Below are 54,469 nucleotides of genomic sequence, written 5' to 3' on the forward strand. Positions count from 1 at the left end.
GAAGTGTACAAAATCTCTTGAGGGCAGAAACAGTGGAACAGAGTCTGGTGGTGAGTTTGGTTTCTGCTTGTTTGTTTGTGTTGCTTGTTTTGTTTGCTCTGTGGTTTTGTTGACTTGCTTAGGTTTCTTGGTTTTGGTTGTTTTTTTTTTTTTTTTCATATTAGGGAAAGAAATGTCATTCTTTCAAGTCTAATTCTAGTTCCTTGGTAGCAAGTATCACATGTGTTGCATTTGATATTGAAGGTACATACTCCATAAAGAATGACATAAAGTATTCATCCTGAGTCCAAAGGAAAGCTAGAAACTTCTTAAACATGTCCAGAGACAGAAGATAAGCTGCTCACGCTTTGTTCATCTGTATAAATCGTATTCACAGCTAAGCTAACTGTGCATGGCCACCTTTAGCTCACACTTCCTACTTCAGATGGCTGTGAAACATCCTCAAGTATCCACTTATTTGGACCTTCAGAGCAATGGTAAAAGTTTGCAGCCTCAGCATCTTCCATGGAATAGTTCCTGCCACAGATGCTCTCAGACATTACAACATTTTTGGCTCTGATACATTATTGTTAAAGAAGGACAATAAATGATGCAGAAAAAATTAGACTTTGTGAAATGAGCAGACCAAGTTTTTAAAAACAGGGCAGAGGGGGATTTCACTGTACACATGGATTCCTCATGCCTAGAAGTTCTGATCTTGCAAATACAGAAGAATTCAGGCACTTCCCCAAAACCTGAAGAAGAAACATGATCAGATCTATTAAAATCAAAGTTTCAGAAGTGCTGATCACCCTTGACTGAATGCTGGAATTACCATATAAGCCGTCACTCATCCTCAAATTAGAATGAACAAATCACTAAGAATGTGATTGAGGGGATCATCTTTCAGCATAAAAATTATTTCACATTGCTTAAACATGTGATTTTCCCTTTACTTGGCATTCAATAGATACGATTTACGATGACATTACAATATTTTTTATGAAAGCAATACTATTAACCTCAATATCTTGAAAAACTTTAGGGAAGGGTCACTAACATTTTGCTACTTGAAATATGTCAAATTTCCTGGCCAGCTGCCAGAGGTAGTGTTGTTCACCTTACTGCACTTAATAGACAGTAGATCCCATGCTGCCAGATGTGACCTTTCTCTGTTGCTCAAAATTTAGGGGACATCAACAGCACTTTGAACAGCTGGTGAGCATGGCACAGACCTCATCATCTGAAAAAAGATGGTAAAATTTGTCAGATGCTTTGGTGCTCTTCAAAGCAACAGAACTGACTTCTGTTATAACAGGTGATTTGTTTCAACCTTCAGATATGTATTAAAAGCTTCTTCTGACTTAAATATAAGCCTCTTGTTTCTATTCAAGGTCAGGATTTGATCTGTGCTATGGCCTGAATAAAAACTCTGCCTTGCTTGCCGTGGTCAGAGTGTGTGGGATCGCCTGCATCTTCAGCTCCAGGAGTATGTCATCTAGATGTCTGAAATTTGCAAAGTCCTGCAGAAGGGGTAAACTGTAATATTTGCACCAGAAGCTCCTCACATATTTTGTACAGCATGCAAATATTTCCCCACTTCTAACATTCCCTGGTATGTATGTTTCAACCAGGAGGGAAATGTACAGTTGTGGCCTTCACCCATCAGTCACTTTGTGACATTATAAATTATTTGAGAGGAAAAGGTAGTTAAACAACACTTTTTAAAACATTTATTCTATGTCATAACTATTGTGGGTTTATTATGTGTTAATGGAGGAAAGGAGCAGGTTTGAATTTTCCACTGAAAACATGAGAAAATAAAGTGTGTTTTACAGACATGAACTGTAAACTTTGAAACATATCCCACTCTGTTAATAAGGGCAAGCTTCCCATGGGTTGAGAACTTCTCAGAACTGAGAAATTCTGTCTCTTTTCACAGATGTGGAATGAAATGCCTCAGTTTTAACTTTACCTGTGCATTGTTTTGAGGAGTCGAGTGGATGAGAATGGCTCTACTGAACAGTGTTGACGATGAATAAAAAAAAAATTTGAAAACAGGACATGGAAATCCTCCATAATTTTCTAAAACATCTGTGCTCTTCTTCCCATTAGGTCCTTCTCTGCAGTGCTGTCTTGTCCATTCTGATCTTTCTGGGAGCACATTCTTCTTACCTACTCTCCCCAGTGTGTCAGTGCTTCTTCTATGGGATGATCCAGCTCTTTGGACTAGCACAACAAACTTACAATATTTCCCAAGCTTATAATGTCAACAAGAAGGAAAAGATACTTTCCTAAACACTTGAATACATTTTCTGTGAAATATTTAAGTGACATGCAGCAGGCCGTACCTGTTGGAGGGCAGTTCAGGGCTGCAGGTCCAGCAACCTCCAAGGAGTTGGCTGGAGGTTATTGTAAAGTCTTAATAGGAGAGCAATATGATGGATGTTGCAAAATATGCTAGGAGAAAAGGGAGAGGCTGCTGATGTGCAAGATGAAGAATAAAGTTACGTGAGGCATGTGCAAGGATGATGGGTTAAGTGGAAAGAGTGTAAAGGCCTGAGCCAGGGAAACAGTAAAAGTCCCAGGGTGTGGGAGGTGAGGGCTGGGGTGAATGAAAACCAAATGAGAAAAGAAGCATGGAAGCAGAAACATACAAATCAAGCTGTGTGAAAAAAGAAAAGGAAGAGGGGTGAGCCAGCACCAGGAGACAACGCGTTGTGAACCTAGTGGGCAACAGCAGCAAAGGCATTGGGACAGGCAGCAGATGAGGCAAGAAGAGTGGGATGCAAACCAGTGGAACAGGCTGTCAGAGGGTATTCCCCCATCGCTCAAGTGACAGGAAAACAGATTGCAGTCTTCTTCTGGAACATGGAATTTTCACAGTTCAGTGGCTCAGAGCTGTTCCCTAGACCTGGAGCAGCCAGCCCTGCTGTACCCAGCATGAGAAAAGCAATACCTGTATTCTGTATAGGACAACAGGAAAAGTTATTTATCTTTATTAACTACTAAATTAGCAGGAGATACAACCTTTAGAATGAGGTTATTGAGGTGAAATTTGCTTTATCTCTGGTGACCAAACAGACTGTAATGCCAAATCCAATGCCTTGATTTTGCAAACAGAGATGTTTGTGGAACGTGGCTCTTGTGCAGACTACAAGCCCCAGGAAATTATCTTGGGTCCAAGACAATGTGGTGGGTGTGTGTTGGTTGAGAGTAAATTAAAAGGAAAAAAATAAGAGAAGAAAAAAAGGAGGGGGAAACACTGCTTGTAATCCTATTTACAAAGTGCCTAAGGCAATGGCACCCAAGAACCACTGCTCCTGGCTTCTGCCTCTGTTAATGCATGGCTCATCGTGATTTAGAAAAGGAGCAACTGAGAAAAAACACCAGGAAATTTTACAAGGTTTCATTTTTCAATCTTGCTGGCAATCTGACACAAACGGGCAAACCCTTTCAGTATGTGTTTAACTGGGAAGAGGGGATTAATCCTATTGATTGTAATGAGGTTAAATATGTATGGACAGCACAGTGATGTTTATAGCCTCAACTGAGCTGCAATGAATGGGACTCTAAACTATTTATTAAAAACTCACTTTGGTCGCGGCTTTATGTACCAAAGATTTTGCAGACTCGATCATCTAACATAGATTTCCCTCGAGAACAGGTAACACTCCAACCACAACTCTTGTGCTCCTCAATGACCCTGCCATTTCCTCATTTTTTCTCCTGCCACTGTGGTAAAAGACGTAGAAACATTTGTGCAGTTTTGGTTTTGGTTTCTTGGGGTTTTTTTGGCTTTTTTTTTTTCTGGCCGGTACATGGAGATCCCCCACTACCGGCCCGACGGTCGCCTCCGTACCAGAGTTTTCTGCAGCCCCGAGCCTCCGCCCTGCGCTGAGACACGGCCGGGACCACTGGGGGCCGTTCCGTCCGTCCGGGCAGCGCCGTATCCCTCATTCCCGGGCAGCGCCGTATCCCTCATTCCCGGGCAGCGCCGTATCCCTCATTCCCGGGCAGCGCCGCATCCCTCATTCCCGGGGGCTCCTCGGCATGCGGCATCTCCCGCCCAGCCCCGCCGCCGGCACGGCCACTCGCACGTACATAAGGAGCGGCTGCCTGGCTGTCCGCCGTAGCGTTTCCCCCGCGGGCTGCTGAGGCAGACGGGACGGGGGCAGCCGGCAGCTTCCCCCGCCCGGGGCTGCCGCGGCCCCGCTGCCCGCACGGGGCCCGTGTCCCCGGGCCGCCCGCCCCGCCGGAGCGGCCCTTGGCGCGGCGGCTTCCCCGGCACGGGGGGGAACCCGACTCCCCCGGCCGGGCTCGTCCCGCCCTCGGCCGCGCTCACTCCCCCGCCCCGTAAGTAGCGGCGGCCGCGGCCGTCGGGGCGCAGAGCGGCGGGGATGGGGACCCGCGCCGGGGGGCTCTACGTGGGGCGGCGGGCGGCGGCCGCGGGGGCCGCGCTGCTGCTGGCGCTGCTGGCCGCGCTGCTGGCGCTCGCCGCTCTCTACGGGCGCTGCCGGCAGGAGGCGGCGCCGCCGCCGCCGCCCTCGCCCCGCGCCCCCGGCCCCGCCGCCGCTCCGCCGCCCGCGCCTGCTGCCGGCTCCGTTCGCCGCCTGCCCCGCCACCTCCTGCCGCTCCACTACGACCTGGAGCTGTGGCCGCGGGTGCGGCCGGGCCAGGCGGGGCCGTTCGCCTTCAGCGGGCAGGTGAACATCACGGTGCGCTGCCTGCGCGACACGGACGCGGCGGTGCTGCACAGCGCCGGGCTGCGGAGCCGCGGGGCCGCCGCCGTGCGCGGGCCCCTGTCCGAGCCGGGCGCCGCCGTGGAGGTGGCGGGGCTGCGGCACGACGAGGCGGGCGAGGTGGCCGTGCTGGAGCTCCGCGGCCGGCTCCGCGCCGGGCGCCGCTACGTGCTGCAGCTGGGCTTCCAGGGCCGGCTGGACGAGGACCTCGACGGGCTCTTCCTCACTCGCTACACCGACCGGGGGCAGAGCAGGTAGGCGGCGGCGGCCGCGGCGGGCACCCCGAGCCCCGGCGGCAGCGGTGGGGCGGCCGTGCCGGGACGAGGCGGGAGCGGCGCCGGGCGAGCCCTGCCGAGGGACGGGCTCTGAGCGCTCCGCACCTCCGGGGCTTGCGGCGCCGGCTCCAGAGCGAGCGCGCCGCACACTCCGGGCTGTGCCCGGGGCGGCCGCTCCGCGCTCCGGAGAGCATCGGTCGGGCTGCCCCGGCTCTCCGTCGGCAGGTGACTTCACCTGCAGCACCGGCTGGACAACTTGTGGTCTCTTAGCGCCTTTTTTGCGCGCAGCAAGGCGGTCAGACAGTACCTGTGCCCAGTGCCTGGGAGCTGGAGCCCGTCCCAGAATCTTCATCCCGGCCCCAGCGGGGTCCGCGTAGCGCTGACAGCTCTCCTCAACCCGTGTCTTTATCACGAACCCGGGATTCTGGCTGTGTATTTGGGCATGAGCTTAGAGACACTGACCACATGCAATCTCAAAAGCATGGTGGAGTAGGATGGGTGGCTGCTTTGGGCAGCTGTGCCATCCTTGTAGGTGCTAATGCACATGAACTGGTTCAGCTGTCACCCGACAATCCATGATTTCCACTGTGGGTGCTATCAGGATGCTTTCTTCCTCTTTTGAACTGCAAAATCAGTCCTGGGACAGTGTGAGTTTATTAGGTAGTCAATAATCTAAAACATTTTCACCCTCAAAATAATATTTTTCGTTTTCTTTTTCTTTTCCTTTTTCATTTCTGGATGTGAAACCTGCTAAAGAGAAGTGAAATTTAAGATTAGAATTTAAGTACTTCCACTGGAAGACAAGTTTCTCAAAATAGACAGTTGAAGAAGAAGCAGATTAATTGCTGTCTTTAAAGTTATCTCTTCTTTGATAATCAAAGATGTCGTGATTTGCTGAGCAAACACCACTAAAATAAACTTTATCTCAGCAGCTCATAGGCTCCTTGTTTGAGCAGGTAAAATGCAGTCGCAAGATCCATACATTCAAGCCTCTGTAGAGGCTGCTCTGTAGTGGCAATAACATGAAATCACAAAATGAAGTTAATAGTTTTTACTGACGTGGGGGAGGATTGTGTGGCTCTTCTCAACAAGCTGCCTTTTCAGCTCTTGTGTAAATCCTGATGCCATTGTCTGCCACATCTGGAAAATGCGACTTATCAACTTATACAGGTTTTATTTATTTTTATTTTCCCTTTTGAAGAAAAAGGTGATAATTTGGTAAGCCTTAGAGAAAAGTGCAGTATAACAATAAGTATTTTAGGAAGCACATTCTGTTTTGGTTAATTGCTGTTTCTTCATTCACTGATTGTTGTTCATAGGATTATTTGTGCAATTTAAGGTAAGAAAAATCTAAAATATTTAAATTTGCATAATTTTATAAAAATCCAAATTAGAAAGGAACCAACACTTAATTACTTAATTCTGTGCCAGTGTGCTCTCTGATGTGGTATTAATTCAATCAAGTCCTATCTAAGTTATGCCTAAAGATTTTTGGGTTTTAAGTATTTTTTCATATATTTGTAGCTTTTTAGACCATTTATATGTGATTATACAGATCCTGGTATTTTTCTTACTCCTTTTCTTATATTTCAGAGGAATAAGCTAACCTTCTAATACATTCCTGAAATGCTGTTTAGTCTTATTTTCAAGTAGAAGACCTACAAGAAGAACAATTTTTATTTTTCAGTCAGAATCCATGAAGTCCTAGCAAGAAGTAGGGCAAAGAAGCCCTGGACCAGCTCCAATGGGACAGTACCCAGGGGAAAAATTACCTTACCAACTGCTCTTCTAATTGGACAGTGTTATGTCCATATCATATGATAATTTGGTAAACTAATAAAAAATGTAGAAATCTGATACTGGCAAGCCCACAGTGCCCTGTGGAGACACCTGGAAGCTTCCAATAAAGAATTGCTTTTTTATCTTACCATTTTAATACTCTTGCAAGGGTTTTTTGCAAGGGTCTTTCTCTTATCAAAAACATAAGAAACACTGAATTAGATGCTGATTTTTTTTTTTTTTTTTTGATTCAGGCTGTATAAAACTCAGAATATCTGGAAAAAAAAAAAAAAAAAAGGTTGTCATCAGCCTCGCTGGAACAGTAGAAAATAAGAAAAAGAGTTTTTAAATCATTCAAATAACATGTATAATTAAGTTTCCAGTTGTTTAGAGGGTTTATGACAAATTCTCCTTTTCATTTTTAGCTCATCGCAAAGCACTAATGAAATGTGAGATTGCAGTCTGGTTAAAAAGATGACAGTGGTTTTTAGACAATGGAATAAATCAAAGAAAATCCACTGAATGCAGGTGCAATGTATTGGTTTTTTATTTGTTCCTGCACACATAACTGATATTATTGAATGATTTTGCACATTTTTTTTTGCTTAAAAAAGGTTTTCTCTGAATCAAGGGTATGCAATAGTATCTTCTTATTTTTCCTTCACCAAGATTTAGGTCATCACTTTACCATTTCCTTAACCTGATGGGTTCCAAAAACACTGAAGGGGTTTTGCTTGGAGGAGATAAATTTTGAGTGATTTGTAAGGTCTGTTAAGGTATTAATGACAGAAGAAGTTGGATTCTAATGAATTACATAGATGAGAAATTATATAAAAACTTCCAGTGCTTTTCAGCTGTCAGTACAAAGCCAGTTACTGTTCTGCAAGGAAACTTCCCCCTCCAGCAGGCTGTCCTGTGATTTCTCTAAAGTGACGGGTACCAGTCTTCAGCAGACCCTGGGTCAGTTTCCTGCAGAGACTTTCTGACCTCAGCACCTCACTGAAACCAGCAGCTGTGATAGAAAATGTGACCTCTATGGTCATGCTCTTCTGTGTTTCTCCCACGTGTTAGAAGCCTTAGTGGGTTTTGTGATTTCTGCTGGTGATCTCTCATTTCAGAAGAGTCTGAGCAAGGCAAGCTTTGAGAAGTGAGGTCCCTGAAATGTTTGTTCCATGTGAACTTCCTTTTTTATTGGCCATATTTCTTGGTCAGCTAACCCCACTGTTGTTGCACTGGGTTGGAAAGCTGTTCGGAGTGACAGCTATTTTCAGAAGTCTTAACCTTACCTCTGCAAAACAGAATAAACCAAAGCTCCAACTTCACTGAATATCCAAGACAGAAATTTTTTGTTATCAGTTTGACCATTGATGACTGTATGTGTTTTTACTGTTGCTGACAATTCCTACTAAGCACCTGATCATGTTTTACACACAAAAGAAAACGCTGAAAAATGGGATCTCTTGTTATGGATCAAGGATAACCCATGTCTGCAGTGCTTGCAGGAGCAAAGAAAGTGAAAAGGGAAGAAACTCACACTTGTCTAGCTTTAGGTGTGTGAAGGGTTTCCCCTTGAAATGGGAATCAGTATTCTGCATGTAGCATGTAGTCCATACCAGCACCTGAGTAGGCAGAAAGATACAGAAACCAGTTTTGCTCTTCTCTAGCACTGCTGGCTCAAACATCCACAGTGCAGAGGTTTTGTTGTTCATCGTTCTGCACAGAGCTCTTGCTCTGCCAGGAATGAGCTCATGTGTGCTGCTTCAGGGTTAGAGCATCCCATAGGCTGTACTATGAAGTGCAGGCTTTATGCAGGTCGCTGTTCACATCAATATCTTGAAATCCTTTTGGAATTTTGCTCTGCATATGTCCTATGCATGAAACACTTGACTGGATAGGGCTGAACAGGCATTCCAAAATGTAACTAAACACAGTATTTGCACTGATTTTTTTTAGTTGCTTCTGCATCAATTACTGGAACGTAGTGCAGATCTGACTCATTACCCACTGTAGGTATGGGTACTGCCCTGATGGCTCCTGCTTGTTTGGGATGCCTCAGTGCTAAGAATAAGCATTTCTCACATTGGTGGGAATAAACTGTTGGGAAACACCTCAACTACAACAGAAGAACATTTTCCCTGTAGTAGTGAGGTCACAGAAGCAGGAGATTATGCTGTTCTTGTGTGCTCAGCTGCTGGTACTGCTTGGCTGACAGGTCTGGGGCTTTGCGGACCACTGAATGTGTATTTTTTCTAATTCTTGGCATGGATGCCCTCGTGTGAACAGCTCAGATGTACAGCTTGTTGAGAGCTCTGCCACAAGACATTGGTTTATCTTTTGCTTCCAGCAAGTGTGTGTTGCAGGAGAAGAGTCGGAGATAACTCCAACAGTAAATTTAGGTGTTCATATTTAACAATGAGTAAGTATTAAGTACAAATAGATATTTTAGTGTTTAGTAAATATGGACGGATTAGAAGTCAATGAACTACACTTATAGTTATGATGGGATATAAAGATTATTGAGAAAGTTTCCTATAAAAAATCTTGAATGTTGCATGCAAAAAAATGTCAACAGTTCAGCCATGTCCAGGGCCGGGTAAAGGGTCTTACAACTTCAAGGGTAACCTTGGAGCACCACACTATCTGCAGCTCAGCAGACTGATAGCTGCAGATGGTATGGTGTAAAGTGATTGATTTGTAGTCAGCTTTTCTACTATTAATGCAGTTCCTGCCATTTACCAGTCCAGTCCAGTGTCCAGTTTTGAATTACTCCTGAATTCTCACTGACAGCCTCACGCAGGAGGATTAACCTTGACTGGACCCACTTGCTGAGCATCTGAGTGGAGCCAAGCTCTCTTGGTTCACACAGGAGGAGTGCATCCCTCACAGTGTGCCACAGAGATCTGCCCCAAGTGAGGTGCAGCTCCTTGGCATAGAGGATCCTGAATATTATTGAATATTGAATATTATTCTGGGCTTGCCAGTGCACTGGAACAGCACTGGTGCTGCGTTCCCAAGGGTACTTCTCAGTGGCACTTGTCAGAGTTATGCAAGTGCATGCATATGCAGTTAGTTAACAATTATCACAATGTTGTGTAAACATGTAATTAATTACTAAGAGTTCATGCATTAGGGAGAAGAGCAGGTGTAAAAAGATATGATCTCCTGTATCTCTTTAATCAACTCTGTTTTAGCAAACAAAATAGAAATGCTCAAATATTTAATCTGGAAAAGGCCTGCAACGAAAAAAGACCAAATGCAATTATAAAGACTGCTTTTCTCTACAAACATCCAAACTGAACTGGCTGTTGGGTATGGGGATTTAGTCATGACCTTAAATAATAGCTGAATCTTTTCCAAATCTGCATATCTACATGCTTCACTTGCTGCTTTTTCTGATTTGTTGTTTCTATGTATATATATAATATTGATCAGCTGTAGCATGCTGAATTAATCTTATTTGCATTTTTAATACAGTATGCTCATTGCCTCCCAAATGGAACCAACGTATGCCAGGAGAGTTTACCCATGTTTTGATGAACCCGCCATGAAGGCCACATTTAATATCAGAATTATCCATGACCCAAGCTATGTGGCTCTTTCCAACATGCCTGCTATTGGTAGGTAAACAACAACTCGATGTATGCTTTTTTTCTCCCCCTACATTACTTTTAAAAAGGGTACAATTCATCTGAGAAGTTTATGTCATCTTAAAAAGTGTTCTGTTGTCCATTTGCTAGTGTCTTCAAAAGGCACAGAAAATCTATGCCTATGACCTTAAAAGTTTGGGCACTTTTATTGATAATCAATGCCCCCGATGGTAACCATTCTGTTGATCAATTTTATCAGTCGTGGTGTGCTCTCCTCTGCCTGCTCAAGGCTGCAGAGTTTGATTTCTGATAATTACTTCTTCATTAGTGTGCCTGTCATACTGTCTGACATAATTTTAAAGTAAAATCACAGCCCCAGGAATGCAAAGTCCGTATTTGTGACATCAAGAGGGTACTTTAATTCTCAGTACATATTTACAACAAATTAAAATATTTTCTTCCATGCAGAGACATTCTAGCCTCCTGTGTGTGTGCAGAATAGGAACAAGAGGAGTATAAGGCTCTGGAGATGCCCCTTCTGTCCCTTGCTGGGATCTCAAGGGGGATGCCTGTGGAGTATAAGATTCCAAACAAATTTTCTAAATTAGTATTCCTATGGAAATCCATTGGGTCTCTTGCCACCTTCTTAAAAACTCTTTTTTTATTGCAGTTCAATGCCATGATCTTTATTTTTCAACTAAATAATTTTCAGCCATTGTCATGGTTTTGTAAAACCACTACAGCCATAAAAGTAAGTTTTATGACATTTGCATGGAAGCAAAGTCCCTTAGGAATTATAATAGGTGGGATGGCTGTGAGAATCATTGGAAGCATTTTCTACCCCAAAGAATCTCGCCTGTGTCCTCCTTACTTAAAGGGAAGGTATCTGATTAAGTATTTAATAATTTTTAGGCAGACCTAACCAACATTTTGGTCACAACAGGTTGTATGTTTTAGATAGGTAGCATGGGATAAATTATCCTCAGCTTTCCCACAACTTAAAAGTGATGGAATTTGATATCCTTCCAAGACTTCAGTCACGAAGCCCAAGAGTGAATTTTTGCTGCTTGCATGGAAGGTCACGGCTCTGGTACACGTCAGTAGCAACAAGTCTGGCTGCTTTCCTTCTCCCAGGAACATACCAGTCAGTGCAGGAATACACCACATTGAAGAAAGGAGTAAAAAATAAACATGCAGAAAACACAAAATTCCTTGTTTATTATGGGAGAACTTTGGTTTTAATAATTCTTTGGCTTTTTTTCTAGATGTATGTGAAGTGAAGGATGAAAATGGAAGCCTGTGGACAGTTACCACATTTAACACTTCAGTGAAAATGTCAACTTACTTGACTGCTTTTGTGATTTGTGATTTCGATTACGTCACCAGAACTGAGCGGGGAAATGAGGTAGATATGAGGCTGTCTGACGCCTTACAGGAATTTACAACACAAGTTGGCCCTCTGGTGCATCATGTAGTTTGAGGACATCACAGACATTAACTGTGCTAAATACTATTCCCAAACTATATGCTTATGTTGCAAAACTGCTAACATCTGTCCTGTAGATATTTCTGCAGAAAGTTTTCCTTTGGGACAATTGGATTGTTGTCTTGTCCTGTTCATTTCATATAACTGCACAAGTAGGTATAGCCTATGTATGTTAAAATCTAGGAGCAGCTACTCTGCAGAAAATACCTGTTATAACTCATGATCTTCTTACTTTCTTAGGTGTCTTAGCTGGAAAACATACTCATTTCCAGTGCTGTGACAAACCACTGATGTTCAGTGCCTTGTTCCTCAAAGGAGCCACATGGTGACATCAGTAGGAGTGACACTGAACTCCAAACATTTTGTATACCAGTACATTAACCTTCTATTCCACAGTATGCACACCTTTTAGCCTCCAAAAGGGACTGTTTTGGGTTTGAAGTTTCTTCATCTATGAGTTTCAGTTTTGTTCTTAGACTAAAATGTCCTAGGCTTGCTGAGAGAAGCTGTAAAAAAAAATGTACTGCATGGGCAGCAGTTGCTTCACTTCCTTTCCTTCATTCAAAGTTAATGGGGAAAAGATATATCAAGTTCTTCCAAAATAAATAGTAAGTTCAAGCATAGAGCCATTAAAGATAGATTTACTTTATCTTCTTATTAAATGAGAGAACTTCACAGTTAGTTTGCTCTCATCCTGCTGGGAAAAGGTGGAGCAATATAAGTGGAGAGTGCAGAGATTGTCTAAGAAGCACAACGTTGGGTCTTTTTTGCAGGGAAAGTTGGATTTGGTATGTCAGATCTGTCATCTCCTGTGTTGAACTTGTTGGATACTTACAGCGATGGCTGTGGTGGCTTTTGCTTGGGCCTAGCTCTTGGACTGGGTTCTTGCACTGAGGAGTCAGCAGAGCAGAGCATCAAAGGAGCTTGTTTTCAGAGGGAAAAGGCACCACCTGTGTTCTGTGAGATTGAGTGGAGAGGGTATTTCACCCCTAGGTTTTGGACAGAGTTGCTCAGTTTATGCCGCCACAGTATTTGTGTGAGCATGTTTCTTGTGCCTGTTTTGATGTTTCTGGTAAACTGAAACACTCAAAGCTCATACTAGGATCAGGATTTTAAGATGCTAGCTGGGTTAAGGTTTAGCAAAACTAAGTGATTGGGTATTTGAATCTCTTCTGAAGCTTTGGCTGAAAAGAGAGCTTCTCTTGACTGAATATGCTTAATTTTTTTTTTCCATTGTGAATTGAATCCTGATGTTTTCCAAGCATGCTCTTAGGGTTTGGCTGTGCAGGTCCTTGTGAGATCATGCATTGCATTTAGATGCAAGAAATATGAAAGTTTTGAGCTGCTGGGCACCTGGCGAGGGGTCTCTTGTTCAGAGATGGAGATAAAAACCTTTTCTCAGGCTACTCCATCACTTTTGGGCAAGCAGCTGCTCTTTTCAGTATGAAAACAAAGTCGATGGGCACAGGAGAGGAAAGATTTCTTGCTGCTGTGGTCTTCATTACTTGGAGGTACTGATGTCATCTGCTCAGATGTCACCTGCTCTCTCCAGCAAAGGGCAGGCCAGTGGTCTCAGAGAAAGCTCAGGAGGAGAGATGTGCATGTTAGGACTGCAAACACCTATTTCTCTCTCTTCAGGTGGGCTAAATGCAAGCCTGCCACCCACACACACTCACTGGAATACATTGGTTTTAAGATATTCTTAAATAATATTTTTAATTCTTAATGGTTTTACAGTGTTTTCCACTTAAGAAAATAAAAGCTATTATTTCATTTGTTCCTGCTATGTATAGTTGTATTCAAATCGTTGTCCTTTGAAGTACTGGAACTCCCCTAGATTTTAGCAGGATCAGGGTCTGTGCTGCATTTTGTTAGGTCCAGTAAAACTTCAGTTGGATTTTTTAAAATTAAAAGTTCATTGAATGGTCTGGTGTGCACAGACAGCATTTTTCCAACAATGACTCACAGAGGAGAAGCAAAGAAAATGAAATGTGAGGGTTGTTTAAAAGCATTCTTCCTTGTTTTATTGCAGATACGTATTTGGGCCCGGAAGGAGGCAGTTAAAAATGGGTATGTTGACTATGCTTTAAATATCACAGGCCCAATATTTTCATTTCTGGAAGACATACTTAATGTCAGCTACCCTCTGCCAAAGACAGGTGAGATGACTTATTTTCTGGAATGGGTGAGAAATGGCTGCTGATGGTGTGATGTTCACAGAAGCTGTGGGGTTTTTCCCAGGGTTCTCCTTTTACAGCTTACCACATTCATGGAATAAACCCCCTAAACTTTAAATCATTGAATTCTCCTTTCTGTCTCATGGCTTTTACTAACCTGTAACTCAACACTCTTACCTTTGCATTCCACCCATTTTTAAGACCTATTCTCCTGATAAAAGGAGCGAGTTGGACAACAAAGTGGATAGAAAGGTGTAGTTCAGTGGCATGGGCTGTCTCTGGGATCACAGCATGCAAGGATGCTGCAGTTCCTATGCCCTTCAGGTAAATCCATGCTGCCTCTATGCAGCCTGTGTCCCCACAAAGCATTCCTTACTTTCTTCAGTGTATTCCTGTCTTGCCTTGGGTGTGTGTTCCTGCACATTCCTCCCCAGAAAAACAAGGAGGATTGCCTGCAGGAAAACATTGTTTCTGCTTCAAATGGGTAGAAACTTGGGTAAGTTGGTTCAGACAAAAAAAACGATGACACCGTGTTGTTTCACTCTACAGTTCGTTTGCTACTCAGCATTAATATTATGGGAAAATGGGTGGAATATTGAGAAGACAGTAAACAATTCTTATCTAAAATTAATTCTGGACCTACCAATGATTTTAGAGGATTGCAGGACTGGGGGAGAGGAATTTCCCCTTTTCTTGACAGGATAGTTTGTTGATTTGTCAAATCTGTATTTTGGCACTTGAAATAAATAAATCTTAATATGTGTGAATTTATTATCTCCCAGTGTATTTCTAATAACTTGTAGAATTACTCACTACACTTCTTTTGCAAAATGCAATATATGCAGTCTACACTCTTCAAATTTTCTAGTCTTAGTAATCTAAGACTTACAAGCTAGGCAAGGGCTGTAGATTATTCTGTTTCATGCATGTATTGCTGTGTTTAGTAGCAATGTCAATACATTAATTCATTAGCATAAAACTAATACACAACAGAAGTAGAGGAACAGTGTTGTAGACTTCCTGCTAGGCAGAATTTCAGTTTCAGAGAGGGCTGTAATACCATTACAATCCCCACTGTAATGCCTTGCAATATCCACTGGATTTCCCAGTGTCTTTCTTTAAAGTTTCACTTAAAAATTGGTAAAATTAGACCAATCAAGAGTGCCTCCATGTAAATGCAAGAGATTTGTATTGCAAACTTAAATGTGAAATTAAGAAAAAGCACATTTAAACCTAGGGTCTTTAACCCAGGGTTTGTCTACACCTGATTTTAATGCTGTTGTAAGTGAGGTCTCCTGCCCCAAGGCTGGATAAGGGCTGCCTCACCAGAAGTGAAACACCTTTGCTGTAAGATGGAGGCAATAATCCCAGTTGAGACGCAGCCTACCTGTAAAGGGATTCAGCACCATGCTTGCATTAATTACCTTGCTTTGGTCTGCAGCTTTCTTGTGGTCAGCTGTTTCTAAATGTTCTGTACAGCTTTTCCAAATTTTGATTTTCCCTGCTGAGTTTAAACAGTATATCTTTCCTTGAGACCCTGATGTTTTGTCCAGCTCTCACATTTGAACTGGAAAACTGATGCCTGTGCAGAAGGCAGAAGAGGCAGTATAGAGGTGACAGTCTTACTGTACTGTAAATGAAGAGATGATGTTTCTAAGGCACCTTTCAAACAAGAGTGGAAAAGGTACCTCTTCTCACACAGCTGAAAGAGCAAGACTTCTTTTTTATCAGTTGCTAGGCTGAAAAAAGGTAATTATTACCCTATCCAAACACAAGAGAAACTCACAGAGAAAGATTTATGACAGCCAACAGTGAATACATATTCTCTTCTAACCTCCATTTAAATTCAGAACATTTGTAGGTAGATGATACAGTACAGATCTGGGCTTTGTGGAAATTAATTATGTGGCTTCCTGAAGGAATGGCATCATAGATGGAAAGCATGACAAGAAGAAATTTCAGCGATCATTTGCAAGTTTTGCTGTAATGCCACAAAGAAGCACTACCATGTAGTATCCTTCAGTGGGGTGCTGAGCCAGTGTGAGCATTAAAATTGTGAGCATTTTATTTATGAAAATATTTAAGATAACTTTTTTTGTGTGTGTTTCTGTTTGAATCAATTTAGATCTGGTTGCACTGCCTGATTTTGGAGCAGGTGGTATGGAAAACTGGGGGCTAATGATTTTCCAAGAAGCGTCATTGATGAACCTCCCAAGTGATGAATTCACAAGCAGGAAGGCAATGATTGCCTTAGTTGTGTCACATGAACTAGGACACCAGGCATGTGGTAAAAAATTCTGTACATGTATTTACATGTGACATTGTTTCCTCATGGTTGCTGATGATGCAGTTACTGATTAATAGAAGCAAAATAATCACTTAACAGTAGAGGGTGTGTGTGAGCACTAGAGGACTGAAAGCCTATCTGATCGTATGTTCTGCTGATAAAGCAATGTTAAAAGTAGGTTCTCTCATCTTTCAGACTGCATGCTGATTGCTCAGGACTCATTGATATGAAACTGTTAATGGGACACTTGGTTTTTTCCTTGCACAGTACTTAAATGCCATGAGAGAAGATATTCTGGGGATGTAGGGATGATACTGCTGTCCACACAATAAACTTAGTACTTTATCAGGACACTCACACTGAGTTCATCAGTGTCCTTTTATAGGGACAGTGCATGTACATACTGCAAAGGGTTTTTGTTTTTCTCTAAGACACAGCCCATAGTACAATAGAACAAAATTAACTTTGTGAAAATACTTTGCGCTGGATCTTTGCCCAGCTTTCATAGAGATTTCCAAATTCTTTCTTACTTTATTTGGAATGATAATACAGTTGCACTTCCTTATTGACAGTGTTTAATTTCCTGTTATTTGCTTGAGCAACAACTACTTGCACTTAGTCAGTAAAATTAGCAAAAATAGCTTAACTTGGCTAGTGCACATTTATGCCTTTCTGACAATGTCTGTAACTTTGCAGATCTTCAGATGAGTAGAATGTTTTTACTGCAGGCCAATTAAATAAATGTCAGTGGTTAACTACAATCTATTTTACAATAAACTTGTAGTTCTGGTTTTTAAGAATTAGCAAATAAAATATAAATCCAGAAATGATAGGTTTTTTGTTAAATATTAAATGCCAGATATGAGAACACAGCAGCTGTTTTGGAAGATTTGTACTTGCCATGAGAGGGATTTGCTGGTTTTGGAAATGGTTACTTCCCCAGTTTTGTGTGACATTCCTTTGACAATTTCTCTTTGCTAAGAGCATGGAAATATGATTTTGTAATTGCTTGATTGATGTCCTACTTTTACTCATAGTCTGGTATGATATTTTAGAAATTTAATTTATATTGAGAAGTCTTTAAAATTAAATTTTCTATAAGAATGACATAATGCACTGAGGTGGACCCTTATGGTATGAAATTGTAGATGAAGCAATTTAAAAATTACTGCCCTGAACTTCTGACTTTTTTCTAAAACATGCCTTTTTCTACTGAATTTTCACTACTTGAAAGAACATTCAGCATTTTATTCAATTCACACAAAGACATTAAATAAAGTTACTTCAGCCTGTTTATGTGTGTTTAACCTGCAAAAGCTGTTTAACCTGCAAAAAAAGTGAAAACAGCACTCCAAGAAGATTTTGAGATATTTTTTTCTTTCAATTTAAGTGGTTTGGAAATCTGGTTACCATGAACTGGTGGAATGACCTGTGGCTTAACGAGGGCCTGGCATCTTACTTTGAGTACCTGGGAGCCACCTTTGTTGAGCCCAAGCTTTCACTGGTAAGTGCCAGCGCTCACTAGCCAGGTTCCATCGTGCACAAAGGGAAGGAAGGTGCAGGAGATGGGAGCTAATCGAACAGTGCTATTATAAATGTCACTCCTGGGGGAAAGATCACTCAGTCCTGATTCTTTCCCTGTGGGGGCACTGGGATCATATCCAGCCCTCTGTGGCTGGTGCAAAGGACAGGTGGACAGCTGGGATTCTGCAGTGGCTGTTTGGCCCTAGATCTGTCATGTAGCAAACCCAGATTTCTCTCCTGGGTCCTGTTGTAGCTGATGGTTTTCCTCCTCACCTGCCAGGCTCTTTTCTAATTATCCCAATCCTCCACTATCTTTATGAGGCACAGATTAGGCTGGGTCATTTTGAGTCTGCTTACCCCACTGGGTCGCTGGATATCTGGTTGTAGATAAGACAAATTCAATAGCTAATCCAACAGCAGGGTAGAATTCCTTCCTGTTCTGCCCAAATGGGAATAAGCATAAATCATCCCATAGCATATTAGAAGACTCTGTCCATTGTTAAACTGAGATACAGATAGATAGGGTCTGCTAATTGCAGCCATGAGATGCGTGAGGTGCACTTGCCCTGCAATCTTAAATGTCTGTACATGGTGCCATCAGCTTCTGAAGGAAGGGAGGGCCTTGAGTCTGGGCAGTTTCTCCAGGGTGCTTTTATGTGGCTAAATTGAAACACCATTTGTTGTCACAGACATCTTTTGTGAAAAATCCTTTCTTTAGGATTTTTCCTTCTGGGAAGCTGAGGCCCCAGGAAGAGAATGTAAACAATGGTTGTCTGCTGCTGTGGAATGCAACAGGTGCATCCGTGATTGGCCCATGTTGCATGTTTACAACTAAGGGCCAATCAAAGACTGAGCTCTCTCTGGGACAGAATCAGGGAGAGCTCCTTTCTATTCTTAGCTTAGCAGCTTCTGAACCTTTCTCTCTATTCCTATTAGCATAGTCATAATGTAACATATATCATAAATTAATAAATCCAGCCTTCTGATCATGGAGTCAAGATTCTCATCTATCTCTTCACTCCTGCAACCCTTGCAAGCCCGGCAACAATTTGTCAATTTCCTTTTTGCATTCACCAAAGCTCTTAATTATATGTTTGATTGGAAACTCATAAAGACATGCCAAACAATTTCTGTCAGGAGTATTTCTAGGTCATGAGATATGCCTACCTTCTCCTTTGAACTTCAACAACAGCTCACTTTATTCTCTGCAATACAGTGTCTTAATACCAGTGAAAATTGTTAAGGTCTCTGAATTGTAAATTGGAAATAAATACTTGACTTTTTTTAAATTTAGACATTTAATTTAGAAGCTTGCCTTTCTGAAAATCAGCAGTTGTCATTTGTGTCCATAAAGTAAATTTTAATACTGGGCAATAATTCTGTTTGATACATTGCAGTTAGATAATGTGCCTTGGGAATGCAGACTTAATCACACAGGTGTAAGAACATAGATCTTGCCATTTTGTGGGTCATAAATGTTCACAGAGCCAGACAATGGCTGAGGTTAGCAGGCACATGTGCAAGTCATCTTGTCCAGCCTCCCTGCACAAGCAGGGCCACAGAAGATCCAACTGCCCAAGACAGCTCTCTGTGCCGAGACAGCTTTTGCAGGTGTCCAGGGATGGAGGTTCCACAACCTCTTGGGGCAACCTGTTGAAATGCTCAGTCACTTCCACAGTGGAAAAGCTGCTCCTGGGTGCTCAGAGAGAACCTGCTGTGTTTCAGTGTGTGTCCACTGCCCCGGTCCTGTCACTGGGCTGGCTCTGTCCCCTGCTCAGCTTCCGCTCAGGTACACACGCACATACAAACATACAACGCTGCAGAGATCCCTCTGAGCCCTCTCTACCCAGGTGAGCAGTCCCAGCTCTCTTAGCCTGCTCTTACAGGAGAGATGCTTCAGGCCCTTCCCTGAGCTGTTGACCATGGTAGGTGACAATTACTCAGGAGACATTTTCTGAGGAGCCACTTTCCTTCCCTGTTTCTCACGGGGTGACAGCAGCAATGCCACGCAGCTAAACCCTGGCACCTCCAGTAGCTTAGGTTTTAGGTTATTGCTCAGGGTTGCAGCAGAAGAAACAGGGAAATTAGGAGGAAAATGCTGCCATATTCATAGCATAAATAAATGAAATACAGGCTTTCAGTTTTCAGTATTTGTTAATTTGCTGTTTAATACAGTTGACTTATTTTTGCCTGAGGATTACACTGTAACTGACTGTCAGGCCCAAGCCCACAGTACTTTGAAGATGTAATATTTTCACTGGTCACTGATATAGGAAATGTCAGGATCAGGTATATGGTCCCTTGTTCTTCAGTAGAAAGCTAGGGAGTTGGGGAGTTTGCTTATAGAGAAATTATTCACAATAGTGCTAATTCCATACTCCTCATTCTCTCCAGAAAATTAGTATCTTCTGTTCATCTCACATGACAAGAATTGTCTTCTTCTTGCAGGATAAAATCTTTTATGCTCATGTTGTACAACCTGTCTTAAGGGAAGATAGTGAAATAGCTCGATCACTGTCAGAGAGTGAAGACAAGATCAAAGGATCATTTTCTTTAATGTCTCTTTTTGACAACATCACATACAGCAAGGTAAAAAAAAGAGATTTTTTTTTCCCATTTCTTGAAGATTCTAAGCTAATGGTATAAGGTAGGTTTGGGAGAAAATGTTGAACAATATTACTTTGTCATTCAAAACGTGTTTCTGCTGCACACACAAATTTATTGGGTGTTGCAAATCTACTTGGCTATGAAGGAAGAGGTGAAAACATCTTTAATCTCTGTGAAATATGAAGTGTGGGTGTAGACCAACTAGCATCTCTGGAATATTTGAAAAAATATTGCAGAAGTAATTGCAATAATAGTTCATTTTTTCTCTTTTTTTTTTGTACTCTAGGGGGCTTCTATAACCTGGATGCTTTCTGGTTTCCTGACTGAAAAGTTGTTCATCAGAGCACTTACTGTAAGTTTGAAAAAACAACTTTCTTTGTCTTGATTTATAAGTTTGAAAATTACAGTTGTACCAATTGCTTGCCTTGTTAATGGTTTTCACTGAATCTCCATGGATTCTGATGCTTCTCTTTGTTTCCTCCCAGTCCTATCTGAAAGAATTTTCCTTCTCAAATGCTAATCAAGATGATCTGTGGACCCACATACAGATGGTACTCATTTTATGTCTCTAGTATTCTTTTCCTGCTGTTTGGCCCAGTCCAAATTTAAGGCATAAACTGTTTGTAGAAGACTGCATTGGAATGTGGCTGTCTGTAGTGCAGTCTTTCTCCTGCATAAAATTTGCTTTGCCAGTTCCTCTGCTGGTGTCTTCCCAAGTGTTTATTTGGCTGTTCTGCTACACCTGAGATCAGTGGGACTGAGTGCAAGGAGTAGAGAGATGAGATGGGAAATCAGGACCAGGCAAAGTTTTGGGTTCCATGGTAATTACATAAGCCTACATGAAATTGCTCTGGAGCTTAGGTTTTGCTAGATCAGAGTGTGTGATGCCTTAGGCTTGATGATCAAAGATGCTGGGATGTCGCAGATCCAGCAGAGTCTCTACTCAGGGCAGTAGCTCAGCATTTCACCCTTCAATGGTTTTGGCAGAGATCTGACGAAGAAAACATATGCTAATATTAGGTTCTTTTATTAACAATCCACCTTCCTGGTCCTCTAAAGAAGGCTTCTTGTGTTTCAGATTCTGTCTTTAGAATGGAAGTGCTAGAATTTCAGATGCGCAATTCAGATACATTTTAAGTCAGTGAAGACTGTGCCAATTCACACTGGTTTGGGCTCCAGCTTAACGTCTCTCCCAATTTGTCTTTACTAGTTCATTTTATTATGACACTTAAATTAACTAGTCAAGTCTGTCATAGCCATAGAGGTGTGTAAGTATATTAACACTAAAAAGGAAAAGGTTAGCAGCAGGTTGTAGAATGAAAAATGTCATCTCAGTATTTCATAATTCCTGAAAATGGCTTATGCCTGTATTATGTCGTTATTAGGATGTCAAAAAGGTTCCTTGGAATTTGTTACATTGACTTTTTGCATGAGCCAAAGACCAGCAAGCTGCTAAGCATTATTTTGTTTACTATGTTAGGGGCACCCCCAGAGATTCACTGAAGCAGTATCAGTAAGTACCTGTTCATCATAACCATTTCTAATTTCTCTTTCCCTTTCAGGTCGTAGATGCACAGGATGAAGTTCAGTTGCCAGCACCTGTAAAGCAAATAATGGATTCCTGGACATGCCAGAATGGGTTTCCAGTTTTAACGTTAAATCTAACTTCGGGAACAATCAGACAGGAACAATTTTTTAATAAAAACAATAGAAAGAGTACTGATTCTTACAAGTATGTTTAGCTTGTGGTTTTATTGTATGTTTATACCCTGTTTTTTGACAGGAAATGCTTCAGTTACAACAATATGTTTTGATCATCTGATATTTTAACTTATGTTTTTTTCTTGTGATGAGCAGTCAAGCAAAATCTGTTTGAGATTTTGCTGGAATTTGCAATAGTTCTGCAGATCTTGCTTGTTTTTCCAAAAAGTTGCTTTCCTCTGGGAGAGTGACTTTTCCAAATCAGACGTAGGCGATGAATGTGTTGCAGGCAGGATTTTTGCCTGGCATTTTCTCCTCTCCTCATCCCTCAGGTCTGGGGACTTGGATGCACCACACTGAGCTTCCTTCCAGTGCACACATTCCCAGTCTCTTCTGCCTGACAAGGATAGAAGGGCTGCATTTAAATACTTAAATAAATGACCCCTTTCTCAGAAAGTGCTGATGCCCGAACAACAGTTTTAAGTTATTGTCAGTGAGCATTGCTAAGTGTCTGGGGCTTTTGAAAACTTACTAGATGTCTGAAAATGATGATAGAAGTAGCTGCCTTTCGTCACCCACTTTGGAAACTGCTGGCTAGGGTTTGAGCATTTATGAAGAAGCAGTTCTTATGGGTTTGGGGGTGCATGGATGGAGCCCTGAGATGAATTGTCATGTGAGGAAAAAGTGTAAAGAGCAAAATCCAAGCAGTTTTTCCTCGGAAATAATGGCTGGTAATACAAACAGACAAAAGGAATTTTGACAAGAGCCAAAGGGTTTCCTTTGCTCCCTATCTCCAGGAACTGTAAAGCATTAATCCATTCAATATTCTTGGTTAGCTCAGATAAGGAATTCTAAGTCACAAGTGGGAAGTCCTGTACAGTTAGCAAGCACAAATTACTGTATGAATGTAAGAAAGCCCAGGACCCATATTACAGAATTTTCCAGGCATTTGAAGCTTTCATCTCATTTACCAGAAAGGAGTTTTACATTCCCTAAGAAAAGAAATGACAGTTGTTGGAAAGACAGTTGTATTGCTTTCCTGGAACCTTTTTATGGTAGATGTGCTTCTGAAAAGTAGTTTTAAGGTCTCCAGAAATAGGATGAAGTGTAAAAAGTGAGGAGAATAAAATTGCTGCCTGGAGAAGGAAAGACAGAACAGAAAAAAAATGGTATTGAAATACGTAGCACTGAACAATATTCTTGATATGAGTGCCTTTTAAAAGCCATGCTAAAACTCCCTTTTGGAGAAGATAAATGCTGATCCAGCAGAAGTACCATTATCTGACGAGGTTGCATGCAACAGAGAGGACAGAAGGTAGATGGATATTCTTGTAGGATGGAACTAATCTGCACTGTAGTTTAGCATCAGCTAAGAGGGACGTTTAAATATAAGAATTTTAATAATATCCTTTTATTTGTCAAGTAACACCTGGATTATTCCTATTTCTTGGATGAGAAATGGATCATCACAACCCTTAACATGGCTAGATAAAAGCAGCAGTAAGTAATGTATTTATTTGCACATTCGAAAACCAAACTGATGAGAACACTCGAAAGTCTTTTTTAAAAAAGGATATATTTGAATTGAATAGGGACATAAAACTTTAATACAGAAATGTCTCTGTTTATCCATAGCAATGATTTTGTGCCAAAAAATAGCAGTAGATTTTCCATTAGGTCAATATAATGTTCTTTTCTCTGTTCAAACTTCAGTGCAAGCTTGAGTTTTTAATAAGATGGTACAACTTGTTTTAGGAGTAGAAATTTCTACAGAAATTATGATTTTATATTTTTTTACACAAATCCAAACTTTTAGGTCCTCATGCTTCTGTAATATTCTTCCCCCAACAGATCTCATTGATGTTAATGACAGGTTTTGAATATAGACAGGATCTCAGCTGTGAAATATCAGAAAATTATCAGCTCGAGTAGTAGATAGAAGACTGAAAAAATTAACACTGGCTGTGGGAAGTGACCCAAATATTATTGCACATTAATACCTGTAACAACAGGAAAATTAATGTTTTCAACAGCATTTAATTTGTTTATGCAAATTAAATTTAAAATTATCAATATAATAGGATTTTTAAAGTTTTAAATTCTTACAATAGAAAGTGATTTTATGGGTGTCATGGAATAAAAAATTCAGTTCTTTCTGAACTCAGTGCTTTCCAATAGCTTTTTCCTTTTTTTGAGAAAGAAGAAGCATAATCATTAGAATGGGGTAATCATTTTGCTTTGGCAAGTCAGGCATCCATCAGGTTTTAGATGAGTCAAAATAAGATGCAGGAGGATGCTTGAGGGCAAATATTCAATATGCTGTGTGCATTGCAGCTCTCCACCCTCTGTTGGCAGGGGTTAAAAGTGACTTCCTCTTTTTTTTAGGCAGTAAGATAGCTTGAGTGACCATTAATTTGACTGTATACAGACAGGCAAATGCACGTATATTCCTCTGAACACAGGATGAATCTTGCAGCACTTGCTCTGTCTGAACACTGGAGTGCTCAGAGTAGAGCTCTGGTGGGGGTAGACTACTCACCAGTATGGACTTACTGTCCTAACAGAGCGTGCCTTCTCAAATGAGGGTTCTGTGATAACAGAATACTCCTCTGATGAGGCAGCTTAGAGCCCTCAGGGCTTCACTGGCTCCTTCAAAGCACAGCAGGCTCTCAGGAGCAGTCAACCAGGCAAGAACACATGAGTAGTGAAATGGAATGCAGGAGGAAGCTGTTAGTAACTGATGTAACTCAAAAGGACTATGGAACTATCTTCTTTAAAATAAGCATTTTTGATTACTTGTCTCTTGGTTAAACTTAATAGGTTTGGGGTTTTTTTCCCCCTTGATCTGCATTTATCTGAATAAATGGAGATGGGTGGTCAGTTCTTCTGTGAGGTGCTGAGCGCTGTGCTTTGGAGCTGGGAGCAGCAGGTGTGCTGTGGATCTGTGCCCTGCAACAGGCTGGGACGATATTGCTCCTCATCCTGAGAGTTTACTGTTGAGTAAACTTCCTCAACTCTCACAGCTGCCTTTCAGCTAAAGGGCTGGAGCCAAGTGGGTCTTCAGCCTCCTCCTTAGAATCCCAAGGTGCTCAGTACCTGAGGAATCATTGGCTTGTTGAGGTCGTCCTGCTGGGCAGAGCAGAGATCTCAAGTGCACTGAGCTTTTGGGGGGTTCTTTTTGAGTCCAGCCTCAAACTTTTCTCATACCTCAGAGGAGCAGCAAGTCCATTGTTTGTAAATTCAAAAGAAGCAGTGCATGGAAAACAAAATGATACATTCTAATGTCACTTTACAGAAATGTTTCCTGAAATGCAAGTATCAGAGTCAGACTATGACTGGATCTTGCTAAATGTAAATTTAAGTGGATACTACAGAGTGAACTATGACCAATTAAACTTGAAGAGATTAGCACGCTTGCTTGAAAATGATCCAAAGGTAAGATCATGTTTGTTTTCTCAAGCTTATGAACAGACTCTTTCTGTATATTTTTTCATGCTGTTTTTACCTGGAATCACGTTGATGAAAATCTGGAATAATGACAAACCCACCATTGCACCACTAGTCACTGCCTTTTTGTAGTGGAAAAAGACAGGCCTGAACAGTTTCAGATAACTTTACATGACATTTTGTCTTCAAATTTGTGTTACTAGCCTATGGTTCTTCTGCTCTCTTTAAATCTCTCTCAAGGAGCTTTCAGTATGAATGTGGGATTTCAGCCTTAGCAAGTACAAAGTAATTATGAAAAAGGAAAATTGTGAGAAAGTTTATTTCCATGTTTTGTCAAACCATAGTGTTTCTGCCTGTAGAATAAAAAAAAAAAAACAAAACAACCTTTTTTTTTGTGGGTTGGTTGGGGTTTTGTGGATTTGGTTGTTTGGATTTTTTGGTTTTAGATTTTTGTGGATAATTTTCCTAGAAGTTCCAATCAATTCGATTTGAGCTCTTTCAGTCCTCTGTAGACAGTGACTTAGAATAGATCGCATCCCGCCTTTGACTTGCCATAGCCTGAGCTGAAGGTGAAAGTGGTCCAGAACAAATGTGACTTTTTATGGGGTTGCATGGTCTCGGTGCTGCCTAATCCTACAGTGAGCCAGAGGCTGCAATAGTGGTGTCAGCTCATTTGTTTTGCTAACCAAAGTGAGAAAATTTAACCTTTTGACCTAATAGTAATCGGTACAATCTTTCTCTAGAGAGTCTGGACACAAGGCTCATCAGAGCATATGAAACCTTCCTACAGCACAGCGGCTCCATTTCTTCTAGGCTTCTTTCTTTCAGGGCAGACCTACATCATCAAGATGTTGGGTGTGGGTTGACTTGGGCCATTTTTTGGTGCCATACAGGGTTGCAAAAATGTAACTCTGGGCCAGACAGGAGGGGCAGGAATAGTCTGTTAAGTATAGGTTTGGTCACATTCAAGCAAGACAGTTTCACATGTAGCATTTTCCAGAAGAGAGCTCAAAACTAGTAGCTAACAAGTAGCATGGGCTATTAAAGACCACAAAGGAGTTATTTTGGATTCACCGTGACAAGTGCATTAACTGCAGAACAGCTGTGGATAGCACTAACAGTAGGACTGCAATCACAAGCCTAATTTCTTGAGTGAAAACATTCAGCAATGGCCAAGGACGCATCTTACCATAAGGCATCCCTTCTGGGAAGGGTGAGGAGGACAGACACATCTTTCTGTGCCTAAAATTTTGTGTCAAATTCTCACAAACCCCAGCCATGTACAAAATCAGGGTGCATTCTCTGCCTTATTAACCACAACTGTGCGAAGTGCCTTGGGTGGTACTGTGGTCAAACTGTCTGCTCTTTGTGGTAATGCTTCCTGGTGGGAAGTGTTCTTGGCAGCAGTTGTGCAAAACTGTCTGTTCCTCACGGTCATGCTGTTTTTTACGTTTCTTGGTATCGAGAGGTGGAACGAGAACACGCAGCTTCCACCCAGCCCCACATTCCTGCCCAGGACACCTGACTTGTGTCTGCTTTCAGCATCTCTGCCCTGCTTTATGCTCCCAGCTGTCACAGGGAATGCTTGCCCAGGCAGTAAACTGCAGGGGCGTGGAACAGGGAGGGCACAAGGAGGACAGCAGTCCTGCCACGAGAGCGTGAGATACACGCGTGTAAGCAGAGAAACAGCCACGACTGTGCTTGGGTCGTTTATTTCATGGCAGTGATAGACACGCTGCTCTGCACAACTATATTTAAACCTCAAAAGGGAAAAATGTACCAAAATTGTGTAGCTGGGATATTTTGAAGAAATGTGGCATTTCCATGTTTTAATTTCAATTACAGCATGCAAGTAAGAGGAGTCTTTAAATTCTCTGCTTAATGGCCCGTAGTTATATTTTTATATACAACGTAATATATATTATGTAGCTCTGTGTACAGCACATATCTCTTAAAGCACATAAATAATTTCAGGTTAAAATTCAGGATCCATTTCTCAATGTTTTGTAGGCTGTTTTGATATAGAAAACCTCTTAGGGATGTTCTGAAACATTGTAAAGCTTTTAGTAAACTCTTAATGACATGTTGAAATCAACTAACACAACACCAATGCTTTCTGCAGGCTATTCCCGCTGTCAGCAGGTTCCAGCTGATAGATGATGTTTTTGCATTGAGAGAGTAAGTATGTCTCCAATATATTACAGAAATTGATTTAAAAATATGACTGCACTCATATTTTCTAGTTTCTAGTTCTGCTTCCTTCATTCCTATCCATGTGTGCCTCCTAAGAATAACTGCTTTGACAAAATGGTTGGGAGTTACTTAATCCCTTCTTTTGTCAGGGCTGAGTGATTTACTTCAAATTTTATTTTGTTCCAGCTCCAAGGAAATTATTTTAAATAGTTGCACTGCTATGAGTTCTTTGAAGATTAACCTGTATTTAACAGAAAAAGTACTCCAAATGAAGACTGAATCTTCCTTCATTTATTCTGGACTATCTCAACCGTTCTGTACTGCGTCACTCAAAACCTTTTTAATTTCTCTTTCTGAGTCATGACTCGGTTGTTCAGGTCTGTGGTGCTAAGGAGGTCAGCAATGTTGTAGGGAGCTGAGAAGCATTAAGTGTGTCTGTGCCTCACAGAGGTGCCAAAAGCATCAGACACCGATGATGAGGGTGTCCCTGCGATGAGGGACCTCAGGGATGAGATGGCCAAAGCACACAGTCCTGCTTCAGGGCCTGTGGAAGTTCCTCTGACAGGATGAAGTAAAAATTCCCATTTCTCCTCCCATAGGAATATCCTTTTCCAGAAGAGAGCTCAAAACTAGGAGCTAACAAGAAATGTAACTGTGAAGTACAGAACTGCGCTGCTATACAAGTGCACCAAAAATATTTTTTTTCTGTAGAGGGGGTCTTGAATTGGATTTTTTTTGTGAAAAAATGAATTCCATGCTTATTACACACTGAGGGACAGAAATGCCATGCTGAAGAAGTTAATTCCACAAATAGTGTGTCTGCGAATTAAATGGTTTGACTTTTACAGTATTCCACAAAAGAACATATAATGAAAATAAGTTGTTTCATAATAAAAATAAAGTTGTATTATAACTAAGACAGTACTTCTTAATTTTGATCCAGTGGGACAGACTGCCCTGCTGCCAATGTGTTTGTACCATATCCTGCAGACACAGAGTGTGCATGCTGCCATACTTACTGCCATGATTGGCCTGTTCCTTTGATAGCAGCACAGTGCTCCTTCATAGATGGTTTGAGAGTTCACCTCCTAAAATCACCATCCATTTATATTTCTTTTACTTTTTCCAGTGCCTTTTCTAGGTTACTTTTCACACAGTATTCTGATGCTTTATTGTCTGCTCCATAAATAAACATATATGTGTGGTAGGTGGTTAATGTGAATAAGCATGCTAAAATGTGTGGGCTTTTTTGTTTTGTTTTGGGGCTTTTTTACATAGATTTGGATATGTTCCAATTGAAACAGCACTTGAGCTAACGAAATACCTTGCCAGAGAGGATGAACTCTTCATATGGAATGTGGTATTGTTAAACCTTATACCTGAGAATTTGGAAAGTATGCTGAAGAACCATGCAGTATATCCACTTTTAAAGGTATGACCATTTTGTTAGTTACCAAAGATGTTAGACCACACAAATACATTAGTCTAAAATTAATGCTTTTTAAATTCTCTAGGATGTAGTGGTGGCTATGATTCAGAGAGCTTGTGATTGTTGTTCCATGACTTTATCAACTTTTGGGGTTTTATTAAAAAGGAGGAGGTACTTAATTATACATATTAGTCAATTATAAGTCTCATTGAGTCTTATCTGATCCTTAATGAAAAACAACAATGCATTCACATTCCTGACATTAAGCTTCATCCTTGATTGTTTGAAACAGTGAATTTGGAAAACAGAACTGTCTGTCAGTAGCAAGTGAAAGGACAACACTGCTATGTATAAAAGGCATATAGTGTATTTGTGCTCTGTGCTTTGTACTGCTTTCCGTTCACCTTCATGGAGTGAAAGAAGGAATAGTGTTTAGCTACTAATTAAACTTACTCTCTCCCATATTTGACTTACCTGAGATACTACTGTCACATTTATTTCCTTGACTACTGTTTCAAGATTCACACTTATGTTTAAAGTACAGTCCCACAGTGTTAGTTAAGTTCTAAAAAGTAAAGGTATGTTAAAATAAGTGAGAAGAACACAGTATTTTCTATTGAGAAGGGCTTTTTCCTGTTTCTCTGAGAATTTGTTGTCTTTCATTATAAGTTCAAAGGTCCTAGTGATGTGAAATGGTAATGTGTCAGTTTAAAGTACAGGTATATTGTATTTTAGACCCAGTTTATATTTAATTTAATGCTCTGTGTTTTCAAGACATTAATAGCCATAGATTTTTAGGATAAACTGAGGAAATAAGGAAAATAAAAACTTGTATCTAAATGAAAGTAATTTTTCTTTCCCTTCTTTTAAAAGAAATACCTTTTAAAGAGAATGTTGCCAATATACCATTATTATGCAGGTTTTATTCGTCAAAATGCCAATGCTTTGGAAGATGACTATTTTGCTCAGTAAGTTCCTCTTTTCTTAAGAGTTTTTTCTGGTGTGATTGGATCTGATACATTGCAGTTTGCTCAAGTAAATTTAAATGCAAGATACAGGAATAATTCTCTAAATAATGTGAACGCAACTGAATTGTTATTTTACTGTTCTGTAAGTGTGACACCTTTGACAGGAACATAAAGGGTGATAGTTTAAGGATCTTTAATTTTAAGGATCATTTAATTTTAGCGGTAGTTCTCATTTGTCAGAGAACAGGCTCAGCAGGCTGCTGCTAGTTGAAGAAAAACTGACTGCAATGAACTTAAGATCTGATTCTTGGGTCAATTACTAACTCTTCAAAATATTTTATTTTGCAAGGCCACTGCAGCCACAGGCTTAAACATCAGAGTTGGATCACTTCCAAGGGGAATATAAACCACACAAAAAACTTACAAAAATATAATACATTGGTTGCCTCACTATATATCCACTAATATTAATTCTGGGGACCATTATTGTTTGTTTAGTTATTTTATTAATACTCAATTGTTCCTAGTAGAGGTTCTTGTGGATTAATGGCATCGTGTTGTGAAACTGTGGTGGTCAGGCACAGTGCAAGTATGCCAAATGTGGTATGCATATATTTTATTCTTACTGTTTTAACTTCCCTTCAAGAGTGTATTTGGAAAAACTCTTGGCAACAGCGTGCTGGCTGGGCCTCCAAGACTGTTTGGACCTGTCATCTGAACTGTATGCTAAGTGGAGGGACAATCCTGAGTACAAGTAAGAACGGTGATCTGCTCTTAGAGGTGTGCCTGTCTAAGGGAGGTGGAAAGTTAAATGGCTGTTACAAGGGGGAGGTAGAATGAGAAATGCCTCTGTACAGTGCTCTCATTTATTGACAGAACGGCAGAATTTAAGACAATTATGTCTACCCAAACTCTCCCTCTTCCCCAAATCCCAGCTTTATGATGATTTCATAATTGCTGCTTTTTACATAGACTTAACAGGCTGGAGGATGCAGATTTTGCAATGAAGACAAAAAGCTGGTTAGCCATGTAACAGGTGAACCTCCTAGGACTGTTAATATCCCATGTGGCCCAGTCCCTTTGCAGTAGTACAGCCTTGGGATTGTCACATACACCAACTCAGCTTTTAAGCTTCTCTTAACAATCCTGAGTGAAGTGATGTTTGCATGATATAGCAAACATCTGCCCCTGGTGAGCCATCAAAGTGCCTTGGATGTTCTGTGCTCACATAACGAGGTGTTGGGAATAGCTGTCAGTCCCTATGCTGGTGCTGGAGCCCAGGGGTTAGGGGTCTGGTCTGTGACGATGGACTCTCAGGAAGAGACTTTCTGTATTCAACCATTGCATCATTGAAAAAAATTTACAATGTATTGAAATTCTTATTCTCTTTTCCTCCCTCTTTCTTTTGATGTTTTTCTATGCAATAGTCAAATAGTGTTGGCACTGGTGAGTGAGTATTTAAAGTTTCTTTTTATTTGTGGTAGTTGTGATTAACATTTCAGTTTTATTTTATATATGTTGATAGATGTAGTTGGCTAAGTAAACTGAACTTGTACCATTATACTTGAGTTTTCTAAAATAGTTTCATAGTGATCATCCTTATAAAAGCCAAACTGAGTTTTGCAGTTAGACTGAAAAGTTTAAATAGCCTACATAAATTTTGTTCGATTCTAAAGAGAATATTATTGCAATTCCACACTAAAAGCAACAATGCTATGCTGAATTGTCAGTCTATTTTCAAAATAGACATCTTTCCCTACTAATAACATTTGAGGTGATGGAATACTACATACCTTGTTTGACCTGAATAGCTGAAAATCTGCGAAACACATTAGCTGATTGGGTTTGGAATTTGATTAAGAATATTAATTTTGCTGTCCTTCTTGACACTGAGAAAAGTTCAAATGGATTTTACTGGGCTTTATGTGTGGAAAAAATGAAACTCTGAATTTGGTTAAGTTAAACATCGTCATTAAAAAATGATCATGTTTTAAGGAGAAAACCCCATAGAAGACAGGACACTTCTTAGGTTTCAAGTGACAGATCACTGTTCCCATGCAGTTAATGAGACTTTACTTATGCTGAGTAGGAGAGGAAACAGGCACAATTCATTTTTGACCCATATTTCACAGACAAATCCCTTTAGATGCTCTTATGTGCTCCATGCTGAGAGCAAATTCACAGCAGCTGTTTTGCCACAGGTGGAACCCAGAAGGATTCTCACATCTGTGGAACGAAGTAATGCATTTCTGCTTCAGATTGGGTGATCAAATTTCAGCTGAACTTTTCCAAATTGTTCTGAGCAGAACGTAACTGGACTTAATACAGTGCATTTTCATCTGTTTCATGGAAATAACTAGAGCTGTAAATCCCAGCCAGTTTCTCAGTTTTACTCTTTTTTCATTATAGGAGTGTAGTGAAGCTTGCTAAATTAATGTATTCTTTTAGATGCTGTTAGTGGCTTGTCTTTTGAAAGAAGGAAACTAGCCTTGGGGAGGGACAGTATTTCAGTCCATTTTACTTTTTTACTAAAGGTTCACATATGCTGCTGCTACTCTCAAAAGTTAAGAAATCGCCATGTTATTTCTGGATTGATTCCCAAAACACAATGTAAAATAACCTGCCCTGCTTTCCAGCAGCTTTTTGCATCTTCCCCAACATCCAGAAATGAGGGATCCTGGCAGGCAAGTAATGTCAAATCACACAGCCAGGAAAGATGAGTTTATTCAGCAATGTCAAATCACACAGCTTATTCAAGATTAATAAATCACACCCCTCACTTAATATAATCTCAAGCTCCAAAGTCCCTTTTTGGACCATACTGGACATTCTCTGGGAGCAACACAACATAAACCACTTCAGGGCCCCCACAGATGTCACCAGCCAGGAAACCATTTCCCCATAGCAGGCAATCCAGCCTGCTTCAAATGTTGTACATCAGAGTTGCAGCCAAATGATACACAGAACTTGGCTACTCACATACAACTTTACACTTATTAATGAACATTTTCTTGCAACTACTGGAGCAGCTTCAGTAGCAAAATAAATAGCTGTACTTTGGCCAAAATAGCTTTACCCTGTCATCACCTTACTATGACCTCTTACTGCAACATTATGAAACGATTATGAAACAAATTACTAAACCCTATAACTCAGATCTGTTAGAGAAGGATTCCTCACAGGGCAATACTTTAGACTGACAAAACTACTCTACATGTCATTCTTAGTGATAAATCCCTTATGTTCCAAATAGCTAGGTAAATGAAGCCAAACTATTTTTTAAAGTAAATATAGAACATGCCTATGCTCTCTGTTAGTATGACAATGAAATCCCCACATCTGCAACAGAATTACCAAAATCCCTCCATCTTGCCTTTTCACTAACAAGCGATGTCTGTCATGTAAAACACCCAAGTCTTTTGCTCTTTCCTACTAGTCCTTTGTTTCCAAAACTTATAACTTCCTGTTATCTACCTTGTACTGTAAAGATTGATGTCATATATCCTTCCTCCTGACTCACTAACTCTGTTGGAATCATCCTCATTTTCTCTAGGATAATCTGCTGAAACTCAGAATTTTTCTCAAATTATTTAAATTTGAATTTGCTGTTTCCATATGGGCTTGAAGAATGGCTTTTCTTACCAGAAACTTACCTGTTTTCCTAAGTGTATCCCCTGATCAAAGGGAGGGCATTTTTTACACCTTCATTTACAATCTTGGCTTAATGTAATAATAAGCAGAATTAACTGAATTACATAGGGAAGTCAAATGTTTTGCTTATAGCAATGGGACCCATTCTTCTGTAGGGGCATTAGTCCAAAATACCATTAGATGAAACTGTTTTCAGATAGCCTGCATAGTAGAACACTGCTTTCACTGAAAAGTGTTTACAATGTCTTAATATTAGGGACACATCATTGCTACAGAAAAAATTTCCTGTTCAGCCTTTGCATATGGAGCATTACACTGGTAATGTTTACATTTAGTTTCTGTTATGAAATTCATTGCCCTGTTGAGGACTCTTCCCTGGGGACGGAGTAATAGGAGGCTGCCTGTTGCATGGAAAAATGTCCCTTCTGATTCCTTCTGTGCTGCAAATGGCTTTTCCTACCGGGTGCATTCACTGAAGGAACTTAGAAAAGGCTTGTCTGGGATGATGCATATATGCATTAGTGCACTCTTTAATGGTGTGATCCATTTCCTAGGCTGTGATGGGGAACAGTGGCATTGACCCTGTATGTACACAAAATACTCTGGTCCAATTGCTCTAAAAACATTGGAGTTTTTTGTTTCCTTTAAACTGCATGCTTTTAAAATGTTTAAATCATAAATAAAGCAAACAGATTTCCTATCTTTATTTACACTGATATTTTATATTTGCATTGCTGTGCATTTTTCAACTGTAAATAAACATTTGGTTTCAGTTACGCATTTACAACAGGATTTGTCCCTACAACAGTAGAGTACCTTTAAATATTTTACCTTGCAGAATCCCCTTTCTAATTAGAAGAACAGTCTGCTGCTATGGTATTGCAGTGGGAAGTGATAAAGAATGGAATTTTGCATGGGAGATGTACAACCATACCGACTCCATTGAAGAAGATGAAGATATCCTGCTCCATGCCATGAGCTGTGCCAAAGAGCCATGGTTACTTTACAGGTAACCTTGATCAAAGTATATCTTTGTGTATGTACAAGTAAATAACAAGAACAAAAATACTTTACTGTGCAAAGCTGGTAGAGGTTTGCTTGCCACAGAGGCATCTGTCTTGTCAACCACTGGTAACATTTTAAAGAGTTTTGTTAGGGAGCAAGTATGAAAAATGGGACAAACAGCAATAAACAATCCTTCTGCAAATACAAACATCAGGTCTTGAGTCCTGACTCCATGTGGGCCAACCAAAAAGTTAGGACATATATTAAAGAATCTTGTTCAGAAGTTTCCAGAACCTAGTTTGGAATGCTGTGTTTATTTTCTTTTACTGGCATTTTATCTTTGTCAGTAAAATGATGTTGAATTCTCTAATCAGTCATACTTGTAGTAGCTAAAGCATTTGTTAAGGGGTGGAATTTTGGCAGTGATGGTCTAAAGAATTATCATCATAAAGAAACATTCGCATAAACTCCGTGGGTCTAAAGGTGTAGAAGTAATGCTTTAGTCCTTCCAGTGTGGTGGTCATTTGGGAAGACAGAAAAATATGACTAAGATAGTAAGAGAATAAGATAAGAAATATGAATAAGAGAATAAGATAAGAAATGTTGCAAAGAGATGCCCAACCACCTATACTAATTTCCCCCTTGACCCATGATCCTATTGCCTTTTTCTTGGAACAGGCTAGCACCATTCCCTGATAAATCACTAAGTTTTTATGAGCTTCTTCCTCCATGTACTCCAGTAGCTGACAAACCAATCTGTTTTTTGAAATGCCACCTAGGGAGTGTTTTGGGGTGAAGAATGTTAAGATGTGCTTTCCCTGGCCCTCACAATTATGTCCATTATGTTAAACATAGGGCCTGCAAAAGGGGAGAAACCCAGCTCTACCCATAAAGCAGCTGCCTGCAACACACTATGAGAAAATAACTATAAAAGGGTTCATTTGGAAGTAGGAGCATGCAAGGTAAAACACTGAGGCAAGACAGAGAATAATTACTTTTCAAGACGTTCAGGCATTCACTGCCACTGACATCATTAGAAGACACTTCTGAAATCCTGCCTTAGTCCTCATAAAAAAATTTTAATTGAGTCTCGCTGTAGGGGAACCTATAAACAGGTTGTTTTTGTGTAAAAGTGTCTCACTGGCATACTCTATAGGCTCCATCTGAGTCACAATGAGGTGAATTGCCTGAAGGTGAAGGGCAGTCTGCCTTTCCAGCTGGTAGGAGCACTTGTCTTTCTGGTGCCAAGATAAGAAACACATCTATGTCCATTTGATATTCTACACCCTCACTTTACTAAGTGAAGAGTCTGTGTGCAAGAACAAATGTTAAGGACAGAACCTGAGCTGGATATACCTGAGCTGAATATACCTGAGCTCAGAGTGACAACAACTTTGGTATAACCTTCCACATGCTGATATTATTTGAGATAGGATGTTTTGTGAACTGGATTTCATTTCCAGATTGCAATACTGTATATTTCCATTTTAAAACACAAGTGAAAGGTTCACTTCTTTCCTGCTTTTCTAACAGGTACTTGCAATATGGACTCAGTGACACATTATTTTCTTCCAATTGTACTTCAGTCATCATCTCACATGTAGCGACTAAGGATATTGGGCACCATATAGCCTGGGAATTTGTTACGGAAAATTGGCCACTTTTATGTCAAGGGTAAGGAACAAGTTTTGGTTTCCTTTAATTTCTGTGGCTCTTTGGCTTCTTCCTCTCTTTTATGTTTGAGCTATGAAATTCAGGTGCAGATTTTCCTTCCAGGGATGGCTATTTGTAATGATTGATTCAATTGAGTATGCAGAGCAGAGTTTTCAGAAGATTCAACTCTGATCAGGGTTTAATGCCAAAGAATAGCTCATCAAACATAGAAGACTTTAAAAATTATTCTGTTAATGACTGTTTCTGTACTTTTAAGTACTCCTGGGAATCCTGACTCTAGAAGTGGGTTTATCTGCTGGGATTTTACAAGAGGGTGTAAATGCTGTAAATTGTGGGTATAAAATGCTGAAGTAAAATCCTCATATGTAAATTATTGGTAACACTAGAAAAGGCAAGTTGTAGCAGACTTGAGTCATATCAACTTGTTCCCTTACAGAGCTTTTCTGTGTTCCAAATTTATGAGAAATTTGCTGGAAAATTGTCTCCTTATTTTCAAACGAAAAGAATAGTGCAAGTGTTTTTTTGTATGCTACCCTCAAGATAGCAACAGGAACATCAGCTTGTTAGACACATTACCAGTTAGTTGTTTTAGCTCAGTTTGGCTGTATGGCCTCAGAGACATTATCTGTTTCATGCAAAGAATTCACTTTACCAAAGTACAAACACCAGATCTTTCTAGGACATGAAAACGAAGGGTAATTATTGAATTTTGTGCAGTTCAAATGTCTAAACTGAATATTAATGGTAGTTCTTCAAAAGAAGGAAAAGAGTCCATAGTTGCAAACTTCAGTTTGCATATTTAGTTGATACTTGCAGCATAGTAAATAATCACTAAATAGTGTGAGTATTTTCAAATGAGATGCAATTTAGTATATTTGCTAATGTGCCATTTAAAGGATCTTTATCTCAATTTTACAGATATGGGCATGAATTATTGCATGATGTACTAAAAGCCATGGGAAGATTTGTCAAAACAGATGTACAGATCCAAGAGGTAAACCAGAGAAGCATTTAGTCTCAACTTCTTGGCCAGTTTGTAAATACAAGTTTTGGTTCTTAAAAGCAATCATTGACCATAATGTTGATGTCTTCCAAACCTTCATGTTTCAAGCAGAATCTCCACAAATTCTATCAAAACTGTCTCATTTTCCTCTATGAAATCTGTCTGTAGAGACAACCTCTGCCATGATACCTACTGAAAATGTACCAGCATTTGGGCAGCTGGCCTGTTAGGTTGTCACACTGACATCTGTTTAATTCCTCATACTGTTCAATCACTGCTTACCCCAAATATTTACTTACTATTCTTCACTCCTCTCTTGTCTTTTGCCTATTAGACTGATGAGAAAGATTTCTTGTTCTGTGATTGTAGAACAGGCAGCACAAGAGGATTCTTCTACCCAACTAGTCCTAGAGAGTGTGGTACCACCAGTACCAGTGAAGTTGGCTGCATTTGAAAGGATTTTTAGAGGAACAGCAAAAGGGCACATTCTTGATATGTAAGGAGCTTTCCCGCGTTAGTGTAAATCAGTAACCTTGCCCCGGCTCCTCTTCAGTCTCTGTCATCTGCCCCTTTTCTGTGCGGTTCTGTCCAAAGTGTCTGTCAGGCACACAGTTGCTTGCTGCAAGTGAAGCTGTGTGTGAACTAAGCCCGTGTTTATTTCTTCAGTTGCAGGTTTTTTATAATGCTACTTTGGAAGAGGATGAGAGAGAGACTATTACTATGCTACTGGAATCTGCAAAACTTGAAAATATTGAAAGGAGAAAACTGCTAATCAAAATTGCCAACTGGTTAGAGAAGAACATAGATGATTGACTTGGAAAACAATTTCCAGTATATTATATGTGATTCACTATCATATTTGGTATTCATTATATGCTTCAATTAAACATAAAGCACATTTTTATGAGTGCTGTGGTTGTCTTTCCACTGTAAAGTCTGGATAAAATGATTCACAAAGAAATCAAGGATTTAGTAAAAGAGGATATAAACATATTTGAATCTTATATCTAAAATAATTTCCCCCTGAATGAGGTCTTAAGGATGCATTGCTAATAATCTAACATATAGATAGAGTCTTGAATACTTTGGGGGTTTTCTTCTGAATATTCACATAAAAGGTATGCTGCATATTTGTGGCAAAATAGCATAAGGAAACTGAAAAAGTTTATATTCTGTTTTGTTTCATTTGTACAGTGGTCTATAACCTGTCTGTCTCCACTTCTATGCTCTTGAATTGCAAAGAGGACAATAGTTTAGAATAGTTCTGTGAAACATAAGCTTCATAATTACTTCATAATAGACCTGTATGGAGGAAAGGAGTACAGAATCCTCAAACTGTAATTTTAATTAAGAAATTAATGCCTTGTCATTCAAACTTCGTTTTTTCTCAGCAGATCTGTACTTAAGGTGTCTACATTTGTGTTTGATTAGGAGATGCTTCTGAAGAGACCCTGCTAGTTATCTCCATTTAGCATGCTTCAGCCCCCAGAATGGTCTTGGAGTGTATGAACTGCATTATCTTTGGCTAAAATTTATCTTGGAGATGATGTGTGTGACATTTGAGGGTCATTTTGTCCATGGCACCAGTATGCAAAGTCTAGTCTAAACTAACTCTTCTGGAACATCACTGTTCTAACTGCACTGAGGTGCTCGCTGATCACAGAATCACTGAATATGCTGAGTTAGAAGGGACCCATCAGAATCACAGACTCCAAATGCTTTGCTGTAGATACAAGGTTAGTCACCTTGATTACACAGCATTTTGGAGGTAACAGGCTGAATTCAGCCTATTAGAATTAGCAAACCATATCAACTTGTGCTTTAAAAAAAGCATGGGATCCTCAGTCCATGCAAACAATTTATTTGTAGGGTAACAGTATTGTGACAAAATTACAGTACCGGCGATCAGTTAACATGTTATGGATCAGGAAACACTGTTACATGGGAATGCAGGAGACAAAATAAATCAGAATACTGATCTATGAAAAGACAAGAGTAAACTCCAGACATGTTAATACAAAGGATTTTTCACTGGTGCCCTCTAAATACATTTAGGAAAAATGTTGCCATGATGACTGTACTGAATTTCCTCTGCTTTCTATGGCTGCAAAGAAAAATTCAAACAATTTTGAGAGTGCATGAGAAGCCCTTTACTGTATGGAAATTACCCATATGGATGATACAAGTTTGTGCTGGAAACAACTGACCTCTTAGCATTTGATCTAGTTACGAGTAATACCAAAGAAAATTGCATGTATTCTTGCAAGTCTTCAATTTGACTAAGAGAGCGGGGGAAGCTGTCAAGGCTGTGGTGAATTACGGGGGTTTTATCATAGACTTTTTAGGATGTTTTGTAAGGGACCTTAAAGATGATGTAGGTCCAATCCCCCTGTCATGGCATGGGACACCTTCCACCAGACTGGGTTCTTCAAAGCACTGTCCAGCCTGGCCTTGAACACCTGCAGGGATGGGAAGTCCACAGCCTTCCTGGGGAACCTGTGTCAGTACTGAAGCTGTTTTGCTTCAGCATTTTCTGTGATTTCCAGTAGTTAATCACTGTCACTGTATGTCTCATGAGGTGGGTTAAGCAAAGCTCAAGAAACATCCCATAACTTCACCCTATGCCCAGCAGGTTCAAACCATTTCTCTCCAACCATGAGCAACCACACTGCCTTTCTAACCAGTCTTCCATGCTTTTGTCACTTTTTTCTTCATCCTACTGAACAAAACTTTTAATTTGAACCACCAATGTGTAAAGATTACTAGAAGAATTTAAAATAAGAAGATATTTTCAAATAATGGCTGCTGACTTAAGTCTGCCTCCCAGTGACAATCTATATATTTCAGAATTTCAGCACAGTTTTCATGGAAGAGGCAGAATGGTGAAGGTGATTGCTAGGCAAGCTGCCTGAGTAGGAGCAGATCTGAAACACTTCCAGAATCCACACATTTGCACTTGGTGGCATGTATCAGTGGCAGCTCTTGCTGCTGTTGAGTACAAGCTGAGTGCAGAGGTTTGCAGTGACAACTGGGAAATACAGCAGGGGAAGAAGAGGTGCATGGGACAAATCCAGGAAAAGCTGGGAAAGCTGCTTTATTGAGGAGAGAACTGGGGTGAAAATTTTCATTGGAAATGAATATGAGGACATCAGAAAATGAGCTTTAATACTACTTATGCAGACTGTGTAGGTGTCATGGGGCCTGTAGTTGTGAAGGTGTGCACATATGGGGCAATTTCCAGTAAAAATAGCTGTGTGTCTTTGATAGATAGGATGCATTCAGTAGGCCCTGAGTGGGGGGAAAAAAGTAGATATGATGTGAAAAGATCAGCTTTTTGTTTTAAGTCCTGCCCTCTGTCTTGAGAGTGAGGAAGTCACCAACCTACACTTATGCTGCCCATACTGTATGTATGTGTGACAGGGCAGCAGAGTCGTGAGCTGGCAAGAATGCACACCAAGCCCAGTGGAGAGGGAGACTTCAGAGCTGCTTAAGCCAAGGTTCAAGAGCACCAGCCAACTTCTCCTCTGCACCTCCTGGCACAGTTATCTCGCTTCCCCACTGGTGGCTGTGCCCCCTTTCCCTCCTGGCACCTCAAGAACCTCCCAGGCAAGCGAGGAGAAGGCAGCTGGTTGTGGGGCCTGGCACAAACCCCACGCCATCTGTCTGCACTGATGGCATGTTGATGAGATGGGTGCAGCAGCCTGCGGCTTCTTTCAGGGTTGCTGGAAGTCCCAGAAGAGTGAGTATAGGGTAGTGAAAGGGAATGTGGGCCAAAATGCGAAAAAAATTAACTGAGTTCATGTGGCCTTGCCACACTCCTGCTGTGCAGTGACTCACAAAAGATAAAAAGAAATGTCATCTCTGCATCCCCTGGCTCAGAGGTGCAGGGGCTCCTCCACAGCCAGCTGTGATGTCTGGACACAGCCTCTTGGCCAAACCAATGGCACTTTGGTTCAGACACCAAAGGAAGGAAAGGTCTAGACCACGATCAGGTTAAAACTTCTCTGCTTCAAATTTATTCTCTGGTAGCCCATGCAGGAAAAGGGTGGCATGGTGAGCATTGATGCCATAAACTTGGAAACTGGAAATATGTGATTAACACAGGAACAGCAGACTCATTTGTCAGGGAATAAAGGGGGCACAAGGAATCGCACCTTCACCTTTTCCATCACTTGTATTTGACTGTGAGCCAACTCCTTTATCCCATAAATAAGACAGCCTACGTGAACCTTCTCTCAGCTCTCTGCCTGCTCTCTTCTGTTGGCCCTGTTATACACACTAGTAAAGAACTGTTATCCCTATCCTCATATCTTCGCCCGAGGGCCCCCTAATTTCGAAATTATAATAATTTGGAGGGATGGGGTTTACATTCTCCATTCCAAAGGAGGCTCCTGCCTTCCCTATCAGACACCAGTCTTTCAATCCAAGGCAATTGGTAAGTGAGCAACATCATGCATAACCTTGTACCATAGCGCACTAAGACTGTGAATTGGTAACTTTGAATCATTATATCATCATATATCTTCTGCCCAGTAAATAACAGAATGAACCTATTGTTAAACAACCATTTGATAAGTTTCACTTTCACAGTATCTTACTTCAATAAAACCACTGTTGCTGCTATGGTTTTTAAGTTGTGGAAACCTTCCCTGGGTCAGAGGGGCTGTGAGCTCTGGTTTTTGGGGGGTCACTCTCTGCCCTTCTTTGTGATGGGATGAGACAAGGACCTGAGCAGGCAGAGGGAGAGGCTGACCTTGGCTGGCTGTGGGATACCCATTGTGATGCAGGAAGAATATGAGGGGAAAAAGCACATACGTTGAGAGAAAGACAGGGAGATCACTTACTGCCTATCATCAGAATCATGTTGTAGTTAAGGAATAGCACTCCCCAGTTTAGTGCTCCCACTGAGACTCCAAACCATGTGCTTCCTGTTCACTCCCTCCTTCCTCCTCCCTCTGCAGCTTGATGGAGAGGAGCGGAGGCACAAGAGGCAAGTATTACAGGTTGAGATATGAACAACTGACTGCAAACAGCAATGAGATATGAAAAAAACAGTAACAGGAACAATACTAATGACTGACAGTACAAGAAAGAAGCAAAGATTCACATAGAAACAATACCTGAACCGTCCTTCCATTGGCCCTGAAAGGGACCTCTTCAGAAAAGACCCCCTTCCCTGTGGGGAATAAGAAAAGCCTTATGGAATAAACACCTTTTTCACCTTTGGTAAATCCTGTTCTGTTGACTTTTGTTCACCAGAACGCACTCTGGGAAGGGTTCAGCTGTGGGTAAAGGTGAAGGGCTTGTCGTGCCTCTAAGGGGAGGAAATGATGCCTTAAGTTTTAGCTTTCGTATTTTTCAGATTCTGTGGTGCTTTACTGTGTAGCTCTGAGCTTTGTGTTAAGTGTTGGCATGGATTCTCTTCATACAGTAGGCAGACAGAACAATCCTATTCCTTGAGACCAGGGACAATGGGTATAAGCTCCTAGCCCAAAAAGTATAAACAATGGTTAATTGAAAAGAGACAAACAAGGAGGATGTAACTTCATAACCTGGGGCTATAACTGGAAAATTAGCTCCATTATGCAGATGGACCAAAACTTATAAATCTGTGAGACCTCGTGACTGGTCGTCTACTTTGTGACTATTTTGGGTCCATCTTGGCTGTAACCCTGGCCAGGCTCTTGTACTGCCCAAAGTGTATTCATTGAGGCCTTTTAGTAAATGCCTACTTTATTATTTAACTCTGTCTAGCCTCTGTTCTAGGTCAGACTTATCAAGGCATCAGGATGAGTGGGTTGATAGTGACCTATTGTGCGAGGCAGGGATCAGTCTGGGAGACATGTGGACACCACGTGAACAGAGAGTGTTGTGGTGTGTTTTTATCCCCAAGGGTTTGTTTCTTTCCCCCTGGCATTGTTGGTTTAGTCTGAGTTGCACCCTCGCACCTAGCTGTCAACCTTACCCTAAGATTTTCCCTTTGTTGTAGAATGTTCTCTGCCCCTCCTCCTTCTGAGGCTGGCCCTGCCCCCTGCTCTGGAAATCCCCTGATACCCGAAACCACATTGGCCTGTTTGAACTCTTCCCCTCCCCTGTGTTAACCCACTGAGCGGTGTGAACACCGCCTAATGCTCCTCCCTGTCACTTTCCCTATGGGCTAAAAATTTGTACTCTCCCCTGAGACCTTCCCTGTATAAAAATCCCTGCACAGCTGTGTTCTGTGTCTTGTGGTGCTGGATCCTGTGTAGAATACACCTTTTAGGAACCTTTAAAAAAGACCTCTCCCTCATTCTTGCCCCTGCCTTCAACGCTGAACTATTGACACTGAAGTCCTACAGCTGTGTCCTGGACTGTGCTGCTTTCTGGGAAGAGCCACTCCTGGTGCACGGCCGGGAGCTAATGGAGAAACTCGGGCACTGCGTCAGGAGAGCTCGCTGGGTAAAGTGATGCGTGAACGACGCCACCACAGCCGCAGCCAGCAAATGAGGGCCTATTTTCGTTAGGTTTTGGTTAAGTTTCAAGTATAGAAAGGCTTGATTCTTTACAATAAATTATCTTCTTTGGAGCTAGCAAGGAGGTCTGTTTCTCTTTGTTCTCATTGCTACGGTTCCCCTGTCCCTGGCAATGATGTGGTGGTACAGAGTAACACCCATAACATCACTACCCTGGACATGCTCGCCCTGCAATTATTGCAAAAATTAACTGTCTAGGTGGAACCAGGACAGGGCAAAATGGACTTGACTTGGGGAAAATAATTTGATTCTTTTGCTATTAAAATAGATGCCTAATATTTGTTGTCCATTAAAACAGCTTCTGATAATGAGAAACAAAACAAAAAATTAACCATCCCCCTACTTTTCTTTTTTCCCAGGCTCATCTTCATTCCCAGCTCTTTCACCTCCGCTCCTAGAGTAGCCCAGTGGGAAGGAAGGAAGGAAGCGGATTCAGCCCAGTCCCGAACCACTCCTTTCTGACATTTCCTCTGGAAAAGGGGAGCTGGTTTGCTCTCCCCTTGTGCCTCGCACAATTCTTGCATGTTCTCTTCTGGGCATCTTGGCCACTAGAATCATCTCCCAGATGTTATGAATGAAGTTCTATATGTCTAATTTAATAAACAACAAAATTAGAATTTTAGCAGCAATTTTAATTGAGCAGCAATTTTATATAAAATAAATACAATCAAATATAATCAAGCAGGTATAAAAATAAATTTGGCAATGGTTTGGATAAAGTATATGCAAAACCAGTCAGGGTACAGCGGAGGTTTTCTCACCCTGCCTCCTGTACAAAAAGCACAGGAGTCAAAACACAACTTATATACATGTTCATCAGTATTTTCCTGTAAATCTCCTCCTATTTTCAATTCTTAAAATCTACATCACTATACTGCACAGCCCATGCTCCAGTTGTTGCAACATGGTCTTTTGGCTTTTTGGTGGTCGCTTCTGACCCAGGCTTCTCGTCATTGTCACTGTCCTCTGAACAACCCCACAGGTTACACATGCACCCCAAGTCTTGTGTTATAGAAGCCAGCATTATATTCCAAAAGTAAGCCTTATTATTTCATAGATACCTGGAATCATTTCAATTTTGTCCATTTCAAGGCCGATTCTCTAATTATCCCGAGGCCCATTCCATTTTGGGATTTTACTTATCTCAAACTATGTCTGGTATCCTATTCTCTCATGAACATCTGAGAACGTCTATTTTGTGACACTAATTACTTATCCTTTTCCTCTACTACTTTTTAACAAATATTTTCTAAAATATCAATATAGTTGCAATTGTTAGCATGAATCATATTCATTTATCACATGGACATTGATGTACTTCCCCCCTGTCTGTTCCGCCCCTTCCACCCCACCCCATCCTTACAATGACTTGCCAAATAGAACATGCAGGAAGAGGAAGAAAGACCTGATAAACCTGGTTGTTTGGTAAAAATGAGGGTAAAGAGAGGGGGGGGGGGGGGGGGGATTTAATTATAAAATGGGAGGAACAGCAGTCTGTCAAAATTTTAACAGTTAAATAATAGAGATCTGAAGAAATATTTGTAACAGGAAAGAGCATCACAGATCAATTGATTACACTGAAAAACATGTTTTTTTTCTTTTTCAGCTGCCCCATTTGTCTCGCTGTAGGTCCTACTGAGCTCATGGCAGGCAGAGTGTGTTGGGAGGTTCAAGGAGCAATCAGTCTGACCCGAAAGCTCAGGAGAAATTTAAGACATCTGCTCCTCTGCACCTCCCTCTGCCCAGGCAGGAACATCTGTATTGTATCTACCCAGGTGTATTTACAGTCCCGTGCTCATGGCAGAGAAAACTTGTCCCTAGAGGAACACACAGGAGTTTCACCTCTGAAATCAATCTCTCTAGATGTCACCTGAGATTTTAATCTTCCTATGTTTACATCCTTATAGCCTGACACACACGCAGTAGAAGTTTTTCTGAGCAGATTGCAAGCTACATGTTACCACGTATGCCATAATAAACAAATACAACTCATGCACAAGCAATTCAGAAAAAGTTCAGGTACACAAGTATAATTAGCAAAGTGGAAATCTCTTTCAAAGTGGAAATCCACTTTGTAATTAAGCATAAGACGGTTTAATTACAATTTTTATACTGATAGAGTTAAATTCTGTTTTCTTCATCAAGTAGAATATGGAGAAAGAAGAACCTTGGAAAAACTATGAGAATAAAACAGGTTGTATGTTTTTTGGTTTTTGTTTGTTTTTATATCAGTATCCAGGATACTGTGATACTTTTTTTCCCCTGGAGTGATTTCTGGTTTATTTTTCACAACAAAACCCCCCAAAACCACTCTGTGAAGCAAAATGTATACATGTAGCTACACATGAATACATGTGTAGCAGCATTTGCATCACCTAGCTAAGGTCTGCTACTTGAATTATGTATCAACTTTTGGGTATAAAAATGTTTGGAGGGAAAGAAAAATATGGTAAATTAAAAAATCTACTTGCCTCCATCTGGATTATAAACTATCTCAGACAATGGGTGGGTACAGCTGATTAAGACAAAAAGACACGTTGGGCTATTTGTCTAAGCCACAAAAGGAGAATTTGTAAGACAACAGTTTCAAATGCTTAGGATTTAGCAGTGTTGTAGAGAAGAATAATGAAAGCCATTAGTGATTACAGCATGCTGAAAATTGGCATCTGAAGGTATCAGGAGAAGGCTGAGTTGTCTGCAATAGTGCAACAAATAAACTTGAAAGGCAGCAAGCTGAATCACGAGGTCACGAGGTTGCACATCACTTCAGGAACTGGGGAGCATATTTATTTTTGACTTCTGGAAACAGTGAATCAAATCAAGAACATTGTATCTAAAATGGTAAAATATTTCTTTACTACAGCCCCATCCTAAAATTCATCACTTTTAAATATTTTTAAAATAAAAAATGCAAAATTACAAGGTATTTTTCTTTACTTACCTTAAAAAAAAAAAAGCTCTAGTAAATACATTTGCTCCGTTGTTCACAGAAGCAGATTAGAAATTAGAACTCTCATCCCAGTTTATCCAATTTCTTTATTTCCACTCTGTGCTCAGTACTATGTAAAAGCCATAATTAATGAGACAGAAAGTGTGAGGTCCTTTAAGACAGTTACCTGGCACTGTCTTCAGGCTGCTTCTCTGGGGAGCACTGTTTTGATTATTTGTCTTCTGTTTCAGTCTCTCTGGGGCTGATGTCATACTTCCAGTATCAGAAGAATTGTGCAGCAGTAAATGCAGGCTGTGCCATTCCCCTCCTTTCTTTGGGAAGTACACTTTAAGATTACGGAGACCCTCCTTGCTCTCCTGCTGTCTGCTCTGAACCGAACATACACCCTTCAGAACCACAGGTTTTCAGAAGGTAGGTAAGTACCTGGCAGATGTCTTCTGCCTATTGTATGACAACCAGAAATTGCACATGATATTATAATTAACTGTTTAACTTCACCTACAGGAGCCCTCACTTCCAGATGCAGCAGAAAATGTCTGGGTTTGGGAGGGAGAACTCATGAGGATTTGTGTTATTTTGCTTGGAGAGGGATGTATTTGCTCCTCCAGACCCCTGTTAAAGGATAGACCATTGTACTGTCACCATGTTTGTCAGGGTTCTAGTAAACCAGCTGAGGTACAAGGGATGATTTCTATTTCTTCATCTGGCCTGTGTTTCCTACCTGGCTTTAAGGCTGTCCTGTGAACACACGTGCACATTTACAGCTGTGAGAGAAGGTACAGAATAGATGCCAAGTGGTCTTCCCACAGCTTTACAGTTCAGTCCATAGTTGATCTGAGAAAGATTAATTTATTCCTATTAATTTGGCTGGCATCAGATGTCCCGTAGAATTCCAAGGTATGTACCTGAATGCGCCACAAAATTGACTGCTGGTTCCTGAGCTCACAGACATCTCTGCAGAATTAGGGCTGTGAGGAATGTGGGACTGTAGGTCTGTCTAATCTGTGTGCACACAGGGGGATTAAAGGCACAGGGGCAGCATCTCTTCTTGCCCTGGTGAAGGTGATGAACATGCTCACATATCTCAGCCAGAACCTCTCTAATGGCACAAACAAATACTACTTGAAAACAATGTGAATTCACTCTGGCAATCCCTGCAGAGACACTAGCTTTAGGCTGCTGAGACCAAACAGCCTGAAGTGTCTGGGATGCTGGTCACCACATTTCACACCAGCTGAAACATGTACCTGTGTAATCTGCAGGGAGCATAAACAGAAATATTAAATTCTTGGAAAAATAGATATAGGAAAATCTTTCTTTTATAACAATCATAAACAAATGTAATTCCTTCCAAATCCCGACAACTTCTGAAATTGTTCTCTGAGCAGAAACATCTGTGTCACGGATAATACTCTAAATATAACACAGCCTCTGATTTTCTTCCTCCCTTACTCTGTTTTTGGCCTGGTCAACTGTTTCAAGGCTCTGTGCTGAAATTGCCAGTACTTAGCCATACACTGTAGCCACAATGGGATGTTCAGCTATGGGTGATCCTCTCCAGAAAAGTACTTGCTGTATTCAAAAAGCGTGGGAGAACACAGGTTTTGGTGGAGGAAGAGTGCAATTGGTGGTTATCCTCAGAGTTGAAATTTTTATGGAAAAGAACAGTGTTCAATGCATTGCCCCCAGATTATCACTACAGTCAAACTAAAATTGGTAGAAGAAAAAAATCTGTTTCAGGACCAAGAATACTTTCCTCTGTATAATTAGGTTCTGCAGACTTCATAGTGGGTGTATCTCCCTCATTTCCATCTATCCTCAGAACACACTGTGGAGGATAATCAGTCCTGCTCACTTTGTTATTAATTTTTTGTTATCTCTCCTGGAGATTTAAATTCAACATTATGTACTTAAAATATTTGTATGTGGAAGCAGAAGTCTGCTACATTCTCTGCATAGGATATTTCTGCTGAGGTGCAAGGGCATTTGAAACACATCTGTGGAACAAGACGCGTGTTCTTTTCTGCTAGTATTTAAAATGAGGTCTCTGATTTTGTGTGTTTGGTTCTAGATAACTGTTGGGACTTAGTTGTCAAAGCAGTCAAACTTTTACACTGCCACCGGAGTATGGAAGCTCTCCATGCTTACACTGGTAGCTGCTGATGGCTTTTCTGCTCCTGAACCTGGTGTACTGTGAAGAAACAGGCATGGATGACAATCATGCATACTCATAAGGAGCTTTAACAATGCTAGATGTATTGGACTCAAGAGGAAATGTAGGAAGCAAATCCTTACCAGGACTCCAACTTGAGCAATATTTGCCTTCTTTTAAGTGCTGCCCTTCATTCTTTATTCAGTTGTGGACCCCTAACAAATGTCCAGTAGGAGAGCAGGCTCCCCCATCCAGTAAATATTAATTGCCTGCTAATAGAATTCCTTTTTCAACTCTGAAATGATACTCAAGTCCCAGAACTAAAACAGTTGCTGTCAAGCCTCCCATTGTGAACTGTGTCACATCTGTCATTCTTCAGGTTACTGAAGAGAACAGGAACCCCCCTCTGAAACTGGCTGAAGGCTGTTTCACCTCTCTAAAAGACATTGCCCCCAGGTAATACAAAGTCACTCCCTTGTGGTTCCTGTTCTCACGATGACTGTTGCCCTGCAGGAAGCGGCTGCAAGAGAGGAAACCTAAGGCTTTGACTCCTGCTTATCTTGGAGAAGTGATGGTCCTTCGGCAGTGGGAAATGAAGATCTTCTCTGGGGCAGGGTTGGGGCAACAGTCCTGAAGTGCAGGGTAAACTGACAAAGGCCCCTGTGCTGCATTTCAGTGGTGATGAGGGAGATTGGGTAGCATGTGGGGAAGGGTTGGAGGAACTCCAGAAATCTTAAATTATTTCTGTTTGTGTTGTGGGTTAAAAGTCTGAAGCAGTGGTGCATAAAAAAATTTAACTAAGTATCCGCACAAGGTTGGGAAGAGGTAGCTAATATCCATGCCGAAGCTATGCTGATGGCAGACGGGCAATGGATGGCATTTGTAGGATAGACTCACAGGGCCCACAGACCTCCGTAGGTACCTTGCTAGCAGAGTGAGTGATGCCCTTTTTCCTATTAAACCTAAACCGTCTACATTCTACTTTATTTTTAAAAAGTCTTTCCCAGAGGAGTGAGACTGAAAAGCCGGGCACCCAACGTTCCTTCCCTGGGCCGCGGTCTCCGGGAAGAGCGCCGCGGGTCCGCAGGGAATGCCGGGACGGGCGCGCGGCGCACGGCTGGGGCGGCAGCGCCACCTGCGGGCGGGTGCGGGCACTGCGCGCTCGAGCCCCGCGCCGCTCAACCGCCTGCGGAGCTCCGCGCCTGCGCAGTGAGCTGGGGCGCCTGCGGTGGCACGGCTTCTGTACGTGCTCGTGGTGCTGCTTAATGCAGTCTGAAAATCGCGCTTATCACTGAGATACATCCTGCTCTGCACTTGCACTTGCTGCTGATTAGGAGTATGTAAAAGCCCTGTGTGGATATCACCTGCTTACCTTAAAGCGTTAAATTAAAAGTCTGTTTATACCGTTGTGTATGTTTAACAAATATGTGCTTATTTCACAAGAGTGGTCAAATGAGTGATCTCGTGGAAGAAAACGGCAAGAAAAGCTATTCTTCCCAGGAAACATCTGCAGAAAAAAATGTATCTCCTGCTGAGGACTACTCAATAAGACACAAAAATGTGGTATGACTTCTCCAGTACTATTTTATTATCAAGATATTTAAAATTGCCTTCAGCTTTTTCCATCATTACAAAAACAAAGAGCTGGAGTCAAGAGGGAAATATCAGTAACAAGAACAGTGAAATGCATCAAGTTTGTAATGCAGTGATTTAAAAGCCTGAGAGCAATTCTAAGTAAGTAGGGAAACAGAAGAGTAGTCTTAGAGGAAGGAATATCACCATTCCTTATTTTTCTTTTGCAACTTAAAATTGCATTATTTATGATCACGAATGGTGATGATGCTGAAAAATCTAGCCCAGAATCCAAAGCAGACATGTCTGAATAAGGTACATGAGATTGCCCTGTATGTTTTCAGGAGAATGCAGCTGAAGATGCACAGCATCACCACCTTGGGAAAAAGTGCACTCAAGTGCATGGACATTCCTGAATCACTGTATCAGCAGATTGGGCTGAATGGCCACTGCTTTCCCCTGAGAAACAGTGAAAGTGCTCAATTGTTTGTGGAAAATCACTGTGAGCTCTGATGGGAATGACACCCTCCAGGGAAGCTAAGAGATGGCAAGGCAGCTCCATTTACATAACAGAAGAAAAATATAAATTTGTATGTATTTTTGTGCCTTTACATAATGAATGATAAGTGTCAAAACTTACAGTCGTTGTCCAAAGGGAAATTGTTTGACATGATGCTTATGTTGCAGTGACTTTAGAAGTATCTGTCTATGTATGTGGACTGTGTGGAATGGTAAAACACAGAGATAATATTTTAGTTTCCAAAAGTATTCAGCAGTTTTAACTAATTGTAAACATGAATTCCATAAAATTGGCAGAAACAGTGCATCCTCCTATTTCTCAGAAAACTGTGCTCAGTTGAGCTTCTTTGTTTTTGTCTGTGTGTTGGAGGTTTTTTTTCTCATACTTCTCACTTGTACAAATGTTTTCTTACTGTACTAGTTGCTCCTTCAGACATTTTTCTTGCCCTCAGATTGTTTGGACATAGATGGTTTCTAGGCATCTGAGGGAACAGTGAAAATAAGAGTGAATCCATTTGAGATGCTTATAATCATAGTACTTGTTTTTACATTTTAGATGAAGATGAGAAAAAAACACCTAATTCTGCCTCTCACATGGCATCTTGCAAACTCCATGCCACTGTACCAGAGTCGTGTATTCAGAGTTATGAATACAGAGTTGTACGTCATGTATTCAGAGTTATGATTGTTCCATCCCCAGTCAGGATGCACAATCGGTAAAAGGAATACTTGATTAATAGTCAGACAAACATTTTAAACAATCAATATGATCTTATAAGTTATCAGGAATATTAATTTTAATGTAATTCAGAAGTCAGTGAGGACACTTGAATATGTTTTCTAATTGTACTAATTACAAACTTTCTGTTGTTCATTTATAGCAAAAACTCGAGAAACAATTAAAATGCTTAGCCTTTCAAAATCCAGGACCTCAGGTAGCTGACTTCAATCCTGAAACTAGACAGCAGAAAAAGAAAGCATGCATGTCACAGATGAAACAAAATTTTTTTTATGAGTCCAAGTAAGACCTCTAATTTATTACCTGATTTACTTTAAAAAATGGCTGGTAGGCTGTTCACTGAACCTAAACAAAATTAATAAAAGCATTGTATTTTTCAAAATGATTTCTTGGGAGAACAAGATTTTTCTGTATGACTTTAAGGGAATTTTGATATAGTATGGCATGCATTCATTTTGTAGTACCAATGGCTGTTGCAATTAGGGTATAATGCTGGTATTTCATTTTGCTGTGAGTTTGTTAAAGACGAAATACTTGTTGTACAGATGTTTCCCACATGTGTTTGATTTAGTGTCTGAATGCATTGAAGCATTGTCTGAAAATAATTTTTCTTCTCGTTCACAGATTTACAAGGAAGTATGACAAACATGGCAGGCTGCTTTGCAATGACATAGATTTATGTGACTGCCTGGAAATGGACTGCCTGGGTTGTTTCTATCCTTGTCCCAAATGCAACTCGAACAAATGTGGGCCAGAATGTCGCTGCAATAGGAAATGGGTTTATGATACGATTGAGACTGAAGCTGGGGATGTGATCAGTGAGCTACCATTTTTTGTCCCTGACTGATTACGTTCTGTTAGGTTTTGTGCCTGAATATTTTTCTTTTAAATTCATGTTTTATTAAAGTAAATCACCACCTGGCAGAGATGCTTATGCTTTTTTTATTGCTGCCTACCTAGCAAGTTTTAGGATTCCCCATCAAGTAAAAGTGTGTATTTCATTCTTCCTCATCCTTGTAAGCTTTGCTGAGGCAGCTAGTCAATTCTTTCTAAATCTTGACTTTCTAAAATTGAAGGTATCTGAATTGTTATGGGAAGATAATTTTCTTACCCTGGGAAGCTGAACTGCTTTACTTGTAATGAGGGTTTTTTGCCGATTTCTCTGCTTGTTCAATTACTCAGATGTTTGACACAGCTCTTTCTTTTGTGTAGGCTTGTCCAAGAGCCTTCTCATCCTGATGCATTCATTCCTTGTATAGGTGAGACAGGAGGCATTTGAGATAACACTGTTCTTTGAAACTAGGTCACTACTTTCCATGTTTGTCTGTATATTAAGCAAAGGAGAGTGGAAACAACTCTCTCTCAGCAATTCTTTCTTGCTGTCCAGGTAGAAAAACTGAAACCAACATGTACAGTCTGCACTATTTTTTTACAGTATGTGGCACGTTAAATGTCCACTGGTCATTAATTATATGGCTAAACAAAGTGGATATTTTTCCTTCTGGACAGAAAAATATCTTCAGTTCCATAAGTTTCCTCTTCAGGTAAGACATGACAGATTTTAAATACAATAACTTACACCCAGTCTTCTTATGAGGTAGGTATTCTCATTCATGATAGGCATTCACACTCCTTTTGAGGCGTGAGAGTCCCTCTAGATCTTGAAGGCAAGAAGGCTGCAGATGGTTGCAGGTGATTTCCAGGAGCATGCTGCTAGTGGGGGAATCATTCCTTGGGCCTAGTGCTTGTTTCTTTTTGAGGAGGCTCTCCCAACTTTGAACATGGCACCACTTTTCTCCCTTACCACAGGCCATTCTCTGTGACAAAGACCATCTGCTCCAAGACAAAGATACCTTCCAATACATGAAACTTGGGAACAGATCCCAAGAATGTCTTAACATCAAAATTTCCTTCTGACTTGCTACCTTGGAAAAATTGTTATGTTCCTTTCAGCTAATGACACCTTAAGCTGGTATAATGTAGGCAGCGTGGGCAGCAAGCTGGAGGAGCTGGAAGCCATTGTGCAGTGGGAATGCTGTGACACAGTCACCATCAATGAAACATGCTGGGACAACTTGCACAGCTGGAGTGTCGACGGAAGGAGACCCAGACATCCGTTTGATCATCACAGGCCCAATTTTATTGATCAGTACGGCGGGTTAAATACAGTTAATAATAAGCTTCATACATATTGCAAAAGTTGAGCTCAGGATTGGTCAGTTACATATCAGCACCTACGCCTACTTCTGCATTCCTATGGTTCTACTTTTGATACTTTTCACATATTCTCAGGATATATTCAGGACTAATCTCTACTCCCTTTCCTCATGTTGCAGCAAGGTCACTGCTGACCTTTCCTTTTAGTTTGCTGACTGCTGACTTTTCTCCTTCAGCTTAACCAGCGGCATTATTTCAGCGTGGCCTTTCTCAGCTAACCAATTATTAATAATACTCTCCACATTTCCGCCATTTTCTTCTTGCGCAAGGAGATTAGTTTGCCATGTTTTTGCT

General features: G+C 40.9%; 2 protein-coding genes across 3 annotated transcripts; both read left to right on the plus strand.

Moving 5' to 3' along the window:
* Positions 1-4,379: 4,379 nt before the first annotated feature.
* Positions 4,380-38,421, plus strand: LVRN (laeverin). Of its 2 annotated transcripts, none has more exons than XM_059492322.1 (20): positions 4,380-4,975; positions 10,250-10,392; positions 11,628-11,767; positions 13,881-14,007; positions 16,151-16,305; positions 17,703-17,816; positions 20,285-20,425; positions 20,730-20,795; positions 20,929-20,994; positions 22,006-22,175; positions 23,568-23,644; positions 25,440-25,579; positions 27,714-27,769; positions 29,063-29,216; positions 30,087-30,181; positions 30,828-30,935; positions 34,671-34,841; positions 36,371-36,511; positions 37,430-37,505; positions 38,181-38,421. In XM_059492322.1, exons 1-20 carry the CDS (start codon positions 4,380-4,382, stop codon positions 38,325-38,327), a joined length of 2,883 nt encoding a protein of 960 aa, XP_059348305.1. In that variant the 3' UTR covers positions 38,328-38,421. The 2 variants fall into 2 exon arrangements, with proteins under 2 accessions (XP_059348305.1, XP_059348306.1); XM_059492323.1 differs by lacking the exon at positions 38,181-38,421 and adding an exon at positions 37,884-37,961.
* A 12,159-nt stretch (positions 38,422-50,580) lies between these two features.
* Positions 50,581-52,805, plus strand: ARL14EPL (ADP ribosylation factor like GTPase 14 effector protein like). The gene is made up of 3 exons (XM_059493185.1): positions 50,581-50,691; positions 52,101-52,240; positions 52,583-52,805. Exons 1-3 carry the CDS (start codon positions 50,581-50,583, stop codon positions 52,803-52,805), a joined length of 474 nt encoding a protein of 157 aa, XP_059349168.1.
* Positions 52,806-54,469: the final 1,664 nt, after the last annotated feature.

This window comes from Ammospiza nelsoni, chromosome Z (genome assembly GCF_027579445.1).
Source record: "Ammospiza nelsoni isolate bAmmNel1 chromosome Z, bAmmNel1.pri, whole genome shotgun sequence".
In the NCBI taxonomy this organism is placed as follows: Eukaryota; Metazoa; Chordata; class Aves; order Passeriformes; family Passerellidae; genus Ammospiza; species Ammospiza nelsoni.

Coding starts and splice junctions, on each gene's coding strand:
- LVRN (XM_059492322.1), top strand. CDS start 4,380: ATGGGGACCCGCGCCGGGGGGCTCTACGTGGGGCGGCGGGCGGCGGCC. Junction 10,393..11,627: donor TTCCAACATGCCTGCTATTG/GTAGGTAAACAA, acceptor CTTTTTTTCTAG/ATGTATGTGAAGTGAAGGAT. Junction 25,580..27,713: donor TGCTTGAAAATGATCCAAAG/GTAAGATCATGT, acceptor TGCTTTCTGCAG/GCTATTCCCGCTGTCAGCAG.
- ARL14EPL (XM_059493185.1), top strand. CDS start 50,581: ATGAGTGATCTCGTGGAAGAAAACGGCAAGAAAAGCTATTCTTCCCAG. Junction 50,692..52,100: donor CAATAAGACACAAAAATGTG/GTATGACTTCTC, acceptor GTTCATTTATAG/CAAAAACTCGAGAAACAATT. Junction 52,241..52,582: donor AATTTTTTTTATGAGTCCAA/GTAAGACCTCTA, acceptor TCTCGTTCACAG/ATTTACAAGGAAGTATGACA.